This window comes from Rattus rattus, chromosome 5 (genome assembly GCF_011064425.1).
Source record: "Rattus rattus isolate New Zealand chromosome 5, Rrattus_CSIRO_v1, whole genome shotgun sequence".
NCBI lineage: Eukaryota > Metazoa > Chordata > Mammalia > Rodentia > Muridae > Rattus > Rattus rattus.
Window position 1 is genome coordinate 142,047,990 of NC_046158.1, and position 72,089 is coordinate 142,120,078.

The following is a 72,089-nucleotide window of genomic DNA, read 5'->3' on the forward strand; positions in this document are numbered from 1 at the left end:
CTCCTGTTGAGATTACTCTACAGAGAGCATGCCCTGAGGATGCGGACTCAGCATATGGAACTTTTCTGGATTCTACCTGTAGAAGTCTTCATGTGACTTTAATGGTTTCCTTCTCTACAAGACACTGCCTCCGTGAGTAAGGTAGCTTCTAGTGAGTTCTAGTAGATCACCCAGAGAATTGTTGACACTGAAGCTGCTTTAGAGAAATCCCCAAATTTCACAATTTGTGTCAGAAATGGGAAGTAAGGTTTGGGGGACTCTTCCCTCTAACTTTCCAGTTAGATTAGACCTTCTCACAGTCAGGGTCTTGGACAACGTTGGCAGTCTGGAGAACTATGCCCTTGTGCCTTTTAGACTGTTGAAATGGGGAAATGCATACAGAAGTTACATGGAAAGCTCATTGCAACACAGGTTCTAAGTCAGTAGGTCAAGACTGGACCAACAAGGATATAGATCCTTGGGAGTATAGCTCAGTGGTAGAGCATTTGACTGCAAGGATATAGATCCTTGTTGATTTTGTTCCCCATGGACAACATGAGATGGCAAGGTCCTAAAGCACAATTCTGACCACATCTGTCCCCAGTTTCAGACCATGTATAGCCATCCAGGGAACACCTAAGAAAGTACACATTCCTGAGACCAGAATTCTAGGCCCTCTAGGATCATCCAATGACGTCATCCATCCTGGATCTAACCATGTCACTAGTAACACACCTCCCATCCATATAGCCAATCCATCACATGGCATATCCACCCAGTATGCTTCTGGTACAATCCCACTTCTTTACATACCCACCCTTGTTCTAGATCCCAATCCAAGCTGTCTAAAGAATTAGCAATGACAGGTAGCTCTAGTCTGACCCATACACCAGGCCCTGGCTTTGAGATAGATTCTTACTAAGGTCTGAACCAGGGAGACACACAGCATGGCAAAGGTTAACTGTTTACTACCTCAGTCTATAACAAGCTGGCAGAGGAGAAAGGCCTCTTTCTCTGCTTGAACACCAGTTCATCAGTGAGTACTGGTAAATGTGTGTGTGTATGTGTGCACGTGTGTGTCTGTGGGGTGCACAGGTGTGTGTATGGAGAGAACAGAGGACAACCCTCAGTGTTGCTCTTCAGATTCTGTCTACCTTTTCTTTAAATAAGGATCTCTCTTGGCCTGGAATACACCAAGGAGACTAGGCTGGCTGGCCAGTGAACTCCCAGGGATCTGTCTGTCTCTTCCTCCTCAGGACTGGCATTATGGTGAGGTAGACACCACCGCACCCAGCTTCTCTGACACGGTTTCTGCAGAGCTTCGGGCTTGCAAGACAAACACCTTACTCACGAAGCCATCTGCTCAGCCCTAGACCAAAGCTCTTTATGGAATAAGGCTAAATCCTTAACTTGGGCTAAGCCTAGGCGTTTGTCTGACCCGTGGACTGGGGAGCACACCCCTGATACTGAGGTACCTGCTACCCTCACTGTTCCAACTCACCCGCAGCCTGCGTCTGTACTCTGGCTTAAAATAATTGCTGTCACTCCTGTTGCCTATTTTAGATGACAGTTGGAAAACATTTACTCTTGGGACAGGAGAAAGGGTTCGGTGCTTAAAAACACTGGCTGCTCTTCCAGAGGACCCTGGTTCAATCTTCAGCACCCACATGGCGCCTCATAACCTTCTGAACTCCAGTCCCAGGGGATCTGATGCCTTCTTCTACCCTCTGGGGGCACAGGCATTCATGCACTCGAAAACACCTATAAGCATAGAATAAAAACTAAACAAAAACTCAAAACTAAGAAAGAAAAGTACTCACTCTTTGCCACCTCTTTCTTTAGAAGGGTTGTGCTTTTTGTTGTTGTTATGGTGATAGTGGTGGTGGTGATGATGATGATGATGATGGTGGTGGTGGTGGTGGTGGTGGTGGTGGTGATGGTGGTGGGTGGTGGTGGTGATGGTGGTGGGTGGTGGTGGTGGTGATGGTGGTGGTGGTGGTGGTGGTGATGGTGGTGGTGGTGGTGGTGGTGGTGATGGTGGTGGTGGTGGTGGTGATGGTGGTGGTGGTGGTGGTGGTGGTTGAGGCAGGTCATACCACATCCTATACTCCTATGATGGAGTGAGCACTTGCCCACTTCTTGATCTGTGCTTAGCTGCATGGCTTCTCCAATGACATGCTACCAACTGAGCGCAGTAGGAGGCTTGAGATGTGTTTGCACGTTTGGCTTATAACCTGGTATTCTACCAGAGAAGCAAGTTCAGACATCAGCTGTGTGTGTTCAAGACTCGCACTGTGCTGAGAGAACTTTTGCTCAGAGTAAGGGTCTGGGACCCAGAATGAGTGCAAAAGGAGAAGATCTTTAAAACAATCCACATCAGGGAACTTAGCTCAGGCACAGTCACAATTTAAAGGACGGACTAGATTGTCTCACAGTTAACCTTCGATTTGGGGCTGAAAGTTTTAGCAGTCCTTTCTTATGCAATTAAAGCTAACTGAGTCATCGTTGAACAACTATGCTCACCTCTGTTTAACTGAACTCCCCAAGTCCCTATCTGTGCTAGGCCAGAACCCCAGAATCTAGCCCACTTACATTTCCCTCTCTGCTTTCCCTGATCCCACTTTTGCTTCTTATTATTGGTGTGATGGGGGATTTAACATCTATAAATATCACTCCTTTGGGGATGTTAGTAATGCTATATATATAAATGATTATAAATGTTCTACAGCAGTTCTAGACATATAAAATATGTTTAATAAATAAGTCAGCCATCCCAGAGTGGTTCTTGAGAAATGGTATAAACATCGCTCCACTGAGGGGCTGCAGAGAGAAGGAAGCCCCGTGCTAGATCACCGTCCACTCCTACCATGAGCTGTCAGCTTTCATTTCTATCCTGCTAGATGAAGGCATCTATCTCACAGTCAGAACTGTGATCTACTGATACGTAGCCTCAGCAGGTAACCCCGTATAAGGAATGGAACATATGCTCAATTGATGTTTATTAAATGGAGGAGTCGATGCCACACCCACCAGCCCCACCCCTTAGATCTAAGATCGGCCATTGTCCCAGTTCCATAACAGCAGGTACCGCCACCTCTTCAGAGAGAGGCAAGTTACAGTAGCAGCAAAGGCCGGATAATTAAAACTCCTCTGGCAAAAAAAAAAAAAAAAAAATTAGAATCTCTGGCACTGATGGAGACAAAAATCTAATATTCCAATTGAGTGAGTCAAACATCTGACTAAAGCACCACCCCTAAGAAGGCGGGACCACCCCTTAGAAGGCAGGACCACCCCTAAGAAGGCGGAGTCTCCTCCGTAGCAATGAAAGACTGCTTTCTTTAATGAGATACTGTACCTTCCCTTCTCAGAATCCCTCCTCTCTCCCCAGTGACTTCCTAACCCCAGTGAATTCCTATGAGCATCCTGAGATTTGGCTGGGTCTACTCTCCTTTCTAAGGCCTGAATCTGATAGGAACAACTTTTCGTTTTCCTTTCTCTGTCACTTTCTTTCAGATTCTGGCTAGAACCTAACTAATATGTGACTTTTCTAATGCTTTGGGCTTCCTGGCTCTTTCTCTAAAGCCTCCCTGCCGTTGTTTGTCTGCCTTGTGCCTGGTCTCCGTGCCAGCTCAAACAATACGCTCCCCCTCCCCTCCCCTCCCCTCGCCTCCCCTCCCATCCCCTCCCCTCCCCTCCCCTTCCCTCCTCTCCTCTCCTCTCCTCTCCTCTTCTCATTTTTTCCCTCCAGGAAGCTACTGAGATCTACAGCTTTCCTGCCTGAGGATGGGGAGATTCTTTTAAACTCTCATAAAATCGCCCTTGAGTTTTAATATTAAAAGCAGAAATTGTTGGCTTCATCAACCAACCATTGACTAAGTGAGTCAAAAAAGGAAAGGGGAAGAAAGAAAGGAAGAAGGAAGAACATAGAAGACATGGGTGAGGAAATCAGATAGGTGGACAGGGGAGCGATGAGGACCTATCTGACTTTGGAAGGATCAAAGGGATGTGGTTTGTTGATGGATGAGTGGAGGCCCTCATCATTAAGAATGTCCATCTACCTCGTGTTTGCTTCTTGTTCAGTCCCCTCTGGTCCCCATTTATTTCTCTCCTTTCATAATCAACTTCAGGGTTTATTTTAAGTGTCCCTCGGAACAAATATCAAAGCCCAAAATTGGTGTGCGAGGGTTTCTCACATTCTAATTATGGGGCACACTTCTGGGTGACGTAGGAGCTGAGAGGAGCTGAAGAAAGCCCGCGCTGCTGAAAGAAAATGAGAAACATGACATTTGGAAAAAGAAGCCAATTTTCCTTAACTGAAAACTGTTGCCTCTGTAACCCATATTATAAATCCAATAAATTCACATAATGCTACGGAAAATCTCTCACAAGAGAGAGGAGGGAAGGCGGGGAGAGAAAAATACAAGAGAGCCCTTCTATTCCTTTCTAGAGTCGCCCTTCCCTTTCATACAAACAAATTGCTTTGATCCCTGAGATGTTTATCAAGGCTCAGAGTGCACGGATTCGAATACAGATTCTGTCGATTCCAAGTGGAGCTGACTTTGAAGGCCGGAGACGCAACCCTTCCCTGGCTGAGACAGAGATGGTAATGCCTACTCCACAGCTGTGCGCAGAACCGGATAGCACGCGGAAGGCTCTTAGGAATGTGCCAGGCATGGTACATACACGACACATATGAGCACTTGCTGGTACGATTCGTATTATTCCCCGTGTGCTCACCAGGCACAGAGAACAATACCAGGATCTGGGTGATGTAAGGGTTGCAAATAGAACCAGCACTGAACACTCCCATTCTCCTCCACTGCCTCCGCCATTAAGCGTGTCCACCCTTATTGCCTCCAATTATCCTGACCGGGACTTTTCTCAAGTCCAACGGCATGCAACCCAAATATAGGTATGGGCCAGCTTCCGTGTAATTTTTTATTCACTTTACACCCCAATTGCTGCCCCACTTCTGGTCCTCCTTCACACAGTCCCTCCCCCGGGCCCCTTCCCTTCTCCTCTAAGAGCATGGAGCTTCCTCCATACCCGCCCCACATCCCCTCCCCCTGGCACATCCAGGTTCTGCAGGGCTGGCACATCCTCTCCCACTGAGACCACACGAGGCAGCCCAGTTAGAAGAATATATTCCACAGACAAGCGACCGCTTTAGGAATAGCCCCTGCTCCAGCTGTTGGGAGAACCCACATGAAGACCTAGCTGCACATCTGCTACACATATGCTTGTGCTATACCCTCCCTCTCCCGACCGCAACAGTAGGGTTATAGATGGCCAATCTTGGCCTTTTCTGTGGGTCCTTGGCATCCAAACTCAGGTCCTGTGCACTAGGATGAGGATGCCTGGTGCACCAAGCACCTTACCAACTAAGTCATCTGTCTCCCCAGCCCTAGATTATTTCTTCATTACTGAGCAGTTTCTTTAAAAACCATTGTTTGCTTGCTTGTTTGTTTGTTTGTTTGTTTGTTTGTAAGACAGAGGAAAACTTGAAGGAAAGCGTTCTCTTATGCCACTATGTTTGCTCCCAGATTAAACTCAGGGTGGGCAGCTGGGGCTTTCCCACCCTGAGACCCACCCCATGGGTAAGGGCCAAGCCCTGACTTTATGAATGATACTCTGTTATACCTGCAGACAAGAGCCTAGCATCGCTGTCCTCTGAGAGGCTCCACAGTCCAGCAGCTGACTCAGACAGATACAGAGACCCATAGCCATACATTGGGTGAAGCTCAGGAACTCTTATGGAAGGGTTTGGGGGAAGGGAGGATTGAAGGCCCTGAAGGGCATAGGAATTCCACAGGAAGATCAACAGAGTCAACTAACGTGGACACTTGGGGGTTCTCAGAGACTGAACCACCAACCAAAGAGTATACACGGTCTGGACCTAGCCATCTGCAACCCTAATGTTGCAGTCAGGAGAGGGGAATATGGCAACAGCACATAGCCAGATCTTACAGATGTGCTATATAGACATTCCAGGGGCCCACGGTTCAGGGGAAGATGCTGTTCTCAAAAGAAAAGATGACAAGATTGGACTTGGTGGGAGTGGCCTTTAAGCCCAGCATTTGGAAGGCGGGAGACCAAAGTAGGCAGATCCCTGGGAGTATAGCACACCAACCTTGAAGCCCCTTGGCGTTCCGGGCCAAAATCCAAAACATATAAGGTGAGGAACAAAAGTGGAAAACACCCAACGATAATATCTCTCTCTTTCTCTCTCTCTCTCTCTCTCTCTCTCTCTCTCTCTCTCTCTCTCTGTGTGTGTGTGTGTGTGTGTGTGTGTGTGTGTGTGTGTTCTCTCCCCCCACACACACACATACTCTTAAGCAAACACTTATCTGTTATACATGTGTATGCATAAACAATAGACACACTAAACAGAGAAAAAGAGCTGTAAAATATGCAGTCTGAGTTAGAGATCTCACCAGTGGTTGCATAAATAAAAGTTCAAAGTACCTTGTTTGGGCCCCAGCACCAGAAAAAATAATAGACAGCCATGACATTCATTCTTAGCTTACAATGCCGCCTTGTCTTTATGGTCGTGCAAAAGTGATACACGTTCGGTAGAGGCTGTATTCTAGAGTTTGACATCTTGCCTTTTCATGGGCCAGCCATGTGCAGTTTAATTTTCTCTCTCCATACTGGGCAGTGTCATTAACACTCGGCTCCTCACCAGCCCTGCAAGGCAGGTAAACAATCCCCACTCAAGAGCGTGCTGTGATGCTGAGCGAGAGTGCCCAGCAGGCCTGGTTATTAAATGCATTTTCAACCTATGATATTTTCAACATAATGATGGGTTTATCAGAATGCAATCCCAGCATTGGTCAGGGAGAATCTGGTCTTCAAATATTTACTGACTCCCTAAAGAAAGAAGCATGTTTCCAATACCCACAGTCAGCTTTCGATATTCCGCACACACCATTTACACAACACTCTCTCTGCTTCCACCTCTCCTGGGGCTTCCTACTCCCTGCCCATCCATACAGTCCCATATTAATGTCTCACTGCATAGATCAAGTCAACCTTTGGACATCCCTGGTATTTTCTTTCCACCTCACATGTTAACTAGATTCCAAAAAACAAAAAGCAGCTAAGAGGAAGTCTAGCACGGAAAAGAAAAGAACAAGACTGTAGGACGGAAGTCCAAGGACTACGTAGGGCAGGTTGACTCATCTCCAGTTGGGACCGGAAACAAAAGGTTGTGTCTCCTTGCAGGCTGAGTGATAAGTGGCCTGGCCTGCAGAGACTCAGCTTCTCAAACTGTAGGTCGTTCCCCGATGGTCTCACAACTGAATATTGAGGGGTGTGAAAATGTCTCAACAGTCAAAGATGTCTGTCAAATGAAGGACGCACAAACCGGAAAGGTTTCCGGCAGGGCTCCCGTGTTGCTTGCTGTTTTGCCTCTGAATACATGTGAGCATTGCGCTCAAACTCCGTGTGAAAGTTTCACACCATGCGCACACTTGGTCTGCACAGTGTCAGTCAACATGAGTTGAAACACCTCAACTCAGGTTTGAGATGCTTGTCCATACCCCTACCACCACCATAGGACCTTTACCAAAAAGTCACAGCCTAGACAGGAAGTGAGCAGAGAGAATGCTTAAAAGTTGTGATGAGGATGCTGAAGTGTAGTGCTCCACAATTGATGGCTTCTGGTGCAGATAGGGAAGGACTCGATTTTCTTTGAGGGACTGGGAATTTGACCCTGCTCCAGTGAATATATTTGCAACATGCACTGAACTTATTGGTGGTTGCTTCTCCTTCTTCTTCTTCTTCTTCTTCTTCTTCTTCTTCTTCTTCTTCTTCTTCTTCTTCTTCTTCTTCTTCTTCTTCTTCTTCTCCTCCTCCTCCTCCTCCTCCTCCTCCTCCTCCTCCTCCTCTTCTCCTCCTCCTCCTCCTGCTGCTACTGCTGCTCCTCCTCCTCTTCCTCCTCCTCCTTCTCCTTCTCTTTCTTCTTCTTGTTGGGGTTAGGGGAGATCACAATGGTGAGGTTGCCCTTGGAGAACTGGAAAGTGAGTGTGATTGGTGTTCATGATGTGAGATTTCCAGCTAATCAATAAAACTATTATGAAAAGAAAAAAGAATTGCAGCACTTTTACCATAAGTACAAAGTTTCTCTGACTATTAAACATAATGGAAAGCAAAGACTTCATATTCTCCCACTGTTACTGCTCACCATGTATCAAATTATTATATCTTAGGGTTGTGCTATCAGAATGTTGGATTTTAAAACTGCTATTTGAGGCTACAGGCAGTACATTTTTAAATGTCCAATGTGTTAGCCCCTACGGTGTACTCAACAAACTGATTTTCTTCCTTTAAGAAAAAAAAAGCTATTTGACCTCAGATGGATACAGCCAGAGAAAAACATCTCCATGATATATTATAGTCAAGATGTCAAAATGACAAAGTAAAGAAAGGATGTTAGAAGTTACAGGAAAATACCAGCTCACCTACAAGAACAGAAGCCTGAGAACAGCATCAGGCCATTCATTATCACCCTTCAAATCCAGGAAAGCATAGAAGGATATGTGTCAGCCCCTGAAGCTAAAGAAGTACTAACCAAGATTACTGCATTGAGCCAGGCTATATTGTAACATGGACAAAGAACTAGGAACATTTCACGATAAGCACACACTGAGACAGTTCATAACCACCAAGACAGTACAACAGAAGACGCCTACAGGAATGCTATACACAGAGGAGGGAGAAAGACGATCAGGAGATAACAGAAAAGAATTGATTTCATGAGAGCAATGGATGAATGAAGGACAGTTGAGACTGGATCCATCATGTCTAACAGGGAATGGATCCATCATGTCCAACACAGAAGACCAGCTATGATACTGACAGGGGAAAAAGAATAATCCAACAATGATCATCCAACTGATCAGAAAAACAACTTAGGAATTCACAAGAATTAGTAAACAAATCAGGAAACCTTAAATGCAAATATCCGCAACTCGCCAATACAGAAATATGAACTGGATGAATGGATTAAAAACAAACTAAGCTAACTCTCCTCTGCCTTGAGAAACAGTGTGACAGGTAAAAGCAGATTAAGAGTCAAACTATGAAAGGTAATATATCCAATGAACAATACCAATGTAAGTGGGTGTAGAAGCTTTGATATCTGATAATGTAGACATCAAACAAAAATTAGTCTAGGGAGATAAATAAAGCAGCTACATCCTAACAAAAGGAACATGGGACATCTGCTGTGTGAGAGAGAGAATCAGAGAGACCAGACCGAAAGAAAAACACACAGACAAGAAAGAAGGGACGGGTGGATCTGGGAGGAGCTGAGGTCGAAGTGAATGTGGCCAAAATACATTGCACAAATTTCTCTAAGAATTAATAACGTGTCAGTTTAAAACAAAATATAACAATTATAAATACACGCTTTGAAATTTGGGGCTCTAAATTGTGTAAGAACAAACACTATTGGACAGGAAAGGTTAAATCAGGATTGATAGAATAACCCACTTTCACCTTCAGATACATCATCCAAACTGAAACTCAACAAAACCAGTATTGCACTGCACCATAGGTCAAATGGACTCAACAAGTTATACAGAACATTCTACCCAATAGAAACAGAATATATGTCCTTCTCAGCAATCCATAGAACGTCTCTAAAATAGACCATATTTTAGGCTACCCATTAGGTCTTCCCAAATAAAAAACCCATTCAGAGCCTGCCCCACATGTGGCCCATACATATACAGCCACCAAACTAGATAAGATGGATGAAGCAAAGAAGTGCAGGCCAACAGGAATTGGGTGTAGCTCTCTCCTGAGAGACACAGCCAGAATACAGCAAATACATAGGCAAATGCCAGCAGCAAACCACTGAACTGAGAACGGGACCCCCGTTGAAGGAATCTTAGAAAGGACTGAAAGAGCTTGAAGGTGCTTGAGACCCCATATGAACAACAATGCCAACCAACCAGAGCTTCTAGGGACTAAGCCACTACCCAGAGACTATACATGGACTGACCCTGGGCTCCAACCTCATAGGTAGCAATGAATAGCCTAGTAAGGGCACCAGTGGGAGGGGAAGCCCTAGGTCCTCTCCCAGTGAACTGAACGTGATTGTTGGGGAGAGGGCGGTAATGGGGGGAGGATGGGAAGGGGAACACCCATAGAAAAGGGGAGAGGGAGAGGTTAGGGGGATGTTGGCCCAGAAACCAGGAAGGGGAATAACAATGGAAATGTAAATAAGAAACACTCAAGTTAACAAAGATGGGGAAAAAAGAGGTAAATAAGCACTAAAAAATAAAAAATAAAATAAAATAAAACTAGAGGTGAAGGGAACAAGTTAATGTGGATTCCAGTGAAATACAGAGAATTTACTAGGGAGTGTTGAAAACTTACATTCAATAAGATTGGGAAAGAATCAAGAAGGAATAAATAAATTGTAGAACACATAAGACTAAACTTAAATCAAGGGTCTTAGGAAACAGCCCAATGTGTAAAACACTTGCCAAGAAGACATGGGGACCACCGTTCAGATCCTGAAAATCTACATATAAGTCAGGCAGCCTGACTGTAATGCCAGCATTGGGAAGACGGAGACAGGAAGTGGCAAAACAAGCTATCCAGCCATACCAGCTGAAGTGGGAGCTCTGGGCTCAAGTGAGAGACCCTGCCTCAGTGGATAAGACAGAGAGCAACAGAGGAAGACACCAGTACCAATTCCATACCTCCTTCACACAAGTACCCATGTACACCTGTGCCCACACATGCAAATAAGCATGTACAAAACAAACACACACACACACACACACACACACACACACACAAAGAAAACAAAACTATAGACCCATTTCTCTGATGAACAGAGACACAAAAATTCACCAAGAACACATTAAGAAGACTGTATATCGTAAGCAAGTTAGTCTCACTTTAGGGAATAAGAGGTTATTCAATATGCACAAATGGAGAACCCTAATCCAGCACATAAGCAGACTTAGGGCCAGAGCCACATGTTCATCTCAGTCAAAGAAAATGCCTTGACAAAGTTCAGCAGCCCTTTATATTAAAAAGCCTTGGGGAAAATAAGAACAGAAGAAAGATGCCCCAGCACGATAAAGGCGACCTACATCAAACCTATAGCCATCATTATAAGTGAAGGAAGTTGAAACCATTTCCTCTAAAATCTGGAATAAGATAAAAATGCCCATTCTCTCCACTCCTATTCAATATATAGTGCTGAGTCTCAGCTATACATGAGAAAAAATAAAAGGGTTACAGACAAGAAAAGAATAAGTCAAATGATACCCATTTGCAGACAACACAGTCCTATACTTAAAGCTTTAAAGACCACAGCAGAAACTCTTAGTCCTTCTAAACACTTTCGGCAAAGTAACAGAATATGAAATCAGCATTAAAAAATGTGTGGCTTTTCTATTCACCAATAATAAAGCCACCGAGACAGAAATCAATGAGAAAATTCCACTCACAGTAACTTTTTTAAAAAATACATTATATACACCAAACCAAGGATATGATTATATTTCTGAAGACAGTCTATAGATTCAACCTAATCCCCAGTGTAAATTCTAATGGCATTCTTTGTAGAACTAGAAAAAAAAAAAAAAAGACATTATAGCAAAAAACACACCCTCAAACAACTAAAGCAATTGTGGACAGAAAGAGAAATGGGGAAACATCACAAAACCTGATCTTCAATTACTTTGCAGAGCTATAGTAATGCAAACAGCATGGTACTTTCTCAAGAACACGCCCACTCAGCTACAGTCAAATTTTGATAAGGCTGTCAAAACCAGTCAGTAAAAGATAGCCCTTTAACAAAGGGCACTGCAAACTGGATCTCCATGTTGCCAAAGAATGAGACTAGATCCATATTTCTGAGCACAAAAAAAAAAAAAACTGATTTAAAATGAATGAAATGTTTAATGTAATCTAGAAAATTTTAAACAGCTACAGGAAAACATAGGTAAAACCCTGTCAGATGCATGCAGAGGCAAGGACATTCTAAAAGGATTCCAAGAGTGTCAGAAATCATCCCAAAATGTTATAAATGAGGCGACACAAAATTAAAAAATGTTCCATCTAACAAAGGAATTGATCCCCCAAGTAAAGACACTTCTGCACAGTAGGATAAATCATCTTTGCCAACCACACAGATTAGCCCATAAACCGCAGCTAAACATTAGAAAACAGACGATCCAATCAATAAGTGAGCTGATGAACTGAATAGATCTCAAAAGAAGAAATCCTAGTGGTCCACAAACTCTTGAAACGTGCTCAGTGCCCTTTGTCATCAGAGACATGCAAATTAAAAGTGCCTTGAGAATCCACCTCACCACAATCAGCATGGCTGGCTAATGTCAAGAAACAGCGTGGAGCAATGCTGGTGAGGATGTGGGGGAAGAAGTGCAACCCTTACCACTAATAAGTGTGTAAACTTCTACAGCCACTATGGAAGTCAGTATGGGGGTTCCTTAAAAAAAAAACTGAAAATAAAAGTAGTGTGTGATTCAACTACACTACCCTTGGGTTAACGCCCAAAGGACCCACACAGCACAGAGATACATGCATTCCTGTTTCCTGCTATACTATAATAGCGAGGAAATGAAGCCAGCCCAGATGTCTATCCACAGCTGAATGGCCAGAGAACATGACGTGAGTATGCACATGACATTTTATGTAGCCTTAAAAACTGAAATCATATCCAGAAAAAGAAAATGGACACAGCTGAAAATCACTACGTTAAGCAAAACGAGCCGGGCTGAGAAAAACAAATTCTGTATGTTTACTCTTATATGCAGGACTTGGGTTTAAAATTATGTATTTGTGTTGTGGTTTGCCTTGGAGTTATCTGTATTTTGATGCTAATTCCGCTGCCTCAAGGATGACTGCCTAGTCACGCATTCAGAACTCACATGACTTTACCAGAACCTTCTCCCCATTTAATTTGTAAAATACAGGTGAGGGCAGGTACAGGATAGAAGGAGGCCTGTCATTGGATGAGAAGGAAGGATGGGTGGGAGAGAAGTTTGAAGGAAGAGGAGGAGACTGGAATGGAAAGGAGAGGAGGGGAGAGAGAGAGTAGCCGGTACACAACATGGAAAGCAACGTTAAGATTCCGCTCTGTGTATTCACAGATTTTTATTAACGTTCTTAAGGGATGGATGGTACTGGGCTTTGTATGCTTAGGTGGGCAATTATATCTTATCAATCGGGTCAAAGGTTATTGTGTTGTGTGTTCTTTCGTGTGCAGATTTAAGTGTAAGGCTAGTCTGGGTCACCTCGGAATTGGAATGTGTGCTTCTGGCAAGAAATCCAGCAGATATCTTGGGGCACTGCAGTGTAGACCTAGTGGGGATAGAAGACAGCATTTTTATATTTTATATTTTTGCAGCAACATATTTGTGTGCATCTGTTCATATGTGTGTATAGATCTTGAGACTAAAAAGAGGATCATGGGAAGGGAGGACAAGATCTTGAGGGAGGGAGGGAGAGGGAGGGGAAGGGAGGGAGGAACAAAGGGAGGGGGAGGTACTAGGACACAAGTGCATAAAAGCAATAAGAAAGACTATGTGGAAAGAATAAGGGAGGCAGCAGAGAGTCGAGAAGGGCACACAGGGGCGGGGCAGTGGGGAGGAGAGATGAGCGTTATGATACGTAAGCATGGAAATGCCATGATAAAATTATTACTCTGCACTAACCACTGAGGCCAGTACTCTCCAGAGCCATGTGGTGATTTAAGTATCCTGTACTCATTAGGGGACCAAAAGGACTTCTCAAAAGAAGTCACTAGAGAGCTACCATCCAAAGAATGAGAAAGTACGTACCAGATGAGCAAGAAAGAGGAAGTGAGGAGACCCTCGCTATCTGAGGCAAAGGAACAGACAAAAGCCCTGGGAAAGCCATAGCGGGCTTGAAGGGCTGACCAACAGGGCAGCAGAGACCAGGGGCAGCTTGGAGAAAGAGACTGTTGGTCGCTGAGTAGAGCAGAGGCCACTCTTTGAGGGCCTGAGAAAGGATTTATTTGTGCACCATAATCATCATCAACTAAAGTGGCATAGTTGTTACTGTCACCGTTAAGATGAAAACCGGTGCCAGACATGGTGCCGCGTGCCTTTAATCCTAGCACTCAAGAGGCAGAGGCAGGCAGAGCTCTGTGGGTTTGAAGCCAGCCTTGTCCACAGAGTGAGTTCCAGGTCAGGCAGGCAGAGGTATATAAAGAGACCTTGTCTCAAAAAAAAAAAAGATGGAAACTGCTACTTAGCCCTATGACACTGGAGCAGATTAGAGTTTAAAACTACCTGACAGATATTTTCCCTCTCAATAGGGCACTGTTTCAGCATGAAGTTTGGGGTAAGCAATTTCCCCCTTCCCAGTCCCTCAGTTCACCTATCTCTGAAAGCTCTGGATGGCTTGGTCTCTGAAGTGGCTTCCCACAGTCTGAGTCTTAGGTGTGTTTTCTGGCTGAGTAACAAGGGGGAAAGTGAGTAGACTCCCAAACCAATCTTTATCTAGGGAACTGCAATTTACCAAACAAGAAAATCAAGGGGAAATTGCAAAGATGAGGAGGGATAGGCCTTTTTTTAGGAACAACAACCTAATCAGAAGTCACTGCTTGGGAGGAGATGTCACAAAAACCCTGATTTGGAGCTTTGGGGAGTGCGTGCCACGGGATGCAGGCAATTCACAACGTGAGATGCTTCTCTGAGGCAGCGATGAATCATGCAAGGTGGTGTCAATGGGCTGATGTTTCACAACACGTGACCGAATTCCTAGTCTGATTCATAGAACCTTGCCGAGCTGCCCCTCCAAGCTGCAGTTCAGTGATGGGAGTTACAGACCTGTTCCTCTTAGAACAGTGCACACCCCAGACTTAAAGAGAAGGAATGAAGAGGTGAATGAATGAGTGGATGGGCAGCTGGCTCTGGGGCGGCCCCAACAACTCTGCCTTTTATCCTAGCATTGCCCTCTGGAGAACATTTGCTCTTATGACTGACCTTCTTAGGAAGGGGGTCCTCAAAAGTAGATGTTGATTTTGGAGGTGCTTGTAAGAACTCCTTCTACTGCAGTGTATGAAATTTATATACCGACAGGAAGCCAATATGGGTATGTTCATGAATACTACTGCCAGAAAAATGTAGTTTGGTGTCCCTGGTAACCCTCTGGGAGATGATACAGAACTTTGCTGGCCAATTCACAGCCTCAATCTAAATGGGGTAGCTGAGGATTTGAAATAAGGATGGTAAGAGATAGGTAGGTAGGTAGATAGATAGATAGATAGATAGATAGATAGATAGATAGATAGATAGATAGATAATACAAACTAACATTAACTCACCAGCTTTGAAAGATGATATAAAAGAAGTATAAAAACATCATTAGTGATTTTATATTATACATTGAAATGATTTATATATATTCAGTAAATGTATAATATTAAAATGAATAACGCCTGTTCTTTATTTAATTTAAAAGTGTATATGTGTACTAGATGTGGTAACTTGTGTATGTGGTGATTTAAGTGAAAAAGGCCACCTTAGATTCACAAATTTGAATACTTGGTTCCCATTTGGTAGAACTGTTTGGAAAGGATTAGGAGGCGTGTCCTTGTTGAAGGAGGTGAGTCAATGGGTGGGCTTTGAAGTTTCAAAAGACTCTCACCCCTCAGTGTGCCTCTTCCTTTCTGCCTGCTAACTGGGGATCAATCTGTAAGTTCTTAGCTGTTCCTGCTGCTTTGTCTTTGCTCCAATATCATGGACTCTAATCCTCTGGAACTGTAAGCCCCAAACTAAATGCTTTCTTTTAATAAGTTGTCTTGGTCATGTTTATCACAGCAATAGAAAAGTAACTAAGATGTCATGTTTGTCGTGTTTGTAATCCCAGTACCCATCCTGCCAAAGGCTGTCCTCACTTCCCTTGAGGCTGTGGATGCCCGGGCTCCACAGATGAGGTGCAAACACAGTAGGAAGAAACCCATGGTCCTGCTGATCCCGGCTTTGTGAATTTTTTTCTCCTTCCACCAACTACATAATAATTACCAAACAGAAATAAGATGAGTCTAAGTGACAGAAGGAATGCTTGGAGAGTAACGTTTTTGCCATTTATGAGGATGAGAGTTAAATTCCCAGGACCCACACTAAAGGCCAGGCATAGCCACACCCAGCTATAACCCCAGTCAAACTTGGGAGACAAGGAACTTGTTTGTTCACTAAGCCGTGCTGTATGGTTGCATTTTGTTACAGCAGTTGTAGTTCTTATTCTGATACAGACAACTAGTAAACATCAAGTTGAAGTCCTTAATTATACAGAGGCTTAATTATCCGAAACCCCATTATGTCCATGTTCTCAAGGCAGAGAGGAAACAATGAACGGGTTGCTAAGAGGACTCATGGGGTGTTGGATCTGGTGCCCTGAGTCAAGTGAAGAAAGAAACAGTACCCTCAGAGGTCAGAGTATGGGGTATGAACACAAGACCCCAAGTGGGCCATCCTACTTGACCCAGCAGGAACTTAGTCTGAGAATAAGAGAATAAGTTGTCCAAAAGGGCAACTTAATTAAATTGGGAAGGGCAGTTCACTCTCTAGAACCTCAAACGATAGGATCAGCTGGCAAGACAATCTACTCTTCTTGCCTCCTGTGCATTGGATTGATGAAGGAGATTCCCACCCTACCCAAGTATGAAGGGGACACTCAGCTGTTTGTGTCAGGAACTGTTTGGGTCAGGGAGACACAGTATACCACCCAGGTCCACACCGGCCTTGTTCTTGGAGTCAACATTCAGGGGCCTCAAGAGGGTCAGGCATAATGTGCTTGTTTGAATGACTCTATGAACTGTGGGCAAACAAGAATGGGACAGGGTCCCCTGGATAAGGAGTGTTGGTTATTTGGGGAACCCTTTCAGCAAGAGCAAAGTGGAAAGGAGAATTTAAGTCAGGTCCTTCCAGGTCCTTGCTGTTTCACAAGGGGCCACAATACTGGGCTTTAATTTGGGGTCTTGCACCGCAGAGCCTCAGAACTAACATTATTGTTGTATTATTACAGCGCTGTTCACTAGAACCAACAGCTGACACAGAGGGCTCAGGGGGATGGTGCAGCCGGAGACAGAAAAGCAATGGGAACATGTGCCTCGCTCCCGCCATAAATCAATCTGTCTCAAATAGGTCAAGCCTCCGCCCCTAACTGTGTGAACCCTTCACTGTCCTTTACGTTTCCCAGACTTCACACTGATACATTAAAGGCATGTGCCCTCTGCTCTCATAAGAAAGCACGGCCCTGTAACCAAGACAACTGGTTTTGGCCTCCAGCTCCCAGAAGGAAACCAGCTGTCAGTGATCACTGTCTCTCCTGGGCCCCTTCCTCCTAGAGCCTTGCCTTCCTTCCTTCTGTCTTCTTTGCTCCCAGTGATCTTGCTCAGCCAATCAGGAAGCGGTGTTGGCTTTCCACGCTGGCCTTCCTCAACATGTATAATCAATTCTTGTCTTGAAAGACCATCTGGGTTGAACCCTCAGAAAGAGGTGAACTTTGTTCGTTTGTTCTTTCAAGATTGTTCAGGCACCCAGTGAACGGTGAGCGTCAGCCCCCGGATTTCGCAGAGGCAGGCCCCAGGAAGGTGTGTGAGACCCTAAGCCACACCTGAGGATCGAGGAACTTGAAGCCATCAAAGCCCACTGTGGCTGCCCTTTTCTACGGTATTCGGGGGATCAGCCCCCTAACCTGAGTCAACCCCAACCAGGACTGACTCAGAAACCATCACTTCCCGCTGGGTGCCAGCATTTAGAAGTACTCAAGAGCAGAGCCTATTCTAAGATGTCTACATGTGTCTACCCCTCCCCAGCCACACACACACACACACACACACACACACACACACACACACACACACACACACACACACAAAGTAAGGCTGAAGGGATAGAAACCTACAGTCCAGATGGAGCTGCGAGAATCAACGGAAGAGACAGTTAAATCAGGACCCATCTTTCTAGAAGAGTGAGGATGCTCTCAAGTGTCTGACATAAGCTGTCCCTTGGGCATCCTGCTAGGAACTTGATTTTATTTGTTCTTGGCTTCCTGCTTTCTACGTACCTTCTGTATATTTAACTACTAGATGCACAGAGTAACTCCACCTAAGAAAGAGGGTGGCCACCTGGGACAGGCCCAGTGACACATTATTAGCCACAGACTTAGTGGCTTCAGAGAAATTTCATCTTTTTGTCATTCTGGGACTAAAAGAGCAAGATCCAAGGCTAGCAGGTGATTCTCATATGACTCCTGTCTCCTCAGCTTACAGATAGTCATCTTTCTGCTGCATACACACACATACACACACACACTACACACATGCACACACACATGCACGCATGCAGGCACACGTGCACACCTATGTCCTGACCTTATGTCTCACAAGGGCACCAGCCACAATGCACTAGAACCACTTGTAGCACACCTCGGTTTACTCTAATAAGTTTTTTAAGTCCCAGCTCTCACCTCCAGTCAAAGAAGCTTCTCTTTACAGCAAAGGAAGACCAATTACAGACAACTGCAATAGGGCATAAGCAGCGATCAGTGGATCATGGGAACCCAGCCCCAGTAGACACATCTGTTAACCCAAAGCGCCTTTGTGTGGTCCAAGGAACATCTCAGAAGGAGGAGCAGAAAGACTCTAGAGCCAGAGGACAAGGAAGTCTACTACGGTGATGTTGTGTAGACACAAGAATGGCAATGAAGCCACACCCATGGCGTCTCATCAACACGGTGCCTAAAGAAGACCTGAACAATGTTAATGCCAACACGCATGCTAACATGCAAGTGGGGAATCTCATGAACAATGTTAATGCCAACACACATGCTAACATGCAAGTGGGGAATCTCATGAACAATGTTAATGCCAACACACATGCTAACATGCAAGTGGGGAATCTCATGAACAATGTTAATGCCAACACACATGCTAACATGCAAGCGGGGAATCTCATGAACAATGTTAATGCCAACACACATGCTAACATGCAAGTGGGGAATCTCATTGAACAATGTTAATGCCAACACACATGCTAACATGCAAGTGGGGAATCTCATGAACAATGTTAATGCCAACACACATGCTAACATGCAAGCGGGGAATCTCATGAACAATGTTAATGCCAACACACATGCTAACATGCAAGTGGGGAATCTCATTGAACAATGTTAATGCAAACACACATGCTAACATGCAAGTGGGGAATCTCATGAACAATGTTAATACCAACACACATGCTAACATGCAAGTGGGGAATCTCATGAACAATGTTAATGCCAACACACATGCTAACATGCAAGCAGGGAATCTCATGAACAATGTTAATGCCAACACACATGCTAACATGCAAGTGGGGACTCTCATGAACAATGTTAATGCCAACACACACGCTAACAGGCAAGTGGGGAATCTCATGAACAATGTTAATGCCCACACACACGCTAACAGGCAAGTGGGGAATCTCATGAACAATGTTAATACCAACACACATGCTAACATGCAAGTGGGGAATCTCATGAACAATGTTAATGCCAACACACATGCTAACATGCAAGTGGGGAATCTCATGAACAATGTTAATGCCCACACACACGCTAACATGCAAGTGGGGAATCTCATGAACAATGTTAATGCCAACACACATGCTAACATGCTAGTGGGGACTCTCATGAACAATGTTAATGCCCACACACACGCTAACAGGCAAGTGGGGAATCTCATGAACAATGTTAATGAATCTCATGAACAATGTTAACACACACGCTAACATGCAAGTGGGGAATCTCATGAACAATGTTAATGCCAACACACACGCTAACAGGCAAGTGGGGAATCTCATGAACAATGTTAATGCCCACACACACGCTAACAGGCAAGTGGGGAATCTCATGAACAATGTTAATACCAACACACATGCTAACATGCAAGTGGGCAATCTCATGGCGTCCCATCTTTAGACAAAGAATTATAGGCATCTAGAGAATGCTGAGAGAAGGAAACCAGCCTCTTGGTTAACCTAAAGGTTATTCTATGCAAAGTGGTCAGCCCTGAAATCATAAACATATAAACCACTCTAAACATACTCAGAGGGTTGTGTTAATATATGTACATGTAGCCATAACAATCGAAAAGCAGATATCAATTGAGAGGGAGTGAGGGGGACAGGAGAGGAACTGGAGGGCAGGGACACGGAAGGAGTTGGAGGGAGGACAGGAAAGAGGGAAGTGATGTAATTATATTTTAATTTTTACCAACTCCATTTTTTAAAACATCCCACGTGCAGACACATTCACCTTTTGGAATCTGGGAAGTTAAAATTGTGACACTTGAATGCTTCAGTGTGAGAAGGCCCCATTTCCTTTCAGAGACCATCAGTGGGCCCAAGACTCCTGTAAGTCTGCAGTTTTCCGATAAGATAGGCAGGCCCACATGGGCTAAGAATACATGAAAGACTTCTAGCTGGGTGTGGTCCCGAATATAAATAATCTCAGAATGCAGGAAGCGAAGGCAGAAGGATGTAAAGTTGGAAGCCAAGCTGGCTACGTAGTAAGTTCCGGACCATCTTGGGTAATGGAGAGAGAGGGAGGTCGGGGGAGAGGGAGAGACCGTGTCAAGAACAAAAGCAAATAAAGAAACAAAAACAGAAAAAGACTTCTGTGTGAGATGCCTAAGGGAGCAGGAGGGGGCTGTGAGAGATGGCGGCGTGGGTAAAGCATTTGCCACACCCGTATGAAGACTTGAGTTCAGCTTTCCACAGCGCACTTAAACACCAGGCAAACATAGTCCTCCCTGGGCCTTAGCACTACTGAAGCAGAGATAGGGCATCCCTGGAGCAAGCTAGCTAGCGAGACGAGTCTGCAAATGTTCTAAGCACTGAATGTCCTGAGACAGCTGCAATCAGAGACACTCTGTCAGGCCAGAAGACCATCGGGCGCCTAGAGGAGACATCTGCATTTACATCTCAAATGCTCTGATGGACTAATTGGAAGGTTGTGCTGGATAATTTAGCCTCCAGCCTGCCCTGGGGTCCCTCAATCCCCTGTTAATGCCAGCTCTCCTTCCAGGACTAGATGGATTGTAAGGACGGTGGTTAATGGCATGTGATTCTGCCTTGGATTTTGTTGTGCTCATCCAAAATGTCTGAAATGTCCGAGTTGCTAGCACGAATCAGCGATCGTCGTACAAACACACACACACACACACACACACACACACACACACACACACACACACAGGGAAGGGAGAGAGGGAGGGGGAGGGAGGGGAAAGAGGGAGAGAGGAGGAGAGAGAGAAAGGAGAGAGAGAGGGAGGAGGGAGGGAGAGAGAGAGACCCATGTCCTAAGCCCCAAGCACATGTGGTTGCCTCTGCACCCCCTATGTGGCAATGTGATTCATGTCAAGGACTCTGAGAAGGGTGGAGATCACTCTGGTTTGTCTGGATGGTCCAGGCTTATTGTGTGAGCCCTCATGCCCTCTTGGTTACGGTCAGAGAACCAGAGAGATGAGACATAGGGAGGACTTGGCTACAAACCAAGGAACACAGGCAGCCCCTACAAGCTATAAGAGGCCAGGGAGTAGATTCTGAGCTTGTCCTGCCTGCCCTGTGATCTTAACCATCAAGGCCCACCTCTGATACCTAACTTCTAGAACTGCCAGATAAGTAACGTTTGGGGGCTTTGTTTAGTTTTGAGCCATGTAGTTTGTAGATATTTCTTAACGGCAGTGGTCGAAACGAAAACAAAAGCCAGAAAACCAAGAGTCACTTCCTGGTCCACAGAGTCGGAACTGCAAACGTGACCCAGTCGACGAGCCCATTTGAGTCTCAACCATTCACAAATAGGAACATTGTCTTGTCTTATGAGGCTGATGTGAAAACTAATGGTAATGCAAGAGTAGAAGCGAACTGTCTAGAGGAATAAAGAGGATTAGCAGGAAGGGGGTTTGGCATAAGGGGGTGCATGCTAAAAGTATATTGCATACTTGAATGGAAGTGTTCTTATGTATCCCGATACCGTGCACATCGAGCACGTGCTAATGAAAACAAAATATATATCAAAGAGTTAGCGGGTTAACAAACTGCTGGCATCTCGCCTGGCCCAAGGAACCCAGCAGGTATTCCTAGCTATCCATTTCTGTTTATTCTCCTTCAGCTTACCCTCCTACTGCTCCTTGAGAAATGAAGAAAGCAGTCCCAAGGTAAGACCCAGAGCATTCCCTGATAACACACAGCAGGTTGGGGTAAAAGGGAGTCTGTGGTGTAATTCCACAAACCTCCACTAGGTGGCCTGCTCACAAGGCAAACACAGCTGGCCCACTGGTCTAGCCCTGGCAAAGGCAGCTAAAAAGGCAACATTCCCTGCTGAGCCAGTCAGAAGCCACCAGAAGGCCAGTGCCCATTGGTGACCTGGGAGGCAGGCTGTTGGACTGGAGCTGCCTAAAACGAAAATCCCCAAAAGGATTTGGCCTCGTGTAGGTACTCCGTATGTCCTGGCGCTGGGAGCATATGGAGCCGCCTGGACAGCGTGACCCTTCTGATGCTTCTGGTGACAAACTGTGTGCTAAAGGCTAAACGGTCTCATCCAGGAGACCCCACATGGTGTCACTATTAGCATTGGCTCAGGCTGGTGCAACTGGAAGACTGTTAGGTGAGCCCAGAGGGCAGAGTCTTTGGTACCGACTCAAACTTTGGGGGCATCACGATTTCTATGGAGCTTTAAAATTAGAAATAACAATGCTCACCCCCAACCAGCCCGGCTCTGCATTTGTGAACAGGTGCAGATGATTAGCATATACTGGGGCTGGGCGAGTATGAGCTCGTGAACGCGAGCTATTGCTTGAAAAGATGCTGGAGGCACGTCAGGTAGAGACCCTGCAAAGTGGGGAGTGCAAGAGTGGAGAAGATGAGACCCAGGATGGCTGGATTGTGGCAGGATCTGAAAAGGGGGCTGGAGAGGAGACATGAATGGGGCCAGTGGTCTAGAGGGAGTCGGGAGAATCAAGCTACTGCGCTCATGACCTTGGATAAGACCCCTTGCCATCCGGTGGCCAACAGGAAATGGTTGCTGTCTCTGAAACCTCCCTCGAGACCTCTGGGGCTTCAGAAATGAAGGACCAAACCACCAACATTCACCGGAAACACGATGTCAACTTGTAGGGACCTCATCCTTCTGCCTTATGCTACACCAATCTGAGTTTCTCAGAGACTCGATGGCTCTGAGATCAAATTCCTGGGCAGTCTCATGGAGCTCCACGCGTAGGCCCTACTGGGCTTTGTGTCCCCTTGTGTTGCCACCAATTAATATTAAGGGATTAATAATATCTAATACTCTACACATATTTTTAATAAAGGGAAATTTACCGAACAAATCTGAGCATTTAAATATATACCTAATTATATGTAAATATAATTAATAATGTATATTATTTAATAAACAAAAATTAAAACAATACATATAAGGGAAATCATGAGTGTAGTCCCACCACCACAAATTATGAGGTCAAGTTTCCAAATCTGGGGAAATCCCAGGAGTGAGCACCCTCAGAGATATCACACTCGGGGGGTGGGAGAACCACGTTCAGAGTGGTGGTGTCTCCTCTTCCAGGAAAGTCTGGCCATTTTAGAAGAGTTGAGTGGCATTTAGTACGTGCCATCTGTCTTCACTACCTAGTACTTTTCGGCTTCGCTGTTCTTTAAGCTTTTTGATTAGCACGTACAGGCCTAGGTCTCTGGGGCACTTCCCATCACTCTTCGTTTTGGTTGGTCTCTTCTTTCGTTAGCCTTATTTTTCTTTTAAATAAGGTTTAATTTTTATTTATATTCAGATGTATGTGTGGATGTGTCTGTGTGTGGATGTGTGCACATCAATGCAGGTGATTTTGGAGGTCAGAGGCATTAGAACTTCCTGGAACTGGAGTCACAGACGGCTGTGAGCTGCCCAACATGGGCACTGGGAATCACGCTCAAGTCTTCTGCGAGAACAAGAAGACACTGGAGCCACCTCTCAGTTAACCACTGAACCACCTCTCTCGCCCCCATTTTTGTGGATTTCTGAAACATTTCCTCACCCTAAAAGAAAACCTCACGCCCACCAAAGCAGATGCTACCTACACTCAGACTCCTGCCTCCTTGAATCTCCTCCGCCACCAACCTCCAAAGGTTTCCAAGAATTCTTTTTCTTGACTGAGCCACACCGGCCCAACCTCCATGTTTAGATTCCTTGCTCTGAGAGTTACCAACTTCCGTCCTGTGTTAGCTACAGAGCGGAGCTCCCCACGTGGATCAAGCCACACGGAGCCCCTCAGCCTGGAAGGCCTTCCTCGCTACCTCATCTCCTCTCACAGATCAGTTCCAATGCTCCTGGTCCTCTAAAGTCCAAACGATAAAAGAACCATGAGCTGGGGAGTAACTGAAGGGCAACCTGCTTCAAGACTGATCTTCACAAAGACAGGCTGAGGAATAGATGGGTCGATTCAAGTTTCCGCACTGATACTTTGGGGACTATGGACCTGACTTACAAGAGAATCATGCGCCAACGAGATATAAATAAGTGTGTTAACGTATTCCTGCTGAGGTCCAACTTAATGGCCAAGAAACTAATTATCATAACTTGGAAAGGTCTGAAATAAATAGAGCCCATGTGGCGCTTGTTATCACATAAGGAATGGAGCACGGAAACTGAAAACAATGCAGGACCACTGAATGGATGTTGACCACGCAGTGGTCAGTTGTCCATATTGGCCATTAAGGTTCTTCCCCTTGTCATGTCGTCCGCTATTTAACAGTAAGCTTGCATGCTCAATGCTAGTTTCTCCTCAGAGTCTTAAGGTTGTGAAAGTGGAGAGGAGCCTGGATAGCCTGGGGTCCAGTGCTCAGCCATCTGCCTTCTGCTATGGTAGCTGATGCTTCAGAGGTTGAGAACGCGGTGTGCTATGATAGAACCTCACTGTGGCCAGAGCATCACAAGTCAAGTCTTCATGCCTGAGCCCAAACCTGCAGTGTGGGTCCCCCTACTGCCTCAGCCCTCCCCTCCTTGCTCACCTAGCCCGGTCCCCACATCTAAAATGGTGTTTCAACAGGGGACCATCCCTGGCTCAATTTCCACACTCTCATTTTCCTTTGCAATGACCCTTAAGCGTCCTCATGTCCCTGATCCAGCATCTCCTCCAACACCTCCCACCCACCACTTAATGTCTTTGCCTCCTTCCTCCTTTCTTACTTCCTGACACCCTGGCCACCAGCCTCATTGAATCCATCAGCCCCTCATCCGCAGAACCATCATCTTTCTAACACTCCCTGCCTAGACTATCCGGCAACCTTCACCACATCCAAGAAGAGACTAAGCCCCAAGCTGGGCATTCAAATACCATCATTTTCTTCCTCCCACCTCACCCACCTCCTACCTCATCTCTCCTCGTCACCTATTCTAATAAACCTTCTCTTTCTTTTCTTGCCTTTCTCCTATTTGTTATGACTTCTTCCCTGCAGGAGAAGCAAACAATGCCTAGCCCTCTTCCTAAACACAACCTGAGGTAGGATTCCAGCAAAGTTTGCTCTACAAAACCAGTAAGTGTGTTGGGCTCACTCACAGAGACATGGGTGAGGTGGGTGGGGGCAGAAGCATGGTACAGTAGCTTCAATATGCTTGGCCCATGGGAAGTGCTACTGTAAGGAGATGTGGCCTTGTTGGAGGAAATGTGTCACTGTGGGGGTGGGTTTTGAGTTCAAGTTCTGCCCAGTGTAGAATCAGAGTGTCCAAGCTGTCTGAGGAAGAGAGACTCCTTCTGGCTGCCTTTGGATCAAGATGTAGAACTCTCAGGTTCTTCTCCAACACCATGACTGCCTGGGAGCCAGGCTTAGTGCCATGTTAATAATAGACTGAACCTCTGGAACTGTAAGCCAACCCCAATTTAAATGCTGTCCTTTATAGACTCTGCCTTGGTCGCGCTATTTCTTCACAGCAATGAAACCCAAACTAAGACTACCTTAAAGTAGCCATACCAGTTTGCCTCTAGCATAGATGGTGATTTCCCCCATGGTTATACAGATATGACCCATCCTAGTTCTTCTAGCCGATCCCTAAGGCTACATATAGAGTAGAATTGATTACAACTGGTTGGGAAGGTTGGGTGGATATTGGGGTGAAGATACCATGACCCACCCCACTTCTCCTTTTTTTGAAGGACCATCAATAGTTAACAAGCTATGATGATCTCTTGCAAGATAGCATGGCTGAGTTCATAAAGGTGGTGGCACTTTGGTTTGTAGGGTAGCCCTGTACAACATTCCCACATGAGCTTCAATTTTCCCATCCATAAAGTGAGGATTTGAAGCAGATAATCTCTGAGGCTCCCCATTCTGCGGCTAAAGGGAGACTGTAGCATGCATATCCCCTCTTAAAACCCTGTTCTGAGTAGTTAAGTGCTTGGAAAAAGTGGGAACAGACCCCTTGGGTCCCAGGACAAGCAGGGAAGGGTGATCACTCCGGTGCTTCTTGTCCTTGCTGCTTCTGTTTCTTGCGAACAAAAATAGCTTGGTTTGATTCCCTCAAGGGAAAAAACCAAAAGGAGGCTACGACTCAAGTGAGCATCCAGGCTCGTGAAACCAATAACCAAACCACACAGAACACAGCCGTCAGACACAGCTCAGCTGGAAACCTAGCCGCTGGCCCAGCGATCCAGGTGGGGCCAGAGAGACTGGGGAAGTCAAGGCTATGAGAAGGGCTAACCAGAGGTATGGCTCCGTTTTTTAGGACAATGCTCCCAAGTGTCATGAACCAGATACAAATACAGAAATGCAAACAAAAATCAAAGTGTAATTTATTATAGTTTGGGACAAGGTTACATTATCATTTTCTCTTCCTTTGTCCTCCTATACATGGTCTTCTAAGGAGAAAGGATAGGATGGAGATGCTGGCATTGAGACCCCCTAAGAAACTGGGCTCTATATGACACTCTTGCATAGTGTTAGGGAGATGAGCATTGAGTAAGGGATATGTGCTTATGGACCTGTCACATCTGAATGCTTATTCTCTCTCCCTCTCTCTCTCTCTCTCTCTCTCCATTGTTTTGTTTATTATTCCGTTATATCTATGTGCATTGTGTAATGGCAGAAGGCGGCTTGCAGGAGTTGGTTCTCTCCTTCCTGATCTGTCAAGATATGAACAAATGGTGCCACACGATAGGGCTTTGACCACCACACTGTCCACACCACGTGGATCTTCCTCAGACTTACTCCCAGGCTCTATCAGCAGTTTGCTCCGGGCTGGTAGAAATCTCACATCTAAGCCTCGGTTTCTTCTCTTACAAAAAGGACCTCCACATCACCCTCCCGGGATGTTATGAAGATTTAATGAGTGAATGTGTATGCAGCCCTCAAAACAATGTCAGGAATATAGTTTATAGTCCATAAATATTGATAATTACTACGAATTATTATCCCAAATGTATTGAGCAAGAGGAAGAAAACCACCCAGAGAGATTGAACCAGCAGATGTCTTTTACCCGGCTCTGGTGGCAGAGACCTCTGACCCCAGTCTGAGAGTCAGTAAAGGAAGAATCACATGGCAGGGAACAACTGTCAGTTGAAGCTGGACCTTGTGGCACCAATTGTTCACATCTTAGAAGATCAAGAAGCAAAGAGAATGTGACCAGAAGGAGGGCAGGACAATGAACTTCGAAGAGCTAGTCCAATGCCTAGGTCACAGGTCTCAGAGGCTCCACAACTTCCCCAAACAGCACCACCAGCTGGGAATCAAATGTTCAAATGCACGCACTTCGGAGGGACAGTCAATAACTCAAGCCATAAGGAGCACCAACAAAGCCCAAAGGGATCCCAATAAATTACCCTACAGCCATTCTGCTACGCCACACTGAGCGTTTTGATAGAGTCAATCTTTCCATTTCCTCGTTTACACTTTCCTTCATATGTTATCTTATTTGTGTTGTGGTTGAAGAGTTGCCAATTTAAGCCCTGCAGCAGAGAGGAGAGAGGGAGGATGTGGAGACATCTAGGAAAGCGGACAGATCTTCCAGGATCCCGATGCAGTCTGCAGGGCTGCCTCACCAGCACTGGTCAGCAGACAGCTCCCCATCTCCAGCATGTCTGGAGATCAGGCTGTGCTTGTGAAGGTTTCCCAAAAGAAGGCTCTGAGAGAGGGATGAGGTCTATGTATATCCCCTATTCCCTCATAAAGGTACATTTTATGGCTGTGTAAATCAAGCCCAAAAAGCCTGGAACTATGCCTTGTGCCCTGAGATACAGGAAGCCAGGACAGGAGCAATGTAGAAGAGAGCTGTCCATCAGCAGGCAGTGTTGGGGACACTGGCTCTCTGGACAGACAGCCTGCCTGCTAGAGAGCCTCAGGACCATGTCCCAGGTCAACAGGAAATAAGAGACTGCTTAGAGAAGGAAAGGATTGATTTTCTGCAGTGGGTAGCTTACACAGGCATTAGTAGTTCAACCTCAAACCCTGGGATCTATGAGACCAACACATGATAGGGCTCTGGTCAGCAGTGCAGAAGCCCAAGAGGTAAGGTTTATGGCTGGAGGAACTCACGCATTGCATAGAAACTCTGAATGCGATTCCTGCAGCCTCTCCGTGGACTCCTCATGCCACCCTCAAGCAAGCAGCACCTAGGAAACCAGAAGTCTCCCCACTGTCCATTTCAGCAACCCCATTTCTTCCCTACTTCTTTGACCCCACCCCTTCCCCAGTGGCTCTCTGGGATTACCCTTAACATGAGGTCACCAGGCCGTCCCACTGGGCTGTTAGCAGAAGGCCTTGCATTGTTGAACCAAGATCTCTCCAGGGACAGCCACTACACCCAGGAGGCTTCTGCCAGATGAAATTTCATCCTATTCAGTGTCCCCTCTCCTCCCATACCTTCGCACAACCCTAATAAAACATCCATCGGCCATGATTCAGGCCCTGCTCTTGGTGCTAGGGTGGCAGGAATGAATGAGTAGACCTATACTGTGGCCTTCTAGAAATGAGGTCCATGCTCACTTATTCATACAAGTATTTATTGAACACCTCTGCCAGCTCTTGTTTCAGAAGTTGGGGAAAACAAACACAAAAAAAAATCAGAGGGGCTAGAGAGAGAGAGCTCAACAGTTAAGAGGGCTTGCTGGTCTATCATGAGGATTTGAGTTCAAATCCCAGCACCCATGCTGGGTGGCTCACAAACACCTGTTCCAAGGGCTCTGTGAGCACATATACATAAATGATTTTTAAATGATTTTTTAAATCTTTTTTAAAAGACAAATATGGATAAAAATCTGACTTGGTGAAGTTTTCGCTCTGAGGAGGCATTCGATGAGTCATTGCAGAAAGTATTTGTCACAAATGGGTGCTACTGGGAAGACAGGTTCAGGAGTCAGGAAACTCCAAGAGCAAAGACCAAGACCAATATCTCCTGTACTCACTGTGACCAAAATATATGACAGAAACATCTGAGGAAGGAAAAGCTTATTCTAGCTCATGGGAGCTACAGCCCATCATGGCAGTGGGACAGGAGGCGGAACAGCTTGGCAAACCTTGAGAGACAGCGCGGGCCACAACCGGAAGCAGCAGAGCCTTTGAAAGCCCCTCCCAGAGATCTACTTCTGCCAAGCAGACTCCACCTCCCAAAGGTGCCATGACTTTTAAGACTGAGGAACAATCATTCCAGTAGGAACCCATGGGGGACATGTCACATTCCGAGACCTGGCAGCAGCAGGAAAGAAGTCTAGCAAAATCTCGTGCACATGAGCTCACTGTTAACCACCAAGCCAAGTTGGCCTTTATGTGGGACCTGGAGAGCTAAACTCTAGTCCTCATGCTTCTGAAGCAAGTGCTTTAGCCATTGAGTCATCTCTCCAGGGTCCCATCTTCCCTCCAACACCCAGTAAGGACTGAGAGAAATTCGAGGTGGGTTCACTGAGAAGAAAGCTAGCTGGAACCATTTGCCTGTACTGACGTAGCACAGACTGGCTACCTAAAGTTATAGAATGTCAGCAACGCACAGCTGTGGGAGCTGGAAGGTGGCAACCAGTGAGGGGGAAGGTGGGTGTCTTCTGAGGAATGTAAAAGATGGGTCTTTCTTGGTCCCTCCCTGAGGCTTGTTAAAGGCCACCTTCACCCCCTCAGTGTTCTCTGCATGACACTGTCTGTGTGGCACTCTCCACATGTGTGCCTCTGCCTCCAGATTTTCCCTTTTCATATGGACATTGTTCAGTGGGGTGTCAGCCTGCCCTAAGTATCCCACTTTGACGATTTTAACTTCTGCAAGGCTTATCTCTGAATAAGGTCCCATTCTGAGGACTTCGACACATGAATTTGAGGCAATAGGAGAAGAATTCAAACACAATTCATGACGCGGGCCAAGGAAAGTCTGAGGAAGAGTAAAAATGTAGGATGTTATACAGGTGAAGGCAGGGACAAGATAGAGTGAGGCCTGTCATTGGACAAGAAGGAAGGATGGGCGGCAGAAAAGTCTGAGGGAAGAGGAGGAGACTGGAATGGGAGGAGACTGGAGGGGAAGCCGCTAAGAGAACACGGAGGCTGACGTTAAGATTCCACTCTGTGTATTTACAGGTTGTTATGAATGTTCTAAGGGATGGATGTGTACGGGGCTTTGTATGTTTAGGTGAGCAATTATATCCTTTCAGTTGGATCAGAGGTTATTGTGCTGTGCGTTCTTTCTTGTGGCAATTTAAGTTTAAGAGAGTATGTGGCAACTGGGACACTAAGCCGCCACGGAGTTGGGATGTATATTTCCAGCATGGTCTTGGGAACTGGATGGGTAGAGAGATTGCTGCCAGGCTCACAGAGAGGCCTTCGGCAGTGTGATATGGAATGGAGCAGAATGGGTGAGAGGCTTTGCTGACTGAGATGAAGATGTCTACCAGAGACCTCGGATACTGTGGTGCTGGGCCTAGTGGTGTAAAAGACGGCCATTTTACTTTTCATAATTTGACCACAACATAAAAATCAGACTCCGATTCCTATTTCTAATCCTGCCTCCCGATTCTTGTTTACTTCAGCAAGTGAAGAATCTTTCCTGTTGTGGGGAAAAAAATCCAAATTAAAGGAATTCCCTTCAAATCCCTTTCAACTGACCAAACTCCATGTGTGATCAATTGTTCCCTTGCATGTTCGAGATTGTGACTTGAAGAGAGGACCTCCCAGCTCTGGAAGTCCCATGGTTTCCAAGGACAAAACTTGAACTCCCCCCCCCCATAGACATACCTCAGCCAGAAGCAGAACAAAAAGGCTGGGCCAGGCTGTGAGGGATGAGCCACAGAAACCTAATAGGCTGTGTGGAAAAGCTCAGTAGGTCGCCCTTGTCCTGCATCCAGAAGCAGCAGAGTCTTATCTACTATAGCACTGTCTCCTCTCAGAGGTCCCCAGATATAATCCAGTTACCTGGGGTCTTAGATAAAAGTTTGCCTTTCCTACCCCACAGCTTCTAGGGCTGGATCCCAGAGGGATGTTTTTTAGGCCCAGGGTGACACGCTGGTCTCCAGCAGTGGTAGCAACTGCTGCTCCTCTGCTGGGCCTAAAGATAAGCATGTGCTCAGGGCTCTGGGGATCCCAGCAGTCAGGTCTGCGGGGAACTGACACAGTTCCGAACCCTTGATTTTGGCTCTAACTTGTCTCCAGGCAGATTCTGATTCCAATTTCTAATCCTGCCTCTCAATTCTTGATTACTTCAGCAAGCGCCTTTCAATTGCTCCATTCTTGTGATTTATGAAGAAATGCCTCAAACTTCAGTCTTTTGGGGAAAAAGGAAATAGCATATATAAATGCTATTTCCCATGTTTGGGAAGGTCTGTGTATGTCTGCCTCAAGGAGGGGTTGAAGAAGAAAAAAAAACTTGTCTTGGCTTTCATAGGTTTAAGTCAAGACAGACACGCATGCCTTAGGGACATTCCACTCAAGACATTTTTATAAGCATTGATGGTCACAGGTGGAGTATACATGAGCTTCACTTTGGGTGGGTCCCATGATGCTCTTCTTACTCAGCGATGGCCCTTCAGCTCTCACTCCCGTACAGTTAAGGCTGTTAGGGCAAACACTTCCCTCCTGCAGTTATGAGTTCAAGGTTCCATAGGGTGCAGGGAAACCCAGGAGTCCTAAAAGTTTATGTCCCCAAGAACCAACTTTTGCCCAGTAGGACTGGTGACATTAATTGCCCCAGTTGCCTCGTCGCTAAGCTGAGGCAACTCCAAAGCACGTTCTATACTAGGTCGCCAATTCCCAAACCATTAAGCTCTGGGTGCCCACCGTAGTGAACTTCATGATAACATGCTCTTCTCTCCCTTCTCAGCTTCACTCTCTCTACATACGACTGATGCTATCTGTCATCCACACACAGGGAAGCGACATGCTCAAATACTTTTCTGAGGGGTCTCCATCTGAGGGAATTCTGGAAAAGACAAATCTAACCAGCTGTTCTGTTGGATCACAGCTCTTATTCAAGAACTCAAATCCAAGACTCTGTGACATTCTGGATTTAATAGCGGAATAATTTAGGTATAACGGCATAAACTTTCCAGGGCCTCTTCTGGAAAAGCTAAACGCAATCCTATAACTCTAACTGAATGCTCCTTTGAGGCTCGGCATGAAATTGGGTTTGAAGCTCAAATAAACTGCCAGCATCTGAAATTGGCCAACACAAACAATAGAGGAGCTTTTCTGATCCGAGATGGTACAGCCATTTTAGAAAACAGCTCCCAGTCTCTCCGGAGGTCATCATACGACCCGGCAATTCTGCCCCTAGGTCTAAACCTGAGAAAACATATGTCCACATAAAACTTACACATGAGTGTTCATTGTCCATAACAGACCCTAAATATAAAAACAACCCAACGTCCGTTAACACAACTGGTGAACTGAGTCACAAAGGGTGGTGTAACCAGACATGCCCTTACCCACACAAGGAATGGGATTCTAATAGACGCTACCACACCCACGTTCTTGAAAACCTATAGCCTGACACAAAGCAAAAGAAACCGGTCACAAAGGGGCACCTATTATACAAGTCTATGTAGGCCGATGTCATTATGCAGGTGAAGGCAGGTACGGGATAGAACAAGGCCTATCATTGGACGAGAAGGAAGGATGGGCAAGAGAAAAGTTTTAGAGAGGTAGAAGAGGACTGAGCAAGAGAAAAGGCAGCTGGGAGAACATGGCAGCAGATGATAAAATTCTTCTCTGAGCATAGTTACAGGTCGTTATGACTATTCTTAAGGGACAGGTGTGTACAGGATTTTGTGTTGTCTCGATGGGCAAATTATACCTTATCAATTGGATCGGAGGATGTGATGTGTGTTCATGTGGTGACTTAATTGAGTTCAAGAGAGTGTGTGGTGGCAGGATGCAGCAGGCACACCACGGAATTGGGATGTGTATGCCTGATGTGATGGAAATCAGCTAAGAGAGCTGGAGTGAGGTTGGGGCATCCTGACAGGGTGCCACATTGGAACGGCTTCTGGACCACCCAGGTCAGAAAGTACTTGTGGGCAATGCAGAGCCCCTGAGATAAGTTATCACTAGTTCCAATGGCCTGCTGGAGCCAGAACTAGCAAGAGAGCAACCGCCAGGGTACGCGTGGGAACCGTTCAACCCCTTTTTATTTTTTTTACCGCAGCGAGTCTACTCATATAAATTGTTCAGAATAGGCAAATTCATAGAAGCAGAAAGCAAATTGGTGACTGCGAGGAATGTATGAGAAGTGACTCCTGGTGGATATTGGATTTCTTTGGGGCGGGCTGGTAAAAAAAAAAAAAACTTGGCAGTGCTAGTGGTAGCTGTCGACTTGGTGACTATGCTAGATACCACTGAACTGTACATTTTCACATAGCGAGTTTTATTGTACACGAATGATGCCCCAATAAACTGTTGTTTGAGAGAAACAAGTATTCAAATGTCCCCTCATAACAATGCTGGATGGACTCTGCTATGTCCCCAACAAAGTTCAACTGAAACTTCATCCTCCCTGAGAGGTAGGACATGGGATCAAGTGGGACCTACACAAGGTGAATGGTCACAAAAGTTCTGCCTCGTGAGTGGACTAGACCATTTTTAGACTCCCGGGTTAATGGGTTAGCTTTAGGTCTGGTCTGTTACAAAAGTTAGTTTGACTCCATTGCTTGGATGTGCCCCCGTGCTGGTTAATAATAATTGTCAACTTGACAAGATCTAAAATCACCTAGGAGACAGGCCTCTGGGCACATGAGTGAGGGAGTTTTTAGACTGGGTTAATTGAGGTGGGAAGATCTATCCTAAATGCAGGAAGCACTGTTCCATGGACTGGAGACCCGGACTGAATAAAAAGGGGGGCATGAAATGAACATCAAACCCTTCTCCTTCCTGGGTGCCTGTAACGTGATTAGTTGCCCCACACTGCTGTCGCCATGCTGCTGTGTTCGAATGAAAAACGTCCCGCTCGTAGGTTTATATATTTGAACACTTGGTGCCTAGTTGTTGGTGATGTTTGGGACAGTTATGCAGCCTTTAATGGCTGGAGCCTTGTTGGAAGAACCATGTCACTGAGAGCTAGCTTTGAAACTTTATGGCCTCACCATTCTCTCTCTCTCCCTTCCTCCCCCCTCTGTGTTTCTGTGTGTGTGTGTGTGTGTGTGTGTGTGTGTGCACGCTGTGTGTGTGTTTGTGTGCTGTGTGTGTGTTTGTGTGTGTATGTTTGTGTGTGTATGTGTGTGCTGTGTGTGTGTGCACTGTGTGTGTGTGTATGTTTGTGTGTGTGTTTGTGTGTATGTGTGTGCTGTGTGTGTGTGCTGTGTGTGTGTGTTGTGTGTATGTGTGTTGTGTGTGTGTGTGTGTGTGTATGTGTGTGTGTGGTGTGTATTGTGTGTTGTGTTTGTGTGTGTGTGTGTATGTTTGTGTGTGTGTGTGTGTGTGTGTGTGTGTGTGTTTGTGTGTGTGTGTGTTTGTGTGTGTATGTGTGTGTGTGTGTGTGTGTGTGCTGTGTGTGTGTGTATGTTTGTGTGTTTGTGTATGTGTGTGTGTGTGTGTGTGTGTGTGTGTGTGTGTGTGCTTCCTGTGTGAAGATGAACTGTGACCTCAGCTTGCCAGGCCTGCCTCACACTCCTGCTGCAATGCCTTCCCTGTCTTGATGGACTGTGTCCCCTTTGAACTACAAGCTAAAGTGAACCCTTTCTCTCTCCCTTCCTTCCTTCTTCCTTCTTTCCTCCCTCTCTTCCTTCTTTATTCCTCCTTCCTTCCTTCCTTCTCTCACTTGTCTTATCACAGTGACATAACTAGTAAGAAAGTAACTAGAATAGGCCCTCTCGGCCTGTGACAATGCCCGGGCTGCCTCAGAACTCTGCAGAAAGCCCTACCCAGCAAGGATGCCTCCACCAAATGTGGAACTCTCAGTCTCCAGAACCACAAGCTAAATAAACTCCATTCTTTGTAGATTACTCAGTGTCTAGAATTTAGTAACAGTAACAGAAATTAGACTAGAATAGACTCATTATTGTAAAATGACTTTATATATTCCCTGGGGCAGAACATAGTTCAGAACATCTTTAAGCTCAACATGGATTTAACCAACTATGAAGCCAGGTATAAGTGGCATACGCCTGTAAGCACTTGGGAATCTAAGTCAGGAATATGACTTTATGAGGCCAGCCTGGGCTACGGAGAACTTCAAAAGGTAAGACCTTGTCTGAAAAATGAACAAAAGTATCAAAAGTCTTGAACAAAGTGTAAGATTATCTATTTTACGGAAGAGCAATCGTATCTCAGATAAATGAAATGGTTGACTGAAAGTCACACAAATAGAAATCAGAATTGCTGTGCTTAGGCCTACATCTCCAGCCATGCACCTCAAAGACAAGCAGAGGTCAAGTAGCAAGACAAGCAGAGGTCAGAGGTCAGGGAGCGCCTTGACTTTGACAGGATAAGACTGAGAGACTCAAGAAAACCAGAGTGGGGAAAAAACTAAAGTCACTCCCAGAGCTTCTTCCTAAATGGGAAGATAGTAAGAGCAGACATCTTCCATGTCCCTTGGAGAGAAACCTAGAAGAATCAACTTACACTGGGACCAAAGGCTGTAGCACTTCTCATGGTTGATGATGGCTCTGCTCTGTGAAGATGATGGGCAAGTGTGTGTGCACATGAGAGACAGATTGACAGGCACTGTGCATCGCCCAGGCACAGCTGGGACACTGGAGAGGCAGACTTCAAACGTGGGCCTTGCAAGATCAAGTCCTGTGCTCTTTGCTCCACATAGCAGACAAAAAATAAAACTGTTTTAAAATCTCTGTGCTATAGCCACAGATAGCATCACCAGAGTAAGCAGACAGCCTACAAAATAGAAGCACTTTGCCTCAGACAGGGGATTGATACCTACAATATGTAAAGAACTAACTGCAAACGCTAAACACCAAAAACATAAAACTGACAGACAGGAAGTGGTGCCCAGACCGTTCTCAAAGAAGAAACACCAGCGGCCAATATAACTTTTGATGTTCAACATCCATAACCATAAAGAAAATACAGATTAAAACTACAACTACACTGAGTGTCCATCTCACGCAGGTAGAATGACTGTGATCAGGAAAACAAAGAGAACAAATGCTGTGGGGAAAGAGGGATACTACCCACTGCTGTAAGGGGTGCAAACTCATACAGCCACTATGGAACTCGGTGTGGAGGGTCCCCAGAACAAAAGCAGAAGGAACACTGACCCAGCGACACCACTACTGGCATACACCCAAAACCTCTATATCCTATCATGGAGGAACATGCTCGGGCATGCTTGTGGCTATATTATTTACAATAGCAAGGGTATATTATTTATAGTAGCCAGGGAATGGAACCAACCTAGATACCCATCAATAAAAGAACAAACCATGAAAATATGGCTCGCTCAGGGATGAGTCTCCTTATCAATTCTTATTAATTAGCAATACTAAGTGGTCGGTCCCGAAAGCACACACGTCCAAGCAGCACTAAGCAGATCCAGCAGATTATATGTGTGATTACGTGTATATGTGTATACTCATACATATACATGCGTGTATTCATATGTAGCCTAAGTGTTGAATACACACGTGTGACACAATAACAATCAGATGCAAAGAAGCGTGAATTGAGACGGATGAAGGTGGAAAGAGGGAGGAAGAGGGGGGAGAGATGACGTCATTGTTATTTTAACAAAAATTCAAGAAAAAATGTGACACGTATACGCAATCAAATTCTATTCGGCTGTTAAGAAAAATTGTGGAACTTACAGGAAAATAATGGCTCTGGAAAGTATTACATTAGCTGCACGTTCTCCCTTATACATAGTCCTAACTATTATCTATTTATTTTCTTACTTATTTGCTGTTTGTTTATATGTAACTAAGGGGTGAGTGGGTGGGCATGAGCTAAGACACTAGGTAGTGGACTAGAAGGAGTGAAGATCCTTCTTTAAAAGGGGAACAAGAATACCCTTGGCAGGGAATAGGGAAGCAACGTTTAGAACAGAGGCAGAAGGAACGCCCATTCAGAACCTGCCCCACATGTGGCCCATACATATACAGCCACCCAATTAGATAAGATGGATGAAGCAAAGAAGTGCAGGCTGACAGGAACCAGATGTATATCTCTCCTGAGAGACACAGCCAGAATACAGCAAATACAGAGGCAAATGCCAGCAGCAAACCACTGAACTGAGAACGGGACCCCCATTGAAGGAATCAGAGAAAGGACTGGAAGAGCGTGAAGGGGCTCGAGACCCCATATGTACAACAATGCCAAGCAACCAGAGCTTCCAGGGACTAAGCCACTACCCAGAGACTATACATGGACTGACCCTGGGCTCCAACCTCATAGGTAGCAATGAATAGCCTAGTAAGGGCACCAGTGGAAGGGGAAGCCCTGGGTCCTGCTAAGACTGAACCCCCAGTGAACTAGATTGTCGGGGGGGAGGGAGGCAATGGGGGGAGGGTGGGGAGGGGAACACCCATAAGGAAGGGGAGGGGGAGGGGTTAGGGGGATGTTGGGCCTGGAAACCGGGAAAGGGAATAACAATTGAAATATAAATAAGAAATACCCAAGTTAATAAAGATGGAGGGGAAAAAAAGAAGGAGTGAAGAAGGGGTGTAGAGAAGGGAGAAAGGACAAAGGTCACATTTGACAAGAAGAGGAAAGGAAGGGATGGGGGTGAAGAGAGGGAAGGGGGGAGAAAAACCATCAACAACGAATAGAGTTTTATTCAAGAAAATGCTACAATGAAACTAATTACTTGTGTGCTAATGATAAAAGAAATGAAAATACATATTTGAAATCATCCTGGGTTGAGGGTGGGGCTGGAGAAATAGCTAAGTGGTTAGGAGCATTTCTAGTTGCTCTAGAGGACCCAGGTTCAATTCCCAGCACCCACATGGCAGCTCATAAGTGTCTGTAACTCCAGTTCCAGGGAATCCACAGCCCCAGACATGCCCATGGTGATGTATGCATACATCATACCCATACATAAAATACCCACACATAAAATAAAATAAATCTTTTTTTAAAAAAAAATATCATCTTGGAGTAGAATTTGTTTTAGTCGTGTGAAAAGGGCTGCAAGGTGCTGCTGGCTGCTCTTGACGATTTACCTGCTTTTAGTTATAAAGTAGAAATAAAATCTATGCCATGGAGCTGCACCGAGGGTCATGAGTTGGTTCACATCAAGGGTAAAGCAGGTGCAATGCACAACCTAGCAAAATGTTGATTACTTCCCCTCGGTGAGAAAACTGGTAGTCCCAGGTCTACAGTCTGTTTCTCTGGGTCGGGGTTGGGGTGCAGAAGCAGGGCTGGAGGGATGGCTCAGTGGGTAGGAGTGTTTGCTCTGCAAGCACAAGAACCCATATTAAAATCCCCAGCACTGACGGGAAGAAGGGGCATGTGCACACCCCAGTGTGTAGAGAGGTAGAAGCAAAAGAATATCCAGGGCTTGCTGACCACCAGCCCCACTCCAGGGTTAGTAAGAGACCCTGTCTCGAAGTAATCAAGATCAAATTGATGAAGCCAGACGCCTGATGTCCTCCTCCACACTCACGCACATGCATGCTCACAGAGAGAGACTTGACTACTTGTAGAACACAGAATTGTAAGAAAGAGTGGATAGGGACTTAAGGAGCATCCAGATCCTCAATGCTTTGAGAGACAGAGAGACTAAAGGAGGCAGCAGCTTGCTAATGGCCGTCCAATGAGATGGTGGCCACCTGAAGGAAGAGCTAGTCTCTTCCCCAAGCATTCTCCCTAAACACAAAGGATCAAAAACAGCCCCTCCCATAATCATCCCCAGCCATGCTCTATGAAGTGTCTATGGAATAAAAGCTGGATTGCCCAAAGATGGCTAACTCTTGGATAATACTCGTTAATCCTGGCTAATGTTTAATTCTCTGAATCATCTTTTCCCATCAATAAGCCTTTTGTGGGAAATTCTCATTTGCCTTGTGTTTCTTATGGAAATGTGATTCGTACATACATCCTCCTTGCATAAATATTTAGCTCATCATTGTGTGGCATAAATTCCCTGCAAATTAGGAGGAAATCATCCTCAGCTGACAGAAGCAGCTACGCTCATCGGGGGTGGGAAGGTGGATCATTATTATTTAGGACTTATTAAGTCCTGATAGTAAGTACTGTATGGGTCTGGGAATTTCAATAAATATCCAACATAAATGTCCATCAAATACTTTAACTTAGATCGGTCTTATAACTTCCACCTACCAGAAAGGCAAAGGAGAGAAAAGGGCTCCAATCTTGGCTCTGTCCATTAGGAGCTGTTTCAGCAAGAATGAATCAGTCAATCCCTATTCGTCTATTAAACTGGTCCAGCAGTGTCTATCGCAGTGTTTGTTACAAAGACCAAATGTGCTCATATGTGTTCAGCATCTGGCCTGAGGCCTGGTGCACAAGAGATGCCTGATGAGTACAACTGATAAATTTCTAGCCAAGAATGGTTAGAGCATGCATGCAAATCCTAGCATTTGGAGGTTGAGTCAGAGGGATCACAGGTTCAAGGCCAGTCTGAGCTAAATAGTGAGCTCCATAGTGAGACTCTGACGTGTGTGTGTGTGTGTGTGTGTGTGTGTGTGTGTGTGTGTGTGTGTGTAGGTGGTAGGTGGGTAGTATATGTGTATTCATGTCTAGCAGACAAATCTATCTTAAGAAGGTGGGATGTCTGCTCACGGATTGGTTAGTTGTACCCCATTGCCTGTGCTTTTCCAATCCTGAGTGTGTTTTATTCGAAAATCATCATTAACTCTGCCAATATGGTGGAAGACCAGAAAAGGGGGCCAGCTTCTGGGTAGGCTGGGAGAGAAATCCACATATCCACATGAACTAGAAGTTATGTGCTCTGTGCTATCTCCCTTATACACCTGAGATGTCACACCAGGCTCCCTTGACTGTCATCTGTCAGCATCTGGATTCATGCATCTAGGGTCTCTTGTTGCAGGAACAGAAAGCTGTGGTTGCTGATACATGGCTGCAGGCCAGGTGTTCCAGAGAGGAGCCACCTCCTTCCGTGACTAATGGAACTGTGTAAATATCGAGGTCCCTTCCTGCTGCATGAGATCATCCTGAGGCAAGTGTTTTCCCCCCACAGGATTCAGCCATCTTGGGTACTTGTTCAGTAGTACATGTTGCTGTCTCATTTCTACTCCTGATTCAATTCCCAGTACATATGGCCTTGGAGCAGTTCAGGCCATGGCCCAAATATGCCACTTTGGCATATGGGTTATTCTGAAGTAAAGACAGTTGAGAAAATATCTAGGATGGATTCTCTGCCTTCCCTGGTCTGCATAGATTCTCTGGTCTGGTAGAACATACATTCCCCTCATGGCGGTCTTCTCTTCTCAACCAGGAAAGGGTTAACTGCTTTAGCACCAGAGAGAAGATGACACTACAGAGCTTGCCAACTGCCCTCTATCTACCCCTAGTTTACTTGTATTCTCTCCTTCTCACCCTTTCCAGACCCTCAAAGTTCAAAATCCCCTTCCTTGGCCTTGTGACTTCTCAATAGATTGCTCCCAGAAGACTGAAGCTCTAACTGCTTCAGTCATACATCACTGTCTCCCAAGTGCTTATGTGCTGCACATGTAACAGGCTTCTGTTTGGCTTTCCTCTTCTGTCTTCAGTGAGTCTATGCTGCAGGGCAGAAGCCAGAAGATGTAGGCTTGCGTTCTTCTCTCAATATCTGGTAGAAGCCAATGGACATCAAGCAAATGCCGGGTTCTCAATGCTGTGCCTGGAACTCAGGATCCGTTATACTGAGGTAGCCTGGGATGAAAACAATTCCCATTCACTAAAGGTTACATGCCCTGCAGGCCCCAGCCCCATGTCCCTAGTGATACAGTGGACACCTCTAATTTCTCTTTTCACACACTTGCCTCTCCAGTGGGAATAGCTCCATCATCTGCTTCTCATTCAAATTCTCCATCATCTTCTCACTCCCCATACCTAGGTACCACTGTGGCTCTCTGCTTTCCTTCCCCTCTTCCCCACAGGTTCCAGCCATCCAGCACATCCTTCCAACATGACCCCTTTAATATCTCCTGGGATCAGTTACTTCTATCCATCCGGCTGACTTCTGAGTCAAACAAGACCAGCTCACCTTTGGCTTGGACCATTACTCCATCCTGTTACAACCACATCTGCTTTGGCTTCCCACAGTCCTTTGTGGGAAGCATTGTTCCTTTAAATAGAGGATCATTGTGCCTGATCTTATCCATCTTCAATGTAAAGTCTTTGACTATCCTTCTCCTAGGACTTGGAATAGAATCTGCACTCCTTGCTTAGTCCCAAAAGGCCCTGTGAGATCTGGTATCCCCATTCTTTTTTCTGTTGCTATTTCCCCTGATGCATCCAATTCCAAAAGTCCTCTGTATGAACCATCACGAAGAAAAGTTTCAAATTCCTGCAGTGAATTAACACCTCTCAATTGGGGAATTTTCCCCTCACTCTAACCAACTATATTTCCAGCTTTGCCTACCAAAATCAGCCTTCCCTCCTTGAGGGTCTAGATTAACAGAAGCAAGGCAGTTGTGTCAACCCCCTTGCAAAACCCAAGGTTCTTCAGAATGAGAACCTCCAACCATCTCCTCTTGGGCCTGGTACACAGTAGGTTCTCATGAATGTTTGTTGAGTTAATTAAGGAGGCTGTCCAGCCTTAATCACAAACATTCAGGATGCTCCCTTCAAACCACCTTCCCCCAAGGGAGCCCATGGTTGATTGGACAATTACTCTAGAGCTGGAACAAATCACCAGCGGGAGCTCGATAAAACTATTCAATGAAGGCTGCTGACAAAAGAGCTGATTGCACGGCTTTGACCCTGAAAGTAATTACATGCACCGGCGTCCATCTGCCTGTGGGTAGCCCAGAAGGAGGCCCTCACCTCCGTGCAGCTCTGTCTTCTAAATAAACTCAAAAAGAGCATACGTTATCACTTCCCCCAGGATTGGTGCGGCTTGTTAGAAATCAAACAGAAGCCAGGTGAGAGGTGTGATGTGCACATGTATAGTCATGTCCCTACGCTCCAACAGCACTCGCTGAGTCATCTGCATCACAGATACTGAACGCTGAGTCTCCACTCCCTATGAACAACGCCAAGTACCTCCACCCTCAGACAAGCCTATCACTGCTCACCATGAGCTGCCAAAGGCCTATTAGCTGCTGTCTCCCACAGTGAAAAGCAGAAAGTCGGCCTTCATGCTTTTATATCTCCCCTCTCTCCATTCTCCTTCCCTCCCTCCGTCCCTCCCTCCATCCATCCATCCACGCTCTCATTCTTCCTGTAGCAGTTCCCAAATCTCTACTAGAAGCAAACAAAACTGCAGGTTTTACAGCGACAGTCAAGATGGGGATGGCCTCTGTCCTCACAGTCTAGAGAGGGAAATGGATTTTAACTAGATAAAAGTATAGATGTTGGAGATACTCTCAAACTAAACATGACTATTCTCTGGGTCTTTGTCCAGGACCTTAAGAGAGAATGATAGCCTAGGGGTGAGTGGGGGAGACACTGACCTTATGTTTGCCTTTCTTTACAGCACTTTAGACTGATTTGTTAGTGACTCAGGTTCAAACCTCCATTTTTCTAAAGAGCGTTTTACTTTATAAACTGTACTGTCTAACTAAGATTTTAGAACAACTCCCTCTGTAGCCTCTGTCTTCTCCCAGTCTCGTGCCAGCTTTACTAATCTGGAATGGCTTTCACAAGAACCTGGAAGCCACCTGTTCAAGTTGTACCGATTCACAGTTAATGCCCTCTCAGACTCTCTGAGAGATGACTTACAAGTTCCAACTAGCAAATGCATAACCTCATCCTATGAGCCAAACTTTCTCCAAATGCCTCCCAAGACTTTTCCCCCAGCTCATCTATCACAGAGGGCTTGGGCTGGGTCTCCCACCATTAGAGCAATAGTAAACAATCTCTCCTGCCTGATAAGCTTCGTCCCAGACCAGCTTGCTGCATCACCAGAAAGAAAATGGACCCTGGGCCAGTGAGATGGCTCAATGTAAAAAGATTGACAGATGATAGAGTTCAGCCCTGAAGACCCTCGTGGTAGGGGGAAAATCCAACTCCTACAAGTTGTCCTCTGATCTCCATAGATGCACCATGGTGTGCATATGCATATGCTAACACACAAGACAGACGATGGGGAGAGAGAGAGAGAGAGAGAGAGAGAGAGAGAGAGAGAGAGAGAGAGAGAGAGAGAGATTTAATAATGGATCCTGCCCTCTGAGACGTTAACTTCTGATTAGGAAGCCACAGTAAATCCCAGTAAATGCTTGGAAGAAATCAGAGGGAGCTGTAAGAAAGAGTGATAAGAAACTGAGACTTGGGTGGGAAGGGATCAAAGGTGAGCTCTCTGAGAAGCTATGTCTTTGAGAGAGTATCCAGGCAAGCATAAAAATGCTTTTCAGTCAAACATGCAGCCTCAGGAACACTAGGTCTGGGCCTTCACAAATACTTAACATGTTTGTATATGCCTCTTCCTTCATTTTCCAAGACTCAACTCTGTTGGCTGCTTCCACTTAATACCCTTCCATGAGTTCCAGACCCTTTAATAAAGCCCACAGCTCCTAACTTCTAAGGCTGATAGGCAGGATTGTGTTTATGTTTATAGGCTCCTCCTTGCCTCTCTAACCGGACCGAGAGATGTTTTTGTGCACACAAGTCTTCCAGAGTGTGACCAGGAAGGGACTCTCTGGAGAAGCAAATGGAGGACCACCCAGGAAGGATAAATAGAAAGCCCCATAAGACTAGGTTCATTCATGAAAAGTATCAAAAAAGGACCTCTGCTCCCAGGGGACAGTTTTGCCTTTCTCTATGATACAACAGGCTACATAATCGAGATAGACAGGATTCTTTAATGAATATCTTTCCCAAACCCAACCAAGCCTGATGCTTAGCTGTGGCCTCTAGATTCATCTCTTAGCAACTCGTGGTCCTCAGATGGAGAAGGGACCTCAAGATGACCTTAATACTCCACCCAAATTGAGGACTTCATACTACCACATTTGGATATCCGGAATGCCTGGATCCAACATTTGCAGGATCTCTGAGGTACTGTCCTTCATAGTAGGGTTTTGAGACAGAAAACACACTTTCTGGCATGAACTAGGCCTCTGCCTACTACTACAACCACAGTATAAATCTCAGAAGAACCAAGACTGGAGGTATGGAGCTTGGACATTCAACCAGTGAAGTTCTACCTCCCTGAAAGTTCCAAAACAATGTCCCAACAGGAGCAGCACAGTGGCCTGAGGGTACCTCTTCCTGTAAGAAGCACGACCTTCATGTATAAGCAGAACTGCAGGGCCCAGTGGCCCTGCTTACAGGTCCCTGTAATCCCAAGCCCATTCCAACATGTGCACAGCTGGATGGTCAGAGCGGATGAAATACCTACAAAGATGGAGAAAATGCCTTCAGACATCTCTGACCATTCTTCCCAGTTCTCTCTATCTGTTGCCCCAAGCACAGGCATGCACCATCAGACTTTCCAGGATCCTGGGTGATACTCTCCAGTCCAAGGTCAAAGCCCCACCTCCTCACCCCCAATTTTCCCTTCTTCCTTCATACCTAACCCCAGTGCCACATAGACCTCTAGTATCTTAGCCAATGGCCCAGGCACTCAACTCCTGTCTCCTCTGGACCAGGAGCTCCTTTAAAATCAGGCTTGTACCCCAGCAGCCTCTTGGCCTAAACTCTTACTTCTAGAATGGGCTGTCTCTGCACCCTGTCAAGGGCAATGAGTTACCATGGTGGAGATAGGCACAGGACTCTTTCCCTTTAATTCAATTAAGCCACATGCTGACTCTGATACTTTCCGCACTATCTAAGGCAGCAGGTGTCTTTGCAATTACTTCCCCTCTGCTGAGGCTGCATGTCGCGTGGGGTCTTAAGGAGATAGAGATGAGGTTGTGGAATCGGAAGGGCAATGTGACAGGAGAGAGGACAGGCCACAGAGATCAGTGGACTTACCAGGGACGCCCTGAGAAAAATTTCAGCCAGAAGTGCTCTACAAGGAGGTGACCGAGGCAGACTGCATCTGGAAACCTGCTGAGCTGTGACTTCCAGCTGCCTGCAAGGGCCTTGGGAGTGTGGAAGTGTATCTTGATCTGGGCTCCCCCGAAGCAGATCTAGAGACAAGGATTTGAGCCCAGATAATCTATCTGTGTTGAGATCTCAAGAATGACAGTGTAGGAATCAATAAAGAGTGTGTTAAAAGAGGGTTGGTCAGGCTAGAGAGATGGCTCAGCAGTTAAGAGCATTTGACTGCTCTTCCAGAGACCTGGGTTCAATTCCCAGCAACCACATAGCAGCTCATAACTGTTTTTAACTCTAAAATTTGACACCCTCACATAGACATGCATGTGGGCAAAGCACCCAATGCACATAAAATAAAAAAATAAGTAAGCTTATCGGCTACTCACCCAGGCCCAATTCCAGGGCTCTGAGTTGGCCCACTCCAAAATCTATATCATCTGTGAATGGTCAGGACACTTGAAAGGGCCAGTCCTGCTAATCCAAAGATTCAGGATCTCCATGACACAGGGTAACAACAGAATAACTGGTAGAAAGCCCAGTGAGAATCACATATTGATGGTGTCGCAGAAGCCAGAGATCTCAGATCTGACCAATAACTCATTGCAATGAACATCTGCAAATGAATATTTGTGGACAGAGGGATACACTGTGGGACACACTGTGACACACTACAGCTTCCACAATGAGATATCTGCTATGGGGTGTGTGTGTGTGTGTGTGTGTGTGTGTGTGTGTGTGTGTGTGTGTATTTTAGAAGGAGGTCGCAAGGACAAAAGCAGATATGAGGAGAGTAGGAGATGAGCAGGACTGGAGTACATGATGCAAAACTCACAGAGAGGCCTGGTGACTGTTAGGCATCGGGCTCAACTCTCTCAGAACTCTTCAAAAGACTATCCCAGAACTACATCTAAATAACCCTATGGAGCAAAAAAACCAGATACCTATTCCTCTACTGAGCTAAACATTGGGCCTTAAAAAGACACACCCACGGAGGAGGCCTGCAGAGGCCCCAAGAACATTCACCTTAGTCCCTCCCCCACCAATCCCCCTTCCTTTGTGTCCACTCTGGGCACAACCAGCAGAGGTGAGTGGTGCACTGTTCCTTGACTTTCATCTTCTGGTCCATGTCTCCCTCTGCCTTCCAAGGAGCCTTTTGGGACCCCAGGAGTATCTAGCTTAAACCTCTCCCCTGCCAACCCCCTGCCTGGTACACCTGGGAAAAAAGCCAGCATTGATGAGCAGAGTCCTGTTCTCTGAGATCCACTGTCAGGCTCTGCCTGACTCCCTAAGGAGTCCTGCTGGTATCAAGAAGATTCAGTCAACACCAGGACAACCAGATGGCTAAAGGAAAGCCTGAGAATACCACCAATGAGAGCCAGGGTAATATGGCACCACCAGAGCCCAGCAATCATGCCATAGAAAGCCCTGGATATTCTAACACTACCCAAGAACAAGAAGATGACCTTAAATCCAATCTTATAAAGGTGATAGAGGCACTTAAGGAGGAAATTAATAAACACCTTAAAGAGATACAGGAAATACAATCAAACAGGTGAAAGAAATGAATAAAACTGTTCAAAACTGAAAATGGAAACGGAAGCAATAAAGGAAATACAAACTGAGGCAAACCTGAAGGTGGAAAACCTAGAAAGAGAACAGGAAACAGACACAAACATCGCCGACAGAATACAGTAGATGGATGAGAGAATGTCAGGCACAGAAGATACGATTGAAGAAATCCATACGTTGGCCAAAGAAAACGCTAAAGCTAAAAAGATCAAGACACAAAACATGCAAGAAATCTTGGACACTATGAAAAGACCGAATCTTAAGAATAATAGGAATAGAAGAAGAAGATTCCCAACTATAAGACCTAAAAATATTTTCAACAGAACCATAGAAGAAAATTTCCCCAAACTAAAGAGTGTGTGTGTGTGTGTGTGTGTGTGTGTGTGTGTGTTTGTGTGTATCTCCCAAATAGATTGGACGAGGAAATCCTCCTACTACATGATAATCAAAACACTAAAATACAGAACAAATAAAGAATATTAAAAGCTACAAAGGAAAAAGGCAAAGAACAAATAAAGGCAGACCCATCAGAATTACACCTGACTTCTCAACAGAGACTCTAAAAGATTTAAGGGAACCTGGGCAGATGTCTTGTAGATTCTAAGAGACAACAAATGTTATCCCAGACTGCTATACCAGCAAAAAAAAAGTCACCATACATGAAGAAAACAAGATATTCCATGACAAAACCAAATTTAAACGATATCTATCCACAAATTCAGCCCTACAGAAGATACTACAAATGAAACTACATCCCAAGGAAGCTAACTACACCCAATAAAACAGAGTAATAAATAACCATAAACCACAAACAAAAGAAGGGAAATACACACACACAACCACTACCAACATAAAAATAACAGGAGTTAATTGTTGTTCATTAATATAGCTGAACACCAAGGGACTCAATTCCCCAATTAAAAAAAAAAAACACAGGCTAACATGGATGCAAAAACAGGATCCTTCATTCTGTTGCATACAAGAAACACACCTCAGCAAGATAAACATAGACATTACCTCAGAGTGTAGTGCTGGAATAAGGTTTTCCAAGCAAATGGACCCAAGAAGCAGGCTGGAATAGCCATTCTACTATCTAATAAAATAGACTTTCAACCAAATTTAATCAAAAGAGATGGGGAAGAACAATTCACAATCATCAAAGGAAAAGCCAGCAGGATGACACCTCAATTCTGAGAGCACCCATATTCAAAAAAAAAAAAAAAAAAAAAAAAAAAAAGAATTTGCCAAAAGCTTAAATCATACATCAAACCCATTATAGTAGGAAACTTCAACATCCCACTCTCAGAAATGGACAGGTCATTGAGACAAAAAACTAAACAGAGGAATAACGAACCTAACAGAGGTATGAATCAAATGGACCTAAAAGATATCTACAGAGCACTTCACACAAACACAAAAGATTATACATTTCTTCTCAGCACCTCACAGAACCTTTTCCAAAATTGATTATGTACTCCGTCACAAAGCAAGCCTCAAAAGATACAAGAAGATTGAAATAACTCCTTGTGTCCTCTCAAACCACAAACGATGGAAGCTAGAATTCAACAATAGAAAACCTACAAACTCATGGAAACTGAACAATGACCACTGGATCAGGGAAGAAATAAAGAAATAAAGAAATAAAAAAAGACTTTCTAGAACTCAATGAAGTTAAAGGCAGAACGTACCGAAACTTACAGGACACAGTGAAAGCAGTACTAAGAGGAAAATTCATAGCACTAAGTACCTTCATAAAGAAACTGCAGAGATTTCACACTAGTAACCTAAAAGCACACCTGAAAGCTCTAGAATAAAAAAAGACGCAAAGACACCCAAGAGGAGTAGATGGTAGGAAATGATGAAAATCAGGGCTGAAATCAATAAATTAGAAACAAAGAGAACAATAAAAAGAATGAATGAAACCAAGAACTGGTTCTTTGAGAAAATCAACGAGATACAAACACTTAGCCAAGCTAACTAAAAGGCAGAGAGACAGTATCCAACTGAGCAAAATCGGAAATGAAAAGACACTGTGGAAGTCCAAAGAACCATTAGGTCTTCTTTCAAAAGCCTATACTCCACAAAATTGAAAAATCTAAAGGAAACGGATGATTTTCTTTGTAGGTACCAGTTACAAATTAAATCAAGACCAGGTAAACAATTTAAAGTCCTATAACCCCAAATGAAATAGTAGCAGTCATTAAAAGTCTCCCAACAAAGTCCAGGCCAGATGGTTTTAGCCCAGAATTCTACCAGACTTTCAAAGAAGAGCCAATACCAATAACCCTAAAAACCATTCCACAAAATAGAAACAGAAGGGACACTGCCAAACTCATCTTATGAAGCCACAGGCACCCTGATACCTGAACAACACAAAGACTCAACAAAGACAGAGAACTTCAGACCAATTTCTCTTCACAAACTGAATCCAGGAACACATCAAGGACATCATCCACCATAATCAAGTAGGCTTCACCCCAGGGATTCAGGAAGGGTTCAATATATGAAAATGTATCAGCACAGTCTAACATATAAACAAACTGAAAGAAAAAAATGATAACCTTGTTAGATGCTGAAAAAGCCTTTGACAAAATCCAGCATGTCCTCATGTTAAAAGTCTTGGAGAGATCAGGAATACAGGGCACATACCTACACATAATAAAAGCTATAAACACCAAGCCAATAGCCAACATCAAACAAAATGGAAAGCAATCCCACTAAAATCAGGGACAAGACCAGGCTGCATACTCTCTCCCTATCTACTCAGTATAGTACTTAAAGTTCTAGCCAGAGCAATAAGACAACAAAAGGAGATCAAGAGGATACAAATTAGAAAGGGAGAAGTCAAAGTATTGCCATTTTCAGATGATACGATAGTATATAAAAGTGACCCAAAAAATTCTACAAGAGAATTCCTACAGCTGATAAGTACCTTCAGCAAAGTGGCTGGATACAAAATTACCTCAAAGAAATCAGTAGCCCTTCTTTATACAAATTATAAACAGGTCAAGAAAGAAATTAGGGAAACAAAACCCTTTACAACAGCTGCGAATAATATAAAATATCTTGGTGTAGCTCTAACCAAGCAAGTGAAAGACCTATATGACAAGAACTTCAAGTCGCTGTGAAAGAAATTGAGGAAGATGTCAAAAGATGGAAAGATCCCCCATGCTCATGGGTTGGTAGAATTAATTTAGTGAAAATGGCCATCTTACCTAAAGAAATTTACAAATTCAATTCAATTCCCATCAAAGTTCCAACACAATTCTTTACAGGTATTGAAAGAACTCTAAAAGTTAGACACCAACAACCAAATAACCCAATTTTAAAATGGGGTATAAAACTAAACAGAGAATTCTCAACAGAGGAATCTCAAATGGCCGTGAAGCACTTAAAGAAATGTTCAACATCCTTAGTCATCAGGGAAATGCAAATCAAAATAACTGAATTTCCATCTTATGTACAAAAGATCAAAAACTCAAGTAACAGCACATGCTGGTAAGAATGTGGAGTGAAGGGAACACTTGTCTATTGCAAACATATATAATTACTCTGGATAACAATTTGGCAGCTTTCAGAAAGTTGAACATAGCTGAAGACCCATCTGTACCACTCCTAGGCATATACCGAAAAGATGCCTCAAAGACATATGCTCGACTATAGGCATAGCAGCTTTATTCATAATAGCTTGATACTGGAAACCACCTAGATGTCCCTTGATTAAAAAAGCGGATACAGAAAATGTGGTACATCTACACTATTCCACTATTGAAAACAAAGACACTGTGGAATTTGCAGGCAAATGGATGGAACTAGAAAACATCATCCTGAGTGAGGTGACCCAGACCCAGCTAGGTATGTACTCACTTGTGAGTGGAGATTAGCTATAAAGCACAGGATACCCATGTTACAATCCACACACCCAAATAATAAGGAGGGCTCGGCAGAGGATTAGTGAGTCTCACTCAGAAGGGGAAATAAAATAGTCATCGGAGGTGAATGAGGAATGGAAATGGGTGGGAGAAAGGGTGAGGAGGGGAACAGGGATGGGGATCAGGTGTGAGGAGAGGGGCAAGGGAGAGGACTGGGAGAGAGAACAGTAGTTGGCGGAAGGCATCTCTGAGACTAGCTGGAGACTTGGAGGGCCCTGGAGTCTATGGGGGTGTTCCTAGCTGAGACTCCTAGAAGATGGGAATATAGAAACTGGAGTGGCCATCTCCTGTAGCCAGGCAGGGTTTCCACTGGAGGAAGGGGAATCCCACAAACCACTCACAAAACCTTCAACCCAAAATTTGCCCAACCTACAAGATGCACAGGGATAAAGGTGGAGCAGAGCTTGAGGAAATGGTCAACCAATGGTTGGCCCAATTTGAGACTTGGCCCATGTGAGAGACCCAACCCCTGGCACTATCAATGATCCTCTGCTGTGCTTGCAGACAGGCATTCAGCATAATGTCTCTGGAGAGCCTTCATCCTGCAGCAGATGGAAATGACGTAGAGACCCACAACCAAATACCAGGCAGAGCTTGAGGAGTCTTATGGACAAATGAGGGACAGGATTGAGCAAGCCAGGAGAGTCAAGGACATTACAAGAAGACCTACAGAGTCAATTAACCTGGGCCTACTGGGGCTCCAGAGACTGAACCACTAGCCAAAGAGCATGCGAGGCTGGACCTAGTCCCCCTACACATTTGTATCTGGTGGGCAGTTTGGTTTTCATGTGGATCCCCTAACAATTGGGGCAGGAGCTGTCTCTGACTCTGTTCCCTGCCATTGGATCCCCTTCCCCTAGCTGGACTGCCTGGTGGGGCCTCAGTGGGAGAATATGTGCTTAGTCCTGCTGCAACTTGATGTCCTGGGGCAGGATGGTACCCAAGAGGGGCTCCCCTTTCTCTGAGGAGGGGATAATAAGGGAGGGACTTGTGAGGATGGGACTGGGAGGAGAGGAGGGAGGGAGCTGCAACCAGGATATAAAGTTAGTAAATAAATAAATGTTAAAAAAAATAATATGCTCATGCCCTAGTCTCTAAAACCTATATATATTGCCTGTATTTTGAAAAATTCTCTCTGTCGATATAAATTATCTCTGAAATGAGCTCACCCTGGATTACACGAATCAATCACCAGGTGTTCTTATAAAAGACACATGGGGAGAAAAGGAAAGGCCGTGAGATATCGGACAACAAAGATTAGAGCAGTGTAGCCACATGCCAAGGAATGGCAGAAGATGCAGGAACTGGAAGAGAAAGAATTCTCTTCTAGAGCCTTAGCTGGAGTGGGGCTCTGTTGCTAACACTTGAACTTCCAACCTGTGGCATGGTAAATTCTATGTAAATATTCCCAAATCTAAGAAGTTCTGACCTCTGAAATGTCCAGTTATAAGCACTTTAGATAAGAGACAATTTTAGATAAGTCCTTCAGATAAACAAATGAAGGAGTTGTTTACCACCCCCCATTAGTGTTCCTCTATTGCTTTCTCTATTATTGCTTCCTCCCCCCCATGTAAGATGCTGTTATGATTTGCATATGCTCAGCCCAGGGAGTGGCAATATTAGAAGGTGTGGCACTGTTGGAGTAGGGGTGGCACTGTGGGTACAGGCTATAAGACCCTCATCCTAGCTACCTGGGAGCCAGTATTCTGCTAGCAGCCTTCAGATGAAGATATAGGACTCTCAACATCCCCACCACCATACCATGCCTGCCTGGATGCTGCCATACTCCCACCTTGATGATGAATTGCCTTGGTCATGGTGTCTGTTCACAGCAGTAAAATCCTAACTGAGACAGATACCAACCCTCAGAGTTCATTGGTTGAAAGAGGATACAGTTGCCTAGGGAAATAACAGAAGCAAAGACATGGTCCCTATTTGGGTCTCCACAAGTCTAGGCTCTCTGAGAACATCGACATGCTTGAGAGGAATGTTGGTCATGTGGCATTCTCTACCCCACCAGACAAAGCTGAGAGTGAAAACTATAGGGGTCAGTGACCAAAGGATATAAGCCTTGGGAAGTAGGTGGGACCTGTCAAGAAAGGGCTAGCCAGGGAAAACAGGCAGACAAGGGTGGGGGCCCTTTAGAGCTTAGCACCTGGAATGTAATATAGTGTTTAAGACAGAATCAGAAGACTACAGGAAAAGGGGTTAGGTAGGATTGTGATTGTTGTCAGAGATACGGAAGTGGAGCATACTGGGATGATATATGGACATAGATATGTTTCCATTATAGTGCCAGGTGGTCTGGACCTAGCAAACAGAGAACAAAGGTGAAACTTAGCTTGGATACTTAGCTGCTGAGTACTGATCTGGTATGTGCTGTCCTGTGGAGGCCAGCCAGCTGTTCCTCAGCATTCAAGGTGGTATGTGGGTCACAGCAATTGCCTCTCATGGTGACTTCAGTCCTTAACCCTCCATCACAGAGGAGGAGTACCAGTGACCTTCAGTAACACATAACTGTCCCCAAAGCCTTCATGAGAGTCACAAGCAGAAGCTGAGCACAGGTGCTATGCCCTTCCCTGCAACTTGGATTTTTTTCAGTCTACTTTTAATGATGCTTCTTAAACACTTTAACCTCCCTTGGAGCCCATCACCCACAGAGGTCATGGAAAAGAAAGGACACAGGGGAACATGGACCTAGTTAGAAAGGTTCCATGGAGCAACTCCGGTCTGTGTTGACTGGAAATCAGCAGTTCAGTTCACAGGTTAGCAATGGAGGCTCAATCCATTTGAAAGCCTTTCATGGATATGAAAGAGGCAGGGTTGGGGCCAATCTGGGGCCAACGGGAAAATTCCCACCACCAACCTCTGAGCACAAGGACCCCAGGAAGAAAAAAGTTGGTTTACAAACCAAACTGTCACACAAAGCTACCTGTGGCTTCCAACCGAGCTCCCTGAAAGTCTTGAACGGTACACTGAGTCTGATCTGAAAGTTGTTTCGCTCCACCAAATGCACATATACCCTGCCTAGTTACCATTGTACAAATTCTACCCCAATTGTTTGCAAGGTATATAGCTCTCTGTTAGACTCTGCTCAGGGTCATCTCCCCTTAAAGTAGGAAGACCCCAGACATGTTGAAATTAAACTCCTTTTGCTTTTGCATCGATCACTGTCCCCATGAGTCTCATTCAAGAGGACCCGGAAGAGGTTCAACTCAGACCTCACAGATACACCAGCAATCCAGTTCATTAGAGTCAGGATTGGGATGGCAAACACGAATCAGCAATGGTGGCACTACTTAGCAGAGACAGCCAAGCCTCAGCCTCAGTTCAAGTCAACAGGAGGGACCTGGGGGGATGCCGGAAGTTCTCCACTGTATCTCTCTCAGCAAAGTGAAGCTCAACAAAGACTCGAGACCAAGAAGAGTTGCACAGCTAGCTCGATAAGCAAGCCTAGCTCAGCTTCAGTCACTGTCCTTCGAGTCCTATTTCCATCCCTTCAAACATCACGTGTCCTCCATGGGTCGAGCCTCAGCACATTCATCTGTCTCCGCTGACATCACTCTGCCAATCAGTCTTAGTCCACAGAAGTGACAATAAGCCACAGCACACCACCAGACATTTTTTGGTTCATTTCTCTCTATGGAGTCCAAAATATATAGCTCAAATACACAATGTAAGGTGGACTAAAACATGTGTGCCATTAATGAAGAATACCTTTTTCATGTGTCCTTTCATGTGATTGCTTTAGCAGAACATCCTTTCTCCTGTGTCTGCTTCATCTAAACATTGCTTCGAGAGTCTGTCTTAAAGTCTTTCACCTGTGTCCATTTCAAGAAAACATTCCTTCATGTGTTTGCCCCAGCAAAACACCATCTAACACAACTGACTCTCCAAGGAGCCCTTAAGTTTCCCCTTCACTTCCCAGACACAGGGAAACAGCCAGAGTCCCCCTGAATAAAGGGGACATTGAAGAAACTTTTTCACAAGCAGGAGCTAAAACCAGAGGGTCTCCTGTCAGCAAAATGCAGGTCACATCTCATACACTAGCGAGATCCCAGGTCAGGTGAGCAATAAAACGTTTTCTCAGGAAGAAACAAAATGGGAGTATATTTGAATGTAGAAATAAACAACCCTTTAGAGTGTTGTATTGTTAGGAAAAATAGATAATTTAAAAATGAAACCCAGGAAAAGTTGGTCCTCCTCTGGACAACCTTGTACATTCAATGAACTGTGTACATAAAGCCACCATCAGCGTCCAAAGTTGGTACAGCTCCAGAAGAAAGGATGTCTTCACGACCCTCCACACTTAAGTCGACTTCCAGTCATCGCCATAGGATAATTACTAATAATTGTTACCTTCCTCATTCATACTTCATTCTTAAAGCAGTCAACAATTATAAAGGAGGATTTCAATGGTAAAGGTATTATTCCGTTTCGGTAAAACATTTACCAAAGGGACTAAAATTTGCATGAACAAAGAAAACACCTGCAGCTCACAGCCTGTCTCACCTCAGTGAAATGTCGTGCACACCCAGATCTGGGAGTGTGGTTCATTGGTAGAACACTTGTCTGGCACATGCAAGGACTTATGTATAACTGCACTGTGTTTTACAAAACCATAAAAAGTAGGCATTTCAAGCACAAAAGAGAAATGCAGAGGGACGGACTGCAAATAATTCCCATACCACTTCTTCGCTACCAAATGGTTGAGCTATCACTCAGGCGGCTTCGGCATAGAAATAGGTAGTGCCATGGGCAGAGAGTCTCTCATCTGGGTACCACAGGCAGCTGAGCCCTCATGTCTAGAATCATACATGTGTGACTGCATGCAGGGAGGTCATCAAATGAATGACCATGTTAGATGCAACGTGTGTCAAAAAGAGCAAAAGATTAAAATGTGTGACTGGTGTGTATATTGTTAAAACTCGACAAACCCGGGCAATTGGCATCTGAGTTCAACTAAGTGTTAGAGTGCCTTTGCCACTGACGCGTCTTAGAGTGGCCAACGTGGAGTGACAATGGAGAACAGGCCAACTCACCAGCTATATTACTGTCTTTTGCTGTTGTTTTAATTGAGCATCTGAAAAAAAATTTTTATTGTACAGGGTTACATAAGGCCTCATTCAAGGACAGAACTGCTTTGAACATAATTCTCCTGAGACCTCGCTACGCCGCCTCTTCTGCTTTCCCCACCATAGCCCTTTGTCCCCCAGGCTGTTGTACGTCTACTTTGATGTCATTAGTAGATGTTATGCATCTATAAAGTCTAAATTCTCTATGATAATCCTCCCTTCAGGCACCAGGAGCGGTACCTGATCCTCAAATCCCCACCAAGTGGTAAGACGCCTTTCCATTGTTAGAAGGAAATCGTTCTGACCTGAAAGCGTGGAAATATGTCATGTGCAGTGAGTGTGGCATATGAGTCAGACAGTGTCCTAAACTCCACATGTATCTGTTCATTTGATTCTTTGTGCATGTGGTATTGGTCATGATAAGCAGGAGATGAAGCTTATGTGGTGTACATGCCAATACACAGGGCCTTTGATAGCCAAGGTTCCAGATCTAAAACATCAATCAATCACCCTTGAATTGAAGATAATTTTTTTTTGAGACAGGATCTCACATAGCCCAGGTTGGCCTTTAAATCACTACATAGTTAAGGGCAACCCTGAACTTCTAACCTCCAGTTCCCAGAGTTGGGATTACAGGCATACAACACCAGGCCTGTTTTATATGGAACTCGGTCAAACCTGGAACTTTGTGCACGCTAGGCAAGCATTCTCCCAACTGAGCCACATCCCAGCACCATGGAAAATATGTTTTAAGATTTATTTTTATGTATGTACACATGCGTGTCTTGGTGTATGTATTAAACTCTGTATGGGGGTCCCCAAAGAGGCCAACAGAGGGTACACGTGAACTGCATGTGAATCCTTTGCTTTTTGTTATCCCCCAAGCAACACGAAATAACTATTTACATGGCATTTCCATTGTATTTGGTGTCGTGACATTATGTGACACACATGAGAGTGTTGGATAGCTAATACACAGATACTATGCCCTTTGACATAAGAGAACTCAACATACAAAAATCTTAGTGTCCTTAGAGACCCAGGAACTAACAGATACCAGGAGGTGGCTATACTTAGTCATCTGTGAGGTACAACTATTACTAGAGTTAGTGGTAACAACAGAGAAGGCTTAAGTGTGTTTGGTTATAAAAACAGACTGGCAACATGAGGGAGATAGAGGAAGGCAGTTGTTCAGGTGGATATTAACAATCTGGTTAAAATATCCCACAGCCAAACGTATCAGCCACCCAGTATTATGCTACCAAATGGAGGCCGTGAAAACAGCCAAATCGTGTGGCAGTGTTTCCACATGCCAAGGTGGCCAACTGCCAGAGAAGCATCTTGACTGACAAGCATGCAGAGGTAACGGTGGCATTGCAGAGGAAAGGCCTTGGCATTCACAAGCTCCTGTAAGCCCAGCAGTTTCCAGACCCTCCCCCAGAGCCAAGTTCCATGGGACCTGTTGGCAGAGGGTGGAAAGTGAGAGACAAGTAGCCACACAGTGCCCTGCAGAGATGCTCAAGGGACCTATGAGCTAAGAACGAGATGTTCTGGAACAAAAAAAAATGAGGAACATTCTCAGGAAAGGCACACAGCAAAAAGAACAAAACAGCTCTCTGCAAAAGCACAGAGGGTTTGTGCTGGATGCGTTCAGACTTACCCTCGTCTTCCATTTATCTAATGCATGGCTCCTACTCTCCCTGCCACTCTCCTTGCCCAATCATTAGAAATGTCCAGAGAGCTGTTATTTCACTAGAGCTGGGTACAAAGGAACTGTGAAGAAAAGGACCAGAGCTAAGCTCTGTGACTGACCCTCAGAGCACACAATCTTGGATGGGACCCCATCCATGAGGTCCCACAGGTCACCCTTGCACCCAGTGCTGAGATGGTCTTGTAGCTTCTGCTTGCCTGCATCCTGGGACGGGGCACTTGTTGTTATTCAAAAGTGCACGTGGAAATGTGTGATGGCAAAAAGGCAGACCCTGGCCAAGCTCTCCCTCTGTTCCTAGGTCCACACTGGGGTCACCGCTGGGGCAAGGAATTTTTTCAGGGATGACATTTAAAGAAAAGCTATTCAATGCACCATAACCCATCCTCTCCTATGTTACCACTGCCCTCATTTACAACATGCACGGTTGCTTGTCTGCCTCTCGAACCATCTCATCACCATCTCTGTCATTAAACTACAGTCCTTTAAAGAAGAGGATTTCTCCTCCATGCCTGAACCAAATAAAGAAAGCCTTTCGTTTAACATCAACCAGGCTTCTCTCCCTTTCAACTTCAGTACTAAGTGTTTTCCATGGTGCCCTCTGTCCCCTCCCTTCATTTGATGGAGTGAAGCCCTCATCCCTAACCCAGTCCCTGGCTTCACTCTACCACCAGAGACGTAAGGCTCACAGGCATGGCCTCTAGACCTTAGGCCAGCATTCTGAGCCAATTCTCAAGTGCAATGAGGAGTCAGATCCTTTGGAGGGCTGTCTTATAAAAACAGAGATTGTTGGATCCTCCCTCCAAACTTCTAATTCTGTGGGCATGTTAGTTACTTTTCTGTCACTGTGACAAAACACCTGATAAAAGAACAGTTAAAGGCAAGAAAGGTTTGTTTTGCTTATGGGGTCAGAGGTATCATTCTACTGTGATAGGGAAGCCATGATGGTGCAGTTTCCATCATGGTGGACAGGAAGCAGAACCAGACACTAACAGGAAGGGCCAGGGCAAGATAGAGTCCCCATGGGCATGTCCCCAATGGCTCATTTCCTCTAATCAGGCTCCATGGGTCTATCGCCCCCTAGCAGTCTACTCAATTTTTAAAAGACTTTGTAGGTGTATGGGTATTTTATCTGCATTTATGTTTGTACCATAAGTATCCCTGGTGCCCACAGAGACAAAAAATGGGTATTAGATGCTCTGGGACTAGAGTTATAGACAGTTGTGAGCCCTGATGTGAGTGCTGAAAACTGAACCTGGATCCTCTAGAACAACCAATGTTCTTATCTACTGAGCCATCTCTCCAGCCTTCGGTCTGTTCAATTTTTGAATCTGTGAATGTTTTAAACCATTCACTGGGTCAGAGCCCCTGTGATACGGTGGTGCTCTGGGAATGCTCTCCCAGACACACCCAGAGGTATGCTGTACAAATCTTCGTGTTTCTCAACCCAACCAAGTTAAAAGGCAGGATGAGCCATCCCAGTATGTTGAGAAGAATCTGGAAATTTGCCCTTCTGTCACATTCCCCATGATGTAGATCTTCAGGGATCATGATTTGAGAGCTATAGCTCCACAATACTTCACTGAAGACAATTCTTGAAAGACATTCCCGGTCTCAGGGATGGAGACATGGAAAGCCTAAGTGGTTGTCTGCCTTTTCTTACCACCAAAATGGCCACAGCTGCTTCAAGCAACATGGAAATACAGCCTCTGAGATATGCAAGCAGAGGCTTTAAGACTGTATCTCTACACTCTGCAGGCATGCATATACATATATATATATATATACATATACATATATATATCAATGACAAGAAACTCATTACTTGTCAAATTAGACCAGCCATTTGAGTGTCATCTCAACTTCTACCAGGAATAGAATACCTTACCTAGTACAGTTTTAATTTCACCACATAAATAGTAGGATGGGTTATGTGTGTGTGTCATATTTTTCTTAAAGTCTATTTGTTAACTCTGATGACCCTACAGTCCCATTCACAAAGTGTCCAGGTGTATAAGCCACTCACTAAGGAACCTCCATCTCAGCTGAAGCAATGTCCTCTACTTCACAGACAAAACACACACACACACACACACACACACGCACGCACGCACGCACGCATGCACCATTCAAGTCAAGACCAAGAACAGAGTCAAGCTCAGGAAAACACTTCGTCAGGCCTGCCCTTGACCCACCAGTGCTTGCTGCTACTCCATGGTTTACCCCTGTGGGAAACAGACCTTCCCAACATGAGCTCCCCACTAGGCTTCCTCACCTTTGAACTGGAACTGTACCAGCTCATCCAGCCATACCCACACTCTAGAGAAATGTTAGAACTAGGACTGAAACCCACTTCTGATTCCTATGTTAGGGTGTTATGAGAATCCCTTCCCTGGGGAGAAATAAACATGTCCCCAACCTTAGAGGGCCCCAGTGACAATCCCCAAACCCATGACTTTTGGGCTTACCTGTAGAACATGGATGACGGGCTATTTCCAAGACATAGGGAACGCCAAAGCAACCGCACTAAAATGTCTTCATGTAGCATGGATAAGGGCTTCTCCAGAGCCACGTAGATGGATCCTCCTTCCCTCAAGTCTTCTTCAGCCTATATACGCTAGCATCTTCTAAGACTCCAAAGCCATGGGCAAATAGGGCAGAACTGCAAACAAATGGCTAGGGGGAGTGATTAGAATCTCAGGTGAAGATCCAATGGTTCTCTCTACCTTCTCCTTCTCTGACAGAATGGTCAGTAGTCAATAGCCCCAATGGTGATAGTCTCTTACAACCAGGCATGGCTGATAACATGAAAGTGGCAGCTGTTTTGTTCAGAGAACCACATCCCACAACATGGTGCCTCTTTAATTAATTCAAGAGTAATTTGCTAAGAGGTAACCCTAAAACCCTAGCACAGATCCCTAACTAGTAGAGTGACCTGCCTATACAGATCGTGTTGTTAGAAATACCAAACCCACAAGGCAGAAGCACCCTGTCTCCTTCCGGGTACTTTCCTCCCAGAGACCATCTAGACCTAAGATTCTAGAGAAGACAGAGAGGAGAATAGATTTACCCAGTCTCCCACTCAGCTCAACAAGAACCAGTCTACTAACCTCACCTTGGACCTCACCCCACCCTGATGACACTTCCTACCCAAAGAAACCAGCAGTAAATTCAAGCCATAGAGGCAAACTATTTTTCTCCTGGAGAGCGAGCGACAGTAAAAAATCCTGACAACACCAAGCATTGGAGAGGATATGAGAAAATTATATTTTTCTAGACTCCTGGTGGAAAAGTAAATCACCAGTACTCCTTTAGAAGACCGATAGAAATACCCAGAAAAATGAAGGTGTGCACGCCGCAGAAGCTAACGATTCCACTCGGGGAGACATGCTTGCTCAGAGGCTCTCCCACACGGGCCTGGTGAGACGCAGGGCAAGAACGATGCCTGCGGAATTGTTTGTTATGGTGAAAAATTGGAAACAATCTAAATATGCAACAGGATGTAAATGAGAGACTAAGCATGGCCTCTCTGCATGATAGAATACCTGGCAGCCAATTGGATGAAGGCATTAGAGCTACATACATCAACAAGAGGAGAGTTCAAAAGCAGAACAAGCAGTGTGTACAGGGACCGGGAATAAATCTGAGCAAATGTTGAAAGATGTCCTTATAAAGCAATATCGTGCCTTCTCCTTCCATCAGACATATATATGGGTGTATATGAAAATACAAAGGCTTCCAAAGGAATTATTTTAAAAGGCATAGCTATTCATGAAAATCAAGATAGTGTTGACTCTGGAAAAGAGTGAAGATTCAATTTGGGGGACATGGCAACTGCATCTTGTTTCCTCTCACGCACTAAATATATATAATTGAAGAAAAATATAACAACATGCTCATAGCCATCCTGGTGGACATCACCTCCGTGCTTTTGTATTTTTCTTTTATTTTTAACTTCTCGAAGAAAAAAAAATATAAAGGCTATTCTGAGGTGCTGCCCTCTGGGACCTTCCTGAGCCAGCGTGACTGACCAAATGGTGTTTCTTCAATTTCAATAATTCATTGCCCAAGCACGGCATGAGTGTCCAGTGCAGGCTAAAATCTCGCTCCCTCCATCCTAACTAAAGATGACCTTGGGTTTGAACAAAAAGAGAGAGGGCTTAATGCACTGAATGCTTCTCCGCATACTTCAGGGAGGTGCAAGGGGCCTCTCACCTGGTTTAATAATTCATTAGCACCTTGGCGAGATGGGGTGAGGAGCCCTCCATAGACCACTCCGGCTGGCATGAGGTGAGGGCTCATCCAGAGGATAAGAAGAGGTACATGATGCCCTATAATCATGAAAGAAAGAACCAAGTGGGTGAGTGGATCACACAGAGACCATGTAAATATGCAGGTTGTGGTAGAAGCAACAGCCTGGGTTCCGTGCCAGCCTAGGGGGAATCTGCAGGTCCTTCAGCAGGTCTTAGGGTGGGAAACTGGGCAGGGGTGGGTGAGCACTGAAATGCTATCTCTCAAGTTATCAGATCCTGTTAGTGGTTCCGCCCATGGACCGCACTTTGAGAGGCAAGTCTCTCCATTTCTCGTGTCCATTGTTTTCTGGTCCTTCTGCCTCACCATCATTTTTTGAGAGCTTTGTGGAACAAAGAACAGAGAACAGGGTTGAGGCACCGAGTCTGACTGGAGTAGCCAGCCATCCTTGTTTCGTGGGTTGCCTGGTTCTAAAAACAGAAAACAGCCAAGTAAAGTCAAACATGTTAGCCCCTGTTTTCAATTCTGTACCTCTGTGGTCAAATGAGTGGCAGAAACAACTTCAGCAAAACGTCATGGCTCACAGTTTCCGGGGATCGCAGTCCATCGCACAGGAAAGGCACAGCAGAAGGCTCTGCACAGGGCAGTGGGAGCCTGAGGCAATGGCTGTTCACACTGTGGTAGACGAAGAGCATGAATGGAGCCAGAAGTAGGTATTACCTTCAAAAGTGACGCCTTAGGAACCCACTGCCGCTGGCTGTGCCCCACCCCCAAAGGGTTCCGTACACACCTCCCCGAACAAGTACCCTCAGCTAGAGACAATTCAAAGTCATCACAGTCACATGACAAAACACAGCTTCACAGAGCTAAGTGGGGTGACAGAAATGGGTAGACCGTTCTCCCCAGGGAGGAGAGTCACGGTGGCTCACAGCCGCCTGTAAGTCCAGTGACAGGGAGTCTGGGGCTCTCTTCTGACCAAGCACATGCATGGTACACAGACATACAAGCAGGCAAAACATTCGTAAACATAAAATAAAAAATAAATAAGGAAGAGAAAACTCACCATACTAAAAACTGTCTAAAGCCATGTCTATCCCCAGATCGCCTTCCCAGCGCTGTGGGAACAGTTCCCAGGACTGACAGGGCTGCCCACAGCCGCCTGGAGAACACTTAAAGGCACAGGGATCTGTGTTCCTCCCAAGTTTCTTCCTCACCTCACAGTTGACTGATTTTTTTTCTTGGGAGGCATAAGCACACACCTACTCACCAAGGTAGTTCACCAAAGACAGGCCCAAAGTCATAATCCCACCAGGGTCCAACTCGGCAAATCAACATGTTTATTGGAGGGGGCTGGAGAGATGGCTCAGAGGTTAAGAGCACTGACTACTCTTCCAGAGGTTCTGAGTTCAAATCCCAGCAACCACATGGTGGCTCACAACCATCTGTAATGAGATCAGATGCCCTCTTCTGGTGTGTCTGAAGACAGAGACAGTGTATTTACTCATACACGTAAAATAAATAAATCTTTAAAAAAAAAATGCTTATTGGGTTTTCCCATGGATCATGGTGCAGAGTTAGTTGCGGGAGTGTGGAGGAGTCCAAAACAGCATCACGGAAAAGTCCTTCCAGCACGGAGGATGCTCCCACGGCCCTGTAGATGGAGTCCCCATCAGTTAACCTTCTATGCTCTACATACATTAACAGCCTCTGAGACCAGGAGACCCATGCAGCTGAGGCACAGCTGCATACAGCTGTGGGAGCAATGCAGGAGGAGTGGCTGAGAGCTCAGGAAGGGGTCTAAAGACTGGCTTACCCCCTCCTCCCTTCGCAGGAGGACATTAATCAAGCTGACCTTGAGGGTCTCCTGTGGATACTCACAGCTGCTCTGATTAAGATGGTAATGGCTGCCACGCTCAGAGGGCAGAGTTCTACAACATCCAGTAGGTCTGGGTAGGCCTGAGAATTTACATTCCTAGCAAGCTACCAGATGATGCTCCTGGGACAGCAGTTTGAGAGGCAAACAAGGCAGGCTTTCCTTGGATGTTTGCTAAGTAGATAAATGGTCAGCTACAGATGAGTGGTCCAGCCTGGGGTTCCTGTGTTAGGTCCACAGCTCCTTCCCTAGGAGAAATGTTTCAGACGGCCCTCCTTCCTTTGGGAGTTCCAGCATTGGTGATGATACCAGCCACGCTTGGTTACTCCTACCTGCAATCCCAGCATTCAGGATGCTAAAGCAAGAGAAGCATTGAAAGGTCAGCCAGTCTGAGCTGCAGGTGAGTCTCCGTGCCAGCTTGGGATGCAGGAGAGACAATTAGCAATGCAATAATTAATACTAACCTCACAGGACTCTGATAGGAGTCCAAGTTTCCCCAAGGTCCCCTGTTGGAATCTGTCATTATGTAGAAATCCTTCAGATCTATGATCCCCACCGAAGTTGGCTTCATCGTGTGATAAAGACGTGCATTTCCTCGAAGCATCTGTGTCCCTCAGTATCCATAGTACAGACAAACATCCCAATGACGGACTCTTCTTGTCCTGCAGACTGTAGTCCTGTGCACATGCAAATGCTCAAAACTGTGCTATCACTGACACCATCAGCCTCCTTGGAAAAATGCTGTGTCTGACCACAGCCTGAAACACAAGAATGTTCAGGAACAGCTCTGATGAACAAGACCTGCGTTTGTTTACATAGCTGAGTGGCAACTGATCTTTGTGTGCATTGAGAATTCTCCAGGGAAAGCAAAATCACAAGAGAAAAAAAACTCCACCCTCTTCCGGCCATGCTCCCCAACAGGTCACTCCAAGCCACTGGGCCTCTGACATTGGCTTTTTGAAGCCCTGAGTCCTACATGTTTACACTGTCCCTATTCTAAAAACCTCCTAAACTCTATCCCTGACAGAAGCCAAGGAGACAAGAAGACAAAAAGACTTTTCCAGAAACAGGCAGAATGGCTATCTTGATAGCCTAGCCTATGGGGGCCCAGTGTAAGCTGTGAACCAAAATCAGTTCAGCTAACTTGGCTACAGCGTCCCCATCTGTGGTAGGATACAGTGCCGTTGCACGCTGTCTCCCATAGGCTCCTGTGTTTGAACACTTGGTCCCCAGATGGTGGTGATGTCTTGGAAGGTTGTGGAACTTTATGGGTGACACCTTGCTAGAGGAAGTGGATCAATTGTAGAAGGCTTTGAGCTTCGGTTTGATAGTTTGGCCCTACTTTCTATTCACCTTCTGCTTACCGATTATGGATACAATGTGGCCAGCTGCCTCCAGAACCTTTCCTGTAGCCCTTCTTCAATGGTTAAGTTCAAAGAAACCCTCCCTCCCTCCCTCTGCTAAGTTCCTGCTTGTCCGGTATTTAGCCACAGCAACAAGAAGAGTAACTTATACAAACGTCCACTTCTCAAAAGTGTGGAGAAGATTTAGGGAGAGCAGGTACAGAAAGAGCCCAGAGTCACCGCCACGATCCCCTGGAAATTATCTCTGCCCCTGGGAACTGTGAAGAGACAAGACTTGCTGGGCAGCCCACTGTGCCACCTCCACCTGTCCTCCTCTCGCTTCCCTTCTTTCTGTGGGGGTGCCGGGAGCATCCCTCTGAATGCCCAAGTCTTCTCTGCTATTTCTTTGTGACTCATCCTTGAGAGAAAAAAAAAACTTGAAAATGCCATCCTCTGAGCCTGAAATGGTGACATTTCAAATCCAGAGCCTCACACACATGTTCCTCCTAGGCTGTGTCTCTCAGGCCATTTCTGTCTCCTCAAGGGTCCCTCCTCATGTCTCACACCAGGTGGCATGTTACAGTGTTAGAGCACAGTGACTCTTCTGGTCTTATTTAATCCCCTCCGCAACGCTGCTGGGCTGTACACTCAGGGGTAACACTCAGGTCAAGTCTATGGCTTGGGGGAACCCAGACAGTAAGTGGCAAAGCTGGGGTTTGAACCAGGACTTCCTGGCTCAAGAGTGTTAGAGACTCATCTTTTGTACTCATCTGATTCAATCACAGACAAAGCCAAGCTGCTCTCTCTCTCTCTCTCTCTCTCTCTCTCTCTCTCTCTCTCTCTCTCTCTCTCTCCCTTCAGCTGTCCTCCACACCACAGAAGGGCTCGGTCAGCACCCAGTCAATGTCCTAAGACTCTCCAGCATCCACCAGACATGAATGGGATGAGGAACTCAGGTCCTCACCCTCAGATGACGCTGCAGGAGGTCCCCAGGCAGGCTTCCTACGGAGCCTGGTTACAGCACCACCAGCCCTATCCATTAGACATCTTTAGTGCCCCAGACCCTGCCCCAGGTGGATTGGCAGATTTGGATTGATATACCAGCCACCCTCCAGCTACTGGAATGCTACCTGAGGCACCAAGAACAGAATTCACTGTAGTCATCCTTATCCCTGGCTTCAACCCTTCTTCCTCTACTCCCTCTCGCCCAGACTTCTTCACCCTATCCTCTCTGGAACCTTGTTATGCTTAATAAGTTCAACATCTGCTCTTGTCTCAGACGAAGCTCTTAGCCCCTCAGAATCCCCTTCTCTCTGGACATCTCCAACAGGGACTACGTCTTCCTCCCTGCTCCAACGAGCGCTCCTTAGAGTTCCAATGTACAGTGGAGAACCTCTCTGCTCCTCCCTGAAGCTCCTGGCCTAAGAGAAAACTGTCCTTTCCTCTCTTCCTCTCTTTAAAAAACCTTCCCCTCATAAAAAAAAACCTTCCCTACCTGGAGTTCAGTTCCCCCAAAACCCAACTAAGCCCTAGAACCTTCTAAAACAGGGGTACTCAACCTTGACACTTTGTAAATGGGATTGGGATTGTAAAATCGTAAATGGCATTGTCAATCTTTGTGGTGGAGACTATCTTGTGTAGACGGTAGGTAAGATGTTCCCTGGCATCCACCCACCAAATGCAAGCACCAGCAGCACGTGCCCCCCAGTTGTGTCTACAGGCACTGTCCAATGCCCTGCAGAGGTCATCACTGCCCCTGATAGAAAAGGCCAGTGGCCTAGAGCAATGTTAGCACCAGTCAGGGCCCTAACCCTGGACCCAGCGACACTCACTCCCCTGAGTGGCATCCCCCTCTCGGCCCAGTCATCTGCCCTCTCCACTGCCCAGGTCACACAGTGAAACAGAAGGAAGGACAGGTCTCAGCCACACAGGCTGGCTCCAGAGCCCAAGCTTGAACACACCCCACTGGCCATCAGCCATTCTGCCTCCCTCCTGGCACTCCCCCAGCCTATGATAGATGATAGATGTTATTCTTCCCCTGGTAGCTTCTCCCTGCCTCTCCTGCTGGTTTATGTACTCCTAAGGGCAGGATTTTACTACCTCCTTCACCACTGAAACCTCTACACTGCAGCTACGACCAACATAGAAAATGGATATTCAGTGGAGGGGTATGAAAAGTAGGGAAGGGATGAATGGAGGAAGGAAGAAGAAGGAAGAGAAAATTTTTTCCAGAGGAAGGGCTGGAGAGATATGTCAGTAAAGTGATTGCCTCACAAGTATTAGAACTTGAATCAGATCCCAAAAACCCAGCTTTTCAAAAAGCTAGACCTGGTGACACCCCCTTGTAATCTCAGCACGGGGGAAGCAGAGACAGGTGAATCACTGGGGCTCACAAACTAGCCAGTCTAGTGCACTTGCCAATTGAGACACCCAGGACAGTGGGATCCTCTAGGCCAGGGGGAGACGCTGTCTTGAGAAACAAGGTGGACAGTTCCCACATGCATGCACCTGTGTCTGTACCTGCACCTGCACCTGCACATACACATGGACCTATACACACATGTACCTGCACACACATGCACCTGCACACATGCACCTGCACACACATGCACCTGCACACATAAACCTGCACACATGCATCTGCACACACATGGACCTACACACACAAGCACCTGCACACATGTGTACACATGTACACCTGCACACACATGCACCTGCACACATGTGTACACATGTACACCTGCACACACATGTACCTGCATACACACGTGCACCTGCACAAAAACATGCACCAGCACACATGTGCATCTGCACACACCGGAACTGAGAGGGAGCAGAAACAGAGGAAAGGAGGAGAGAGTAAAGGAGAGATTGGGGTACGAAAGGAGGGAGATGTTGATCAAATGAAGCAAGAGATATCCAGCCCAGCATGTGTCATGCAATAATGGCAGCCAGTAAAAGGGATAGTGTGTCACTACAGCCATTGACATGGAGGTGTGCCTAATAAAATTGGCTGTCTAGTTACAAGCCCATCTGGGTATCTCGACCCAAAACAATGCTCACCAAATGGGCAGAGTCTTTATCACCAAGTAGTCAGATCCCTGGGGACTTGTGCCTGCTCGCTTTGCTTCCGGTTCCTAAGAGCGAGTTTCCAAACCAAGAAAACGTACAAATCCCACGCTCGAGTCTCAAGATCTTTTAGGAGGAGAAAATTCTCTCGATAAAATATCAGGTGAGGGCTGGGCAGAATGGGTACAGTAATTCGTTTGCAAGCTGATCCCCATGACCATGTCAAAAGCCAAGTAGGGTGCTGGTAACAAGAATGCTGGTAACCTCGGCGGTGCTAAAAGGAGGGAGAGAGACAGGAGGGCCCCCAGGGACTCACTGGCCAGCCAGTCTAGCCAGTCAGTGTGTTTTGGATTCGAAAACCAATATGGAAGGGCCATAGAGAAAGACACCAACACTGTGCCTATAAGAGTGTGCATGCACACCACAAAGAATCAAAAAAAAAAAATCTTTTATTTTCATTTAAAAGGTCCTTAAGTTGGAGGGACACCTACAGAGCATCAACATCAACAGTTCTGAGGGTCAGAGAACAGACGGTCACCTGACTGTGTCTCCTCCTAGGTCCTTGTCCTCCGCACCACCACCCTCCCCCACCCCACCTCACTACACACACACACACACACACACACACACACACACACACACACAACCCTTTAGCTCTGTACTGTCCAGTTCGGCAGAAATGTCAGAAGGCGCGCAGAGCTGTCAGCCCTTGACACAAGGCTGAGCTGACTGGAACCAGAAATTCTTATTTTATTAATTGAGGGGAAGTGAATGGAAATAAATTTGAACATGCCTCGTGGCTACTGTACTTAAAAGCATCCTTTCTGATGCAAACAAGTCTTTTTGTGCTAAGAAAAAGAGCTCAGGGAGTGATTTTGAAACAGCTAAATGAAAAGCTCGAGATTATTTTTTTTTCCCCTAATTTATTTGAAGAGAAAAAAATCCGAAAGCTGCCCCAGCGCCTGGCCCGTTTCCAGCCTAACGCTGTCCTCTGCATCCTCCTCCGATGAGCTCTCAATGCTCCTTCCAAACTTTCTCAGCAGATGCGGCAGGCTTTGAAACAAGCTAAAGGATGCGTCTTCATTTTTTATTCAGCTTCTGAAAGTGAAGCAAAGTCAATGAACTCACACATGTTCCAGAGGTAACTTCCTCAGACCCTGGCAGAAGGTACTTAAGTGTGCAGATGTGTGCTGGCTTTTAGAGGAGGCCTTTCTGGGCGAGGGGGGTGGGAGGAGACCTTCCCCGTAATTTTTTGCTCAATTTGTTTTAAGTTGGTAATGAAATCTGTGATTCTGCGTTCTCTTTCTTCGGGGGGTAAAATGGAATTTTGATCCTCTTTAAAACTCTGAACGCACCGGGATAATGGAGAAATCAGACTCCATAGAGCATTTCTTACCCATTTCGGGGCTCGCTGTAAACAGGAGGGTGTGACGCCTTAGGAGCCTTTGAGACTTCTTTTGCTGTAAACACAGGCAGCTCAGGTGGATTCCTGGCTAATGGCTGACATTTTGGTTGACTTCTGTCAACACATCGCCCGTCTGCTCTTTTGAAATAAAGTTATGAAGTTGATACCAACTTCACACAAAGACCACACCGTTCCATCTGCCCTGGGAGAGAGCCTGCACACTAATCCTTCTCCCCCAGAGGAGGGAGGGAGCTGGAAGAGGGAGAGGAGGAGTTCCTTTACGGAGGACTCACAGGTGCCGAAGGCAGCCACACACAAAAGGGGCTTGAAGAAGCCTCTCCCTCCCTGTGATCCAGGAGTCAGAGACAGGAGCAGAGCACCTCCGCTCAGCCACAAAATCAATACAAACAAAACCCCCCACGCGTTCATGTTTTATTCAGCACCTTAATGTGTATGCATTGAAGACTCCGCATTCAAAAATGCAGAATGAGCTGATGAAAAAAATAATAATGATGATCCTCAAATCACAGCACCCAGAGACAGAGCGTACCTCTTTCTAGAGAGCATGCTTAAAAATCTCTCTCTGCACCAAGATTCCAACTGAAGACAGTGATGTCTCCCAGGGGAAGTTGGGCAATATATATATATATATATATATATATATATATATATATATATATATATATATATATATATATATGATTGTTAAACTGGGAGGGAGCTGCCAGAATTCAGTGGATAGAGGCCAGGTATGACATTAGTCACCTACAAATCCCCGTACACCCATCACAAAGATTCTTGATGTCCAAATGTCAGTGTAGGGCCAAGGACAAGAAACCCCACCACAGACACACTATGCTTCGCCGTGGGACTTAAGGAACCGAGTCCACACTGTGCTGGCTGCTTGTCCTCTGAAGAAGCATGTCTACTGCGGCCAGGCTCTGCCTGTTCCTTGGGGAGGGTTTCACTCTGCATGTACAGAATTCTGTAAACAGAGACATCATTATAAATTCTATTGGCGAAGGAAGCGGGGTTCATAAGGTGAAACGTCTCACCTGAGGTTGTGTAGCTGTTGACTGATGTGCTGAGACCAAGTTCATACCGCTTGAAGGATTCAGGACTTGGCCTTTCCTTTGTCTGCCCGTCTGTTCCCTTTTAACGCAGGACCCACTTTACAAAGAATAATTAGGGATCATAGAGGAAGAGCCTGACCCTGACTTCTAGAATCTGAGGGAGGCAGGGCTTTGGTCTGCATCCACAGAGTGTGGAGTGCTTCACTGTGTATTCTCTACAATACCAAAGCTTACATTTCTGAGGCTAGGGAGACAGCACAGTCAATTAGTGCTTTGCAAGTGCAAGGACCTAAGTTCAATCCCTAGGAACTGAAAGAATAAAGATTTTAAACTATCCCCCACTGACCCTGCTGTGAGGACAAGTGCACCTCACAGCAAAGAATAACAACATGTTTTGGGGATGTAGCCTGGCTATAGCCACCACAAACCATCTGGCCTCGATAAGGCCTGACTCAACAGTCCTGAGAGAAGCGAGAATTAGGGTCAGCTTGCCCCAGAAGCAGGTTGGCTTAGAGTTGAACTGAGCCCAAGTTACAAACCAATGAAATTGCTTTGTGTGACTGTTGCCAACTGCCTATGTAATTTTCCCTATAAATCCCTTCCCCTAATTGGGCTCGGGGTCGACTCCTCTGTCTCCTGTGTGAGATACGTGTTGTCCCCAGAGCTCTGGTTCCTCAAATACACCTCTTGTTCATTACATCAAGACTGGTTTCTTGTGAGTTCTTGGGGGTTGCGTCGTCCGGAGATTTGAGTGGGGGTCTTCCCCACCCCGGTGGTCTTTCAGAACTACATTCTGAAAACAAGACGACGTGAGGCTCGAGAGGTGGCTCAGAGGTTAAGAGCAGTACGGCTCATCTCGAAGACCCAAGTTCCCAGTATCCATGCTGGATGGCTGATCCACGAGTAACTGCAGCTACAGAGGTTGCAATGCCCACTTCTGGCTTCTGCAGGCATGCACACACATGTCAGACATTTGGATAAGCACACATACATAAATAAAAATAGTGTTTAAAGCCGTGTATAGTGGCTCCTGTTTATAATGGCTAGTTGGCGAGTTCCAGCCCAGTCAAAGACCTTGCCTCAGCGCACAGGTGGACAATGCCTGAGGAATAACTGAGGTTATCCTCTGACCTCTATATTCTCAAACATACTTGAATGTGTAACGCATACATATGTGCACCTGTGCACACACAATCCTGTAAGCACATGCATACACATCCAGACACAAAATAAAACCTTTAATTA

At 45.5% G+C, this 72,089-nt stretch overlaps 1 non-coding gene across 1 annotated transcript; it reads right to left on the reverse strand.

Moving 5' to 3' along the window:
* Window positions 1-23,459: 23,459 nt before the first annotated feature.
* Window positions 23,460-23,615, reverse strand: LOC116902590. The gene has a single exon (XR_004388182.1). It is a non-coding gene; the product is annotated as a U1 spliceosomal RNA (small nuclear RNA).
* Window positions 23,616-72,089: the final 48,474 nt, after the last annotated feature.